Source organism: Cynocephalus volans, chromosome 17 (assembly GCF_027409185.1).
Source record: "Cynocephalus volans isolate mCynVol1 chromosome 17, mCynVol1.pri, whole genome shotgun sequence".
NCBI classification, from domain to species: Eukaryota; Metazoa; Chordata; class Mammalia; order Dermoptera; family Cynocephalidae; genus Cynocephalus; species Cynocephalus volans.
Window position 1 is genome coordinate 22,815,803 of NC_084476.1, and position 58,121 is coordinate 22,873,923.

The 58,121-nt window shown below is 48.8% G+C and overlaps 2 protein-coding genes across 2 annotated transcripts; both read left to right on the forward strand.

The window, feature by feature from the left end:
• Window positions 1–18,700: 18,700 nt before the first annotated feature.
• KIF12 (kinesin family member 12) lies at window positions 18,701–26,193 on the forward strand. Its single transcript, XM_063082632.1, has 19 exons — window positions 18,701–18,726; window positions 18,823–18,888; window positions 18,977–19,055; window positions 19,541–19,668; window positions 19,778–19,853; window positions 20,232–20,366; window positions 20,488–20,623; window positions 21,454–21,545; window positions 21,712–21,868; window positions 22,756–22,874; window positions 22,958–23,062; window positions 23,636–23,738; window positions 23,821–23,911; window positions 24,117–24,203; window positions 24,591–24,681; window positions 24,755–24,859; window positions 25,414–25,514; window positions 25,607–25,725; window positions 26,054–26,193. Exons 1-19 carry the CDS (start codon window positions 18,701–18,703, stop codon window positions 26,191–26,193), a joined length of 1,956 nt encoding a protein of 651 aa, XP_062938702.1.
• Window positions 26,194–36,431: 10,238 nt separating this feature from the next.
• Window positions 36,432–49,726, forward strand: AMBP (alpha-1-microglobulin/bikunin precursor). Its single transcript, XM_063082637.1, has 10 exons — window positions 36,432–36,548; window positions 37,863–38,005; window positions 39,083–39,159; window positions 40,003–40,119; window positions 40,603–40,704; window positions 41,480–41,526; window positions 47,438–47,519; window positions 48,395–48,562; window positions 48,859–49,032; window positions 49,695–49,726. The coding sequence occupies exons 1-10, from the start codon at window positions 36,432–36,434 to the stop codon at window positions 49,724–49,726; spliced, it is 1,059 nt and encodes a 352-aa protein (XP_062938707.1).
• Window positions 49,727–58,121: the final 8,395 nt, after the last annotated feature.

Consider the following 58,121-nt stretch of genomic DNA (forward strand, 5'->3'; position numbering starts at 1 on the left):
TGTGGAGTTGGGTGTCAGACCCCCAGGCAGCCTGGTTCTTGAGTCTACACCAGCAAAGAAGATATTCATATGGCAAGTGTTAGCACCTCCTCTGTGCCAGACAACATGCTCAGTATCAGGGACCCAGTGGTGAAAAGAATGGGCAAGGGCTCTGCCCCCAAGAAATTTGCTGTCCTTCCTTGGCTCACATATCTATCCACCTATCCATTATCCATCCATCCATCCATCCATCCACCCATTTATCCACTTCTCCATCCATCCAACATCCATCCATCCACCCACCTATCCACTTGCCCATCCATCCATCATCCAGCCATCCGTGTCTATTTTTACCCACTATTGTATCCCCCTTGCTCAGTACAGTTGCCTGGCACATGACAAGTTCTCAACCAATACCTCCTGAAGGAATGAAGGAATGAAGAGAGATTTAGGTTCTTGTCCCCTACTCTTTCCCAATCTCAGTGCAATGGGGTAGTAAATACTTCCACATCCACCTCACAAGATTCCTGGGAGGCTCTGACGGTGAGTATGCACTTGCTTTGCAAACTGTAAAGGGCTGTAGACTCATAGCCAACATCAGGCTACTAAGCTAGTGTGCAGGCACCAAGGCCTGCAGAGCTGTGTCTTTCTCGAGTGTGCTCGTAAGACCTGTCAGATGCTTTCCTTTGACCTGCCAAGAGGCCCAGAAAGGAAAGGAAATTGACATTTAATGTGAATCCATGATGTGCCAGGAACCTTCACATACTTTAACCCTCTCTTCTCTTTTCTTGTATAGATCAAAGAAATGGAAGCCCAGACAGGTCTGTCATTTACTCAAGGTCACAGAGCCAGTGAGGAGCAGAGCCCAGTTTTGAACCAGGGTCTCTGAGTCCCAAAGCCTGTGCTCATAACCATACCCTATACTGCCTCTCCTTAAAGAGGATGCTGCCAACTTCCTACCCTACAAGTCCCCACTGTTCAAGCTCACATAGCAAGCTCTTGGCAGAGCCTTTTTTTAAAGTGCTTCCATTTAGCTTTGCATTGATTATTTCATTTTTGTCTTATAGGAATCCGCCCCACCTTTTATTTGCAAAGAAAAGCAAATGTAAATGTCCCCTTCCACCATGAGGTTAACTCTTATCTGACAGAGGTGGCTTCTGTGCAGCCATTTGGGGAGGTGGTGGAAGGCCATGCTGCTCCTTGCTGTGGCTTCCTGCAGGGCTTGTTTCGCAGACCCTCGCAATAGTTCACACATAGGTGTGGCTGTGCTGCTTAATGCCATCCATGGCAGAAGCCCCCAACTCCCAATTTACCAGCTTCCTGTGGCCCTCAGCACAGGTCCACTTTTTAGGATCCAAGTAGAAACCATCCCCTGAAACCAAAGCTGAGGGAGCAGTCTTCCTGGCGTCTCTATCCTTGTGCCACAGTCTGGGACAGAAAAAGAAATGCCCATAACCACCGTTCCTGGGCCACCCAGTGAGGGCCTGGCATAGTGCTGGGCATGCCACCAATATCCTCTCATTGAGTCTTCCCCATGAGAGGGCTTGGTTTCAATGACTCCATTTTACAAATGGAGTAGCTGACGCTCAGAGAGGTAAAGACACCTGCCCAAGGCCACATAGCTGGCCAGGGGCAAACTTCGGTAAAACACAGCCCTTGCTTACATATTGCTTTAAGTCCAAGACTAAAAATAAGACATTGTACATGTGAAATGACAAGGCACCTCCTCTGTGCCAGGCACCTCCCTCAGTCCTGAGGACCCTGATCCAACAAGGAACTGGTGGAAGCAAGTCCCAATTCTGCTACAGATTTGCTGAGTGACCTTGAGCTGGTCACTCTCCTTTTCTGGACCCAAGGTTTGCCTTGTGTCAAATGAATGGGTCGAGTGTCTCAGTCTTTTATGCTTTTCCTGCATAGTGTTTGGGAAACAATTTATAAAGTAGAAATTAGGGGGTGGGAGAAGATGGCTGAGGATCACGAAACAGCACTGCATTATGGCTGAGTTACTACAAGGCCCTCCTCCTACCACCCAGAGACCCCAGGGGGTAAAATCCCAGAGTGGGGGAGTTACAGTACACTGGGTTGGGGGCTGAGCAGAGGCAAGCCCTGAGCCAGGCACCAAGGGCAGGAAGGGACAGTGCAAGGCATTCAGCCAGTGGACTCCAGCGGCTCCTCTCCAGCCCCTCTTCCTGGGCAGCCCCTCTTCCTGGGCAGCCCCTCACCCCAAGACCCAGGGCCCCAGTGCCCCTCAGCCCCTCTTGGCAGAGGCTCCTCCTATAGTTGGCTCCAGCTCTAGCAGGCCGACCATTTAAGGCTCCACCTCACCCCTTTAAATTCTATTTTTTCAAACCGCATTCTTGAACTTGGCAGATAACATGGCAGCCCGACAAGAGCCCTATTTACTCGCAGAGCCGTGAATGGGCCCTTTATAACAAGCTTCATTAATATTTCTACCTATTGGCCAGCTCTCCGTTTCCTCCCCCTGTACAAACAGATTCTCCACACAGAAAGACTTTTCAAATGCTCCTGTTGACTTTCCCCAAACAGGCAGGGCAGCGGGTCTGGCCGGGGTGTGTGAGTGTGTGTGAGTGTGTGTGTTGGGGAGGGGGCGCTGGGGGCTCGCGCCTGCCTGGCCTGGTGCAGGAAGGAAAGAGGCCCGCTATTCATGGGCAGGGGCGGGCAGCCCGGGTGAGTCCAGGTATGTCGGCCTCACAAAGGCACACACTGAGCCCAGCCTGCTCTGTGAATTCCAGAGCCCTGGCCAGAGGAGGTGGACGATCCCTTCTTGGCTCCTGTGGACTGGCAGGGTGACCCTGGGCAAGTCCCTTACTCACTCTGGGCCTCACTCTTCTTTATTAATTAAGTGTACACCCTGCTACTCAAAGTGTGGTCCGTGCACTACCAGCAGCAGCATCCCTGAGAGCTTGTGGGAAATGCAGTGTCTCTGCCCAGATTTGCTATACCTGATAAGATCCCTGAGAAATTTGTGTGCACAATAAACATTGAGAAACATCTGCTCTACACCACATGTTCCCTCTGTCACACCACCACCACCACCACCTCCAACGCCACTGCCACCACCACCACCACCAGAGCTGTTCTGTGGCTCAAAGGTCATACAGACCTTAAACATCATGGAGAAGGCAGCCACTGAGGCTGTTTTGCTCTCTCTTTTCTAACCACAGGCCGGCCCACAGTTGGAGCTCAGAATATAAATGGAAGAACAGTAAACTGTGTTGCCAAGGTCCAAAGCCTTGTGCTAATGACAGAAATTCTTCCTCTTTGGCATTTTAGAAAATTGCAAAGAACAGCCCATTCCCGTCGTTCTGAAGTTTTCATAGCATTGGAAGGACCTTCTAATACTGCAAAGGAGGGAGTGAGCTCCCTGTTCTTTGGAGATAAGCAAGCAGAGGCTGTAAGACTTGTGAGGGACTGTGGAGAAGGTGCGGAGCACCGTGTGTAAAGGACGTGCCTCTGAGGCTGAGAAAAAACACAGCTGTGGTGTCACTACCGAGCATGCTCATTGGTGGCATAGTGGCACCTTTAGCAATGGACAGACCCAAGTTCAAATGCTGTGAGGGCATGGGCAAATGCCTTCACTTCCCTTCCATTTGTTCATTCCATAAATGCTTATTTTACGGGTCAGGTCTTTGCTGGACCTTGGAAACATGATGGTCCATAATATAGACTTTGCCCTTGCCCTCATAGGGAAGAGAGACAAATGACAATCAGTACAAAATAAACATGATTGCTGGGGAGGAAGCAGAGGAAAGTGACAGAGACAAAGTGTGTGTATGGGAGGTGGGGACACTGTTAGCCAGGGGAGTCAGGGGAGACATCACTGAAACGTGACCTTTTAACTTCCTGAAGACAGAGGAGCCAATCATGTGAGGAGCTGAAGGAGGGGCACAGCAGCAGAGGCAACAGCATGTGCAAAGGTCCTGAGGCAGGAAGTGCTTGGCTCTTCAAAAGGGAGTCAGTGTGGCAATAGCATTCCTCACACGGGGGCAGAGGGACCCTGGTGGGTGATAATTTCTACCTTTCAGTGCTGCTGGGAGGGAGGATGGCACAGAGTGGGTACTCAGAGCAGGCTGTGTTTGCTCTTAACTGACCCTCAGGCCACTGCGGCTGCAGTAGGCCCCTAACAGAACTGCCGTCTGCTCTTTCCATCTCCCGGGAACAGCAGGGCAGTGCCACAGCCCGAGGGCCATGGCCCAGGACAGACTCAGCTGAGCTGAAGGGGGTTGAATGAGCCACTTGTGTGCATGTTGGCTACCTACATCTTGCCTTTTCGGGGAGGGGGTGGCCTGTTGTCTCCTGGGACGTCCACCTGGCTTTGGCTGGCCTGGGCAGCTTGGATAGGAGTATCTGAGCCCCTATGCAGGTCCCAGCAGCCAAAGGCAGCCCCTCTTGGGAGCACAGAGCCCACCAACCAGCCCACACTCCACTCCCTGGCCAGCCCTTAAGTGTCAGGCTGGAAATAACCATTTCTCTCCGCCCCTTGGGATTATAGTCTCGCCCACCACAGGGGCTGAGGTGGCTGGACAGGGAGGGGCAGGAGATCGGTCCCAAGACAGACCTCTTGGGTTCTTTCAGCCAGCAGGCCTAGCGGGGAGGGGCAAGTTCAAACCTTGTATTTGCCGTTGACCGCCTATGAGCGCTTCAAAAGCTGCCTTAGCATTCTGAGCCTCGTGTTCCTTATCTACACAATGAAGCTCACCACTCCCTCTGAGGCTGCTGTGAGAATTCAGTGACATAACAGATGTCTGAGTTTTGTAAACTGTGAAGTGCCATGCACACGGAAGAGCTCGTGGTTGGGGTAGACAGTTCACGTTGCATTCAGAGACATGGATGGAGTTCTAGCGTCCAGTCCTGACTTTACCTCTTGGATAGATGACAGCATTTTCCCCAACTATAGCATCTTGGTTCTCATCCCTACCTCAAAGGGTTATTAGGACCCAATTAATTCAAACAATATGTATTGAATACCTACTATGTACGTTGCTCACAGCATTCTAGACATCTGTAGAGGTAGGTAACCTCCAGCTCCAAAGAATTCTTTCCAGAGGACTCCAGATAAGACAAGGATATACTCGTGACACCAGACAAAGGACAAAGGAGAAGGATTCTAGATCTCAGACCTGGCCCACCATCAAGATTGCTGGCTGAGATCCTGGTTCGGTCTTTTACTGTCCTTATGACTTTGGGCAAATTATTTAGCTTCTATAAGCCTCAGTTTCCCCAACCATGAAGGAGGGAAAAGATTAACACCATGGAAGTCTGTGACTATGATTAAATTACACCAATTGATGTAGAGTTCTTAGCTTCTCTTTGGCCCATTGCGTGTGATTCATAATGTTTGCTGCTATCAGAAGCAGCAGCAATAGTACATCGTTATTGTTGTAGTAGTAACAGTAGTAAAATAGTAGCAGTATGACTGCTAGTAGTAGCAGTAGTGGCAGTCATGGGAGTTCTAGTATGACTAGTAGTAGAAGTACTGGTAGTAATAGTGGTGGGCATAATGGTGGTAGCACAGGAAGAAATAGTTGTAATAGTAGTAGTAGTAAGAAGTGCTAGTAGTAACAGCAGTACAGGTGTCCCCAACTTAGAATTTTTCAACTTTACGATGGTGCAAGAGTGATATGTGTGCAGTGGAAACTGCACTTCAATTATCCACACAACAGTCTGTTTTTCACTCTCAGTACAGTATTCAGTAAATTACATGAGATAGTCATTGTAAAACAGGCTTTGTTTTTGATGATTTTGCCCAGCTGGAGGCTAATGTGAGTGTCCTGAGCACGTCTAAGGTAGACGAGGCCAAGTATGAGGTTCAGAAGTGGTAAGTCAAGCAGCATCTGTACTACAGGTCATAGTAGTAGAGGTACTGGTGGTAGTAGCGTGGAAAAGCACTAGCAGACTGGTAGCAATAGCAGTAGAAGCGACAGTAGTAACAGCAGTAGTAGGGTACTAGTATGACAGTCACAGTAATGCCAAAGTGGGCATTTGTGCCAGGGGAGGGAGGCAAGGCTGAGGGAATTTGGCCCTCTCTAGTTCTGGGGAGCAGAGAGAGGGTCCCGTTTAAGCACTTCAGAGCCCTAGAAATTGGTGCTAATCAGACCCAACTAAGCTTAGTGAGAAGACGTGATTCTGTCTTGAGAGCAGAGTCTTCGGGGTGTAGGGGGCTGCATCTTCCCCCTAGACCTCCCGTAGGGAGGCAACGCAGTGTTTGCTCCCCGAAATCCCAGATCCCTGGAGCACCAGGGCCTGAGAGGCCCCAGAACCACCTGCTCCTTGTTTGCATATGGGAACTGAGGCTCCAGGGTACATGTGCTGGGGGTGCTCCTTGGGCAACAGAGCGGGGAATGACGACTCCAGCTTTGGGGCTGTGCTTCCTGTTGCTCCGGAGGGACCAGCTTCAAGGGCTTGGCTGCCGGGCTCATGTGGAAGCCCCAGCTCCACGTTCCAGCTCCTCAGCTGCCAGAGCGGCGAGTCAGCTGCAGGGCCTGGCGCCCACACAGGTCTGGGGAACTCGGTGTCTTCCTGCTGATAACGTGGGTGGGGCTTCCTGGGAAGAGCCTGAAGGAGGAGCAGCCTCCCACTCTGCTCATCCAGAAGATTGCGTGGAGACGAGTTTCTAGCCAGCACTGTTCTGGGCTTCCCAGAAGCTTCCGTCCTCCAGCAGTTTGAAGTACGACCCACTAGTCTTCCCGGCCTTCCATCCCACTGAGCAACAGGTTACTCTTCACCTTGGCCCGGGCCTTTGCTTATGCTGTTCCCCTTTCTTGCAATGCCATTCTTCTCTCTTCTACCTGCCCCAAATTCCATCCATTCTTTCAAGCCTGTCCCAATGCCACTTCCTCCAGGAAGCCTTCCTGGACTCCCCAGCCCTTGCTCTGTGGTCAGGATTCACATTCCTCTCCTGTGCTCTCATGACATTTAGTTCCAGCTGCTGCTCTGAGAAGTTTAACAGACATGCCCTGAGCACCTACTCACATTCTCCTATCAGTCCCTGCCCTCCAAGAACTTAAGAGTCTATGCGGCAGAGAGATGTTGACACCGTATCCCCACCTCTGCCAGATGGGTAACGTCATGGGGTTGGTAGGTGTGGGAAGCTGCAGGCCCTCAGAGGAGGTCTCCCACCCCAAACCAGGAGGGCTTCTTGGGAGAGGATGCAGTCACTCTGTGTCCATGACCAAACCATGCAGTGGACCATTAGCACCAAGTTCGTGACACAGCACATGGTAGGTGCTTTGGGTGTGCTGAATAACAGCAGCAGCTCACACATCAGACAGCTGCCCATCAGCTGTGTGGAGGAAACCTAGGAGGGAAGAAAAATCTGGAAACTTTTAAAGGCTCCCAAGGGTCACTCAGGCAGGGCTTCTGGGCATTTCCGCTCCATTCTGCTTAATATTTCTCAGCAGATTCCAAGCTAGAAATGAAAAAAGAGAATCCAGGGACCTCAGTGAGATGGTTCCTCAGGAAGTTTGGCCTAAGAGAAGGGTGTGTTGACTTAATTTCTCAAAATGCCCACAGGATCCAGGAATCTAGCCCCAAACAAATGCTGGATGGGATGACTGGTCATCGAGGAAAAAACAAACCGAAAGCCTTATAACACCAAGGTCAAGGGTTTGGACCCCCCCATACTGTGCAGCCACCAAAAATGAATAAAAATTAATTTTTTAAAAAAAATTCCATTGTGTGAATATACCACATTATATTTACACAATGGAATACTACTCTGCCATAAAAAGAATGAAATTCTGCCATTTGCAGCAACATGGATGAACTTAGAGAAAATCATGTTAAGTGAAATAAGCCAGGCACAGAAAGAGAGATACTGCATGTTCTCACTTATATGTGGGAGCTAATAAAAATAAATAAATAAACAACAAAAAAGACACAACAATCACAATAATTTGTTGAACTTTTTAAGAGAAGAGAACAGGACCGAGGTTGCTGGAGGGTAGGAAAGCAGGATAGGTAGGGGGAAAGGGAGGAATTCGTAAAGGGTCACGAAAATCGATTACCTTGTATTATGATTTTTTTTTTTAAATGTATTTAAAAAAAGAAAGAAAAAAAAAAAAGCCAAGATTGTCGATCCTGGCTGTGCATAACAATCACTAGAGGTGACACCACCTCCAAATGCAAGCAGACTCTCTAGGGGTGGGGCCTGGGGTCTCCAGGTGATTCTTTTTTTTTTTTTTTTTTGACAATTTTTTTATTGAGACATAATTGATTATATGTATTTGTAGGGTACAGATTTGATTATCAATACCTGTGTACAATATGTGGTGATCAAATGAGGGTACTTAGTACACTCATGTTTACAAAACATAATCTGTCTTTGTGACCCTTAACCAATTTCTTGCTAACACCCCTCTCCCTCCCTGTCTCCCACATCTGAGAACCACAGTTCTCTGCTTTCTTTCTTTCTTTTTTTTTTTTTTTTTTTTTACACCAGGTGGAGATCCTCTGACTTAAAGCATCATTCCACATCCCCCAGGGGAAAAGGCAGGGTTGTGTGAAAGACAGTATTGAAACTTGTTTCAAGGAGAGGGTTAAACTAAAGCCACTTGAGTTACCCAAGAAGTTCAGCTCTGCAAAACAGCTCATGGAAAGAGGCTGCAGAGAACAAAGGAAAGAACCCAAGTTCTGGTGACAGACAGATCCTCACTCTGCCATTTAGTGGTTGCAGGACTTTAGGCAAGTTACTGAACATCTCTGAACCTCAGTTTCCCCATCTGTAAAACGAGGCCAATCATTGTGCCAGTACCAGAGGGTTGCTTTGACAATTAGTTAAAATGAAGTAGAAAAAAGTGCCCATTATCGAATAAATATTAACTCCCATCCTTCCAACTCAGAAGGTTCCAGACACATGAGGCATCCTTGTGCAAGACGTGGTCTTTAATGCCCCCTAACATTCGCACACAGTAACATGGTCATTTTCGGAGGAAAATATCCAGCTCCTAGATATGGGTGAAAGCGGGTGACTCAGGGGAAAGCTGTTTCCACTCCTCCTAGGAGCTAGATCCTGGAAATGACAGGGAGTTTCAACAACCCTGGAGTCCTTTGACTTCACATCTGCACCAAAAGGGGAAGCCTGGCTTCAGGGCATTTCCTTTCCTGTTGTCAAAAAGACACTTTGAGGGCGTGCCTCTGTGTCAGGCCCTGTTCTGGGCATTGGGATGTGATCCCCACCCTCACAAGACTCCTTGTCCAGAGAGAAGCCTGGTGTAGGGGCCCATATCCACTAGAAAGAGAGGGGCTAGGTATTCAGGGGAAAGAGTGGGGACCTGGGGTGCCATGGGGGCTACTGGGACTCTCCATCTTATCCTAAAATCACTGCTGTTTTCCACGGATGCAATTGCTACTCCAGTCTGTACTGCCTCCCAACCTTTAGTTTTCCCATCTGTAAAATGGGGTCAGGGGCCGGATCAAAGTTAATTCAATATTCTCTTAAGGTCCCTGCTTTGGATAATTTTGTGAAATGAGTCCTATGGCTTACACTCATGTTTTAACTAAAGATCACAGCAAGCTCTGTTTGGAAAAATTCACAACAGGCCCTGGACATCAGGCTTTTCCTCCACAGGAGGTACAAATTGACCAATGAAAAATGAGTGTTCTGGGCCAGCCCGTGGCTCACTCGGGAGAGTGTGGTGCTGATAACACCAAGGCCCTGGGTTCGGATCCCATATAGGGATGGCCGGTTCGCTCACTGGCTGAGCGTGGTGCTGACAACACCAAGTCAAGGGTTAAGATCCCCTTACCGGTCATCTTTTAAAAAAAAAAAAAAAAAAGAAAGAAAGAAAGAAAAATGAGTGTTCTGTGATAAAGGGAGAACTTTCTTCCTTGAGGATCTTCTTTCTCATCTGTGCTCCACCTCAGTCCAACACGACACTGTCCGGCAGGGTGAGCCCCAGACTGCCACAGTCTCCACACCTGACAAATGGGGACGACCCTCCTGTGTAATGTGTCACGGTGCTGGAGAGAGCAGAGGGCAGTGACAGGTGGGCTTACCTGGGCCTAGGTGAGCCTGTCCTCCATCCTCTAGGAATTCTAAATTCATAGCTGATGGTCAGGTCTGAGAGGCCATCTTGTCCCAGGCTGGGAGAATGTCACCCTGTTTCAGCGCACTTGAGAGCAGCTTTGTGGCAGGAGCTGATGATCTCCATGATAAATGAATCCTTACATCATGATGTTGAGTGTTTGCAGTTAGCCCTGAGAGTGAGAGAAGAGATGGAGGCAGTGGGAGGGAGATAGGGATGTGTCTTGCAGCCTGCAGCCCTCTCAACAGCCTTGCTTCCACCTTCCTGGCTCCTTCCCTTCCTCTCACCCACATTTACTGAGATCCAATGTGTGCTGGGCCCTGGGCTGGCTCAGAGACCACGGGGATGAAGCAAACACAGTCCCTGCCCCAACAGACAGGAAGAGCAACTCAGTGTGATCAGCACTGCCATGGAGGGAAGCTCAGGAAGCTGTGGAGACACAGGGCTCTAACCTGACCTGGTAAGTAGGGGGTGACAGGGAAGGCTGTCTAGGGGAAGGCTTGCAGGACAAATCCACTGGGTGGAAGAGAGGACAAGCATGGGCACCAGTGTAGAGGAATCAAGGGAAAGCTTTGGGTGGCTGGAACACAGGATGCAGAGGTGGGGGTTAGTGGAGAGGAACAGTCAGAGGGGGCCACAGGAGATGAAACCCAAGTGGCCTTAAGTCCCAGGCTGGGGAGCTCAGACTTTATTCAGAGGCCTGAGGGAGTCAAGGTAGGGTTTTCCCAGGGGAGGATGGCTGGGGCTGAAGGGAGGAGAGTGCATTGAAGGGATGGACCCAGGGGTCCCCTAATTACTCAATGTTGCTTTATGCACTCCCTCAAAGAAAGCATCTTGAGGGCCTGTTCATCTCTTACCACGACACAGGGCCAGTCAGCCCCTCCACAGTGCACAAGCTCAGGAGAAACAGTGTGGGAAAAGCAGGGCCACATTGGACAAAGCTTCCTTTGTAGTGAGCCCTGGGGACACGGTGGCATGGTGCTCTGCTGCCCTCTAGTGTGCACTGGAGATGCGCCCCTGCAGAGCCCCCCAGCTTCTGAGGATGCTTTGAGTTTCCCAGCATGCCTTCCCTCTGTCCCTTCCTCAACCATGGGGGGAGGTCAGGGATAGTGTGGGGTGGGGTGTCCTACTGGTCTCAAGGAAGAGATGCAGTCTGCGAACAGAGGGAAGACTCAAAACAAGATGAAGAGGGGAGGGAGACACATAGAAACTCAGTCCCCACTATGGGAACGGGCAGCACCTTGGTCAATGGGGGGATACCACTGGCTGGGGGCCAAGATGTTACGTCTTCAGTTTCCTCAAATGAATAAGCACAGCCTCTGGGGATGGTAATAATGGTAACAGTGATGATGGTGGTGGCAATGGTAGAGTTGTTGATGACAGTCGTGACAGTGGTTGCAGTGACTGACTGATTACAGAGATGGCTGGTTATGTAGGTATTGGTTGGTGATGATGGTAGAATAGTGAGTATTGATGTAGGCAGTAGCTAATATGACTATAAAGCTACTATGAATATTCTCGTATATGTCTTTCGGTGGATGGATGCACGCATTTCTCTTAGGCACAGACCTAGAGTGGAACTGCTGCATTACAGTCTAGGGATAGCTTTAGCAGCCATCACCAAACAGTTTTCAGAAAATGGTTGTAACATGAGAGTTCCAGATGCTCCACACACTCACAAATACTTCTTTGTAATTGTGTTCATTCTGGTGTGTTTGTGTGTAGTGGTATCTTACCATGGTTTTAGTTTCATTTCCCTGGTGACTAATTATGTTGGGCACACCTTTCATGTTTGTCAAACATACAGGTATCATCTTTTGTAAAAGGCCAGTTCAAATCTTTTGATCAATTTTAAATTGAGTCATTAGTCTATTTCTTACTGGCTTGTGGGAGCTCTGTATATATTCTGGATGTAAGTCCTTTGTCAGATACAAGTATTGCGAATAGCCTCTCCCAGTCTGTAATTTGCCTTTTTACTCTCTCAAATGGAGTCTTTTGATGAACAGAAGTTTTTAATTTTAATGTAGTCCAGTGCATAAATATTTTTTATGGTTAGTGCTTTCTTCGTGACTTGTTTAGGGAATGTTAGTCTACTCCCAATGTCATGAAGACATTATCCAGATTTTCTTCTAAAATCATCCATCTCAAATTAATACTGTGAATGGTGTGAAATATGGGGTCAAAGAGTACTTTGTTCCCTCTATGGATATACAATTAACCCAGCCCAATTCATTGAAAAGAACGTTATCTCCCAACTGAATTGCAGTGGTTCCTTTGTCATAAACCAGTTTATGCTGATGGGTGTGTTGCTGGACGCTGTTCTGTTCCATTCATTATTCTTGCACTGTTACCACACTGTCTTGATTATTGTAGAGTATCTGGTAGCGTAAGTCCTCCATATCTGTTCTTCGTTATTGTCTTGCCTATTGTCTTGGCTATTGCAGTCCTTTGCATTTTCATATAAATTTTAGAATCAGCTTGTCAATTTCCATTTTAAAAAATATCCTGTTGGGATATTGATTGGGATTGCATTGAATCTACACATGTCAGTTTGCAGAAAAGTGATATCTTCACAATGCTATATTTTCTAATTCATGAACATGGTAATTCTCTCCTTCTATTTAGGTCTTCTTAAATATCACTTGGCAATGTTTTTGCCAGTTTCATCTTGTGGTTTTTGTACATTTCTTCAAATTTACTTCTAAGAAGTTGATTTTTTGATGCTGCCTTAAATGTTAAAATTGTAATTTCTATTTGTGTATTTTATATAGAGTTAACATATAGTATATAATATATGCACATTCACATTGTATCCTGAGACTTTGCTAAATTCACTTATTAATTCTAGTAGCTTGTTTGGAGAGTCTTCTGTATTTTCTATATACACATATGAGGGTACTTCAAAAAGTTCATGGAAAAATAGAATTAAAGATAATACAAATCTTTCCATGAACTTTTTGAAGTATTTTCATGCATCTGTGAAAAATGAGTTTCACTAACTTTATTTGTTCCTTTGCAGTTGCTACATCCAGGGAGAGACTGGACAAGAGGCATAAAGAATAAGTATGATTTGTAATAAAATATATGCTAGTAATATTGACTTGATCAACATATGTCCACATTGAACCCCCAAAATATGTATAATCAATTATGAGTCAATAAAAATTAAATAAATAAAAAAATAATAAAACATACATCTATAGTTTCTTTTCCTTGCCTTACTATATTGACTAGTATAGTGGTTGATGGAAGAGGAATTTATTTTCATCATTAAATAGGATGTTACTTGTAGGTTTTTTGTAAATAGTGTTTACTAAATTAAGGAACTTTCATTGTACTTCTAGTTTGTAGGGAGTTTTTACTTTTATCTAAACAAGTGTTAAATCTTACCAAATGTCTTTTCTGTAGCTATTTAATTTTCTCCTTTATTCTATCAATACATCTAATTACATTGATTGATTTTCAAATGTTAAAGCAACTTTTGAGTTACTGAAATCAATCCACATATACTATGCATTTTATATATTGCTGGGCTTGATTGGCTAATAATTGTTTGGGAGCTTTACATCTGTGTTCATAAGAGATGATGGCCTATAATTTTCTTTCCTTATGATATTATTGTAAGCGTTGAAAATCAGGGTTAGGCTGCCTCATTTAAAAAAACAGTGAATTTGGAAATGCTCCCTCTGGCTCTATTGCTGAAATTTTGTATAAAATTGATATTATTACTTCCTTGAATGTTTGGAAGATTCCCCAGTGAAGCCCTCAGGCCAAGAGTTTTCTTTGTGGGGAAGTTTTTAATTACAAATTCAGCTCGTTTAACAGATATAAAACCATTCAGATATTCTACTCTTTTCTTGTATCCATTTCAATAAGTTGAGCTTTTAAAAGGATTTATCTATGAATTCGTGACTATGGTCAAAGTCAAGTTCAGGTTGATTGGCATCAAGTTGTTCATAATACCGTTATTATTCTTTTAATGTCTGTAGGATCTATAGTGAAGTCCCATTTTTATTTCTGATATTGGTAATTTGTGTTTTCTCCTTTTATTTTCTTTATTAATTTGGTAAGATTTCACACAAGTTTTTGATTTTATCAAAGAACCAACTTTTGGCTTTGTTGATGTTTTCTATTATATGTCAGCTATGTATTTCATTGGTTCCTTCTGCTCTTAGTTGTACAATTTCTTTCTTTTTTCCTTTGGGCTTCATGTGCTGTTCTTTTTCTAGCTTCCTGAGATAAAAACTTTGATGATGATTTTTTAGCCTTTCTTCCTTCTAATATAAGCATTCAGGGCTATAAATTTCCCTCTATGCACTGCTTAACTACAAATGATACCTTCGTGACTGTTGACTTCAAAATATTTTCTAATCATCATCATGATTTATTCTTTGGTCCAGAGGCCATTTAGACGTGTTTGTGTTTGATTTCTAATCTTTTGGGAGATTTTCTCATTACCTTTCCATTATTGATTCTAGATTAATTCCTCTGTAGTCAGAGGATATACTCAGTATGATTTCAATCACTTGAAATTGCTGAGGCTAGCTTTATAGCCCAGTGTCTATTTTTGAAGATCTTTTTTGCGGACTTGAAGAGAAAGTGTATCCTGCAGTTATTGGTTTTAGTGTTCCATGCATGTCATTTAGATCAAGTTGGGTTATGGTGTTGTTCAAATCTTCTATATACTTACTGAATTTTGACCTGTTGTTCTGTAAGTTACTGAAAGAGTTGTGTTAAAATTATCATCTATGGTGGTGGATTTGTCCATATCTCCTTGTAGATCTGTTCTTAGATTAATACAATTTAAGACTATTATGTCTTCCTGATGAATTACATAATAAAATACTTCCCATTGTCTCTATTAATCCTTTTTGTCTTAGAGTCCACTTTGATGTTAATACAGCTGCACTTTTGGCTAGGGCTTGTGTGGTATAACTTATTCTATTTTTTTTTTTTTTTTTTACTTTTGATCTATTTCTTTTCTTATATTCGAAGTGGGCTTTTATTTTTTAAACAAAGACATTTTGGTTTTTTGCATCCAGTCTGACAATCTTTGTTTGTCTTTTATTTGGAGTGTTCAGCCTATGTACAATTAATATGCTTACTGATATAATTGGGTGTAAATGTACCTTGTTATTTGCTTTTTATTTGTTCCATTTCTTCTTTGTGACTTTATTTCTCCTTTTGAATCAATCAAGGAATTTTAATTCATTTTTTTATTAGTTTCTTAGTTTTATCTCTTATTTTTGTAGCAGTTACCTTAAAGATTTCACTGTACATCCCTGACCTACAACTGAAGAACCTATTTGACAATTCTACAGCTTAACTCCATTTAGTTTTGCTATCCTTCATACTATTGTCAAGTATGTTTACTTCTCTATATAACTGCAGTAAGAAATCAGTCGTAATATCTTTTAAACAGTTGAAATTATTTCATGTACCCTCCATATTCATTCTTTCTGGTGTTCTTTATTCCTTCCTGTAGTCCCATGCTTTTATATAGGACCATTTTCATTCAACATAAAAAAAACTTCCTATAGTACTTCTGGTAGTGATCACTTAGAGGTGAATTCTCTCAGCTTCTGTTTGTTTGAAAATGTCTATTTTACCTACACTTGTGAAGAATACTTTCTATAGGTATATAAGTGTTCACAAAGTTGATTTTCGTGTTTTTTGTTTTTAATTTCAGCACTTTAACAATGTCGTTCTATTGTCTGTTAATGTCCATAGTTTCTATTCAAAAGTAGTCATCAGTCTTACTGTTGCTGCTTTGAAGGTTGTATATTTTTCCCTCCATGGCTGTTTTAAGGTTTTTTGTTTGTCTTTGGTTTTTAACAGTTTAAGATGTGCTAGGTGTTTCTTTATATTTATCCTTATTTCTCATAAGACCTCATCTAATATTTCAACAAGTGTTGTTGACTCCATAGTAAAAATATATTCAAAATCTGACCACTTCTCCTCACCTCCATTATCAACCCAGAGTAAAAGCCAAAGTCCTTAGAGTGACCTACAAGGTTCTACATGGTCAGGCCCCTAGTGTATCTGTGATCTCTTGTCTCCCACTTTCCTCTTGCTGACTCTGTTCCAGCCACCCTGGCCCCTTCTTCCATTCCTTAAACGTACTGCTCATGTCCACTTCAGGACCTTTGCATTGGATATTTCTTCTACCTGGGATAATCTTCCCCTGAATATTTGCTTATCTAATACACTCTCCTCCTTGAAGTCTTTACTCAGATGTCATCTTCTTGATGAGGTATTTTGTGACTATACTATTTAAACTACAATCTTGTCCCCCATCCCCAACATTCTTAATCCCCCCCACTCTGGTTGATTTTTTTCAAGCACTTCTCAGCTTTTAACATGCTATGTAAATTATTTATATGTTTATTTATTGTCTGTTTCTCCCATAACACTAGAGGGTGAGCTCCACAAGGATAGAAATTTTTATCTGTTTTGTTCACTAATATATCTCATATGCCTAGAAGCCTGGTACATAGAGGAAACAATAAAAATTTGTGTGAATGCTCCATTTAAGGGTAGCAGATGTTCACATTCACTGTTAGAGAACAGAACCAGGACTTTGCTCCTGCTCTTGGACATCCAGTAATGTACACATTGGACCCAGGTTGGGAAGCCTTGTGCAAAATTCACCCCCAACATCTTATCACACCCCCAATGTGCGTGTATCCCCTGTCTCTGCACTTCTATCAGAGTGTCTTCAGTGTGGCCCATCTCAGTTCAGTTTGAGCAGAGACAGCAATATGATTAAACCAATGCACTCTAAGACATGAACGACTGAGAGTCCTTAACACTTTTAAGGGCATTTAAAAGAACAACTTGTTCACTTACTAGGTTTACAACTGAAAAAAGCAACCAGCCATAGCAGAGAGCATCACGACTTACAGCTCATAGGTCTGGGTTCAAACTCTCAGTTCTGCTATTTATAGCTGCTTTCTTCTTAGACAGTCTCTCCTGCCTACCCCTGTTTTCCTTGTCTTTTGAATCTGAAAAACAGGGATAGTAATTCTTGTCCTGTCGACTTCAACGATTGAAAAAATAGGAACTTCAGAGTTGAAAGGGATCTTAGAGATCATCTAGAGATTGTAATTTTTGCTTTTAGGTAATTATTTACAACTTATGAATCACTTTGAATTATACCACCTCATTGAAATCTCTGAACGACCTTGAAAATAGGAGAGGTATCATTAATCACTTCTTACAGGAAGAAAACAGGTTAAGAAATGCCAAGGCTCTGTGGAAAGTTAGTGGCAAAGCTGTGCACAGTGGTTCTTTGCTCTACAGAACTCTCCCTGTAGATCCAGCTAGGAGGTCCTATAACCAAAACCTCATCTGGCTCTTGCTTGCACACCTCCAGTGAATGAGGAGCTCACTGCCTCCCAACATAGCCCATTCAGCAGTAGAGCAGCTTTGACAGTTGGCTGTCACTTGTGGTGGTATAGAGTGTGCTGCATTGACAGGGTGTGATTGCGTTTGGGGGGAGAGGAGTTTGTAGGAATATTCGGAGAATATACAGAGACAGCCAGAATGACAATAATAATAATAATGCCAGTCTGATGATGTCAATTCCCTGTTTGTAACCCTTCAATGGCTTCCTGGTTTCCTGAGGAGTGAGTCTAAACTCCTTGATATGCCCTCCATGAGCTGGATCAAGCCTCACACCACTTCTCCATGCCTCACACACATCTTCCCACCCTACTCTGGCCTTCCTGAAGCATGTTTCCTCAGCCTGGAACACCCTCACCTCCCTGACCCCCTGGCTCCTACAGGTCTCTGAAGTCCACCCAAAGGCCTTGCACACTAAATAGTACCTGTCTCCCCAGTCACACTGTGAGCTGGGAAGGGGCAGGATCTGTACGTGATTCCTCTGCCCTGGTGCCCAGCATGGAGACTGGCACAAAATGAGTGATTGCCCTGCCCCAGAACATTCACAGACATCCTGCTGCTCTCCTAAGACAGACCGGGAGACGGTTAAACAATTGCTCTGGCCTTGGATTAGCCTTGGCATTAGAGAGGCAGGTGCCCCAATGTTTAAGTGGATGCTTGGAAACCTGTTCTCAGCTCAGAGCCTGAATCCGGTCAGTTCTTCCCTACAGCTGAGTGAGACCTGGGCCCTGCCGCTTAGGCCGCTCCCCTCCCTGGGCCCTGAGCTGAGAACTGCTCCTGACACCCCTCTCCGCCCCCCCCCCCCCCCCACCAAGCCACTGCTGGAGCGGGGAGGGTATGTGGAGAGACTGGGAAGAGCCTGGTCCATGCTCTTCCCAGGTTCACTCTGTGGCCTTCGAGGAGTCCCTCCCATCCTGCTTTGATATCCCCATCTGTGCACAAAGGAAGCTGGTCTGGTGGTCCCCCAAGTCCCTCCTGATGGGGCTGGCCAAGAGCAAGGGATCCTCAGACGCCAGAACCCCCTTGCTAGGGATCCCCCAGCTTGGGAGAGTCTCCACCACACTGGTGGAGGTGAGTAAATCTTTAACTAGCTAGCCCTGGGCAGGCTGGAGCCTTTCCGGATGGATGATTGCTTGGGATGGGAGGGAGGGGGGTTGAGGGTGGGAAGGTAAGATGTGTGTAGACAGTCCTGGTGTGGTGGAGAAGGGAGGGTACTGGAGAGGGAAAGGAACTAGACTCGGGCGGAGCCAACTCCGTGTGCAGAGCAGGACATGGAGGAACGTGGATCCCCCGACGGGTAAGCAGAGCTTCAGAGAGGCTCGGGGAGCACTGAACGCCGCGCCCAGGGGACAGCCACTGGGCTCAGGGCTGGTAACTCGTGTTGCTGCCACAGGGACCCCTCGCGGAGCCTGGAGCAGGGATCAGAGGGGCCGGAAACGCCCATCCAGGTGGTGCTCAGGTGGGTATAGGGTTGGCTAGGAGGGACCCGGCAGAAGGGACCAACAGAGACGTCAGCTTGGACTATCTGCCCTCCTGTCGGACCCCAGGGTGCGTCCCATGAGCGCAGCCGAGCTGCGTCGAGGGGAGCAGAGCGCGCTACACTGCTCAGGGACCCGGACGCTGCAGGTGAGGATCCCTTCCCTCCCCCCCCAAAATCCTACCCGGGGGATGCCTGGTCCCTTACACCAGGCAACTTCGCCAGAGGGACCTGCTCTCCCGCTGAGTGCCCGCCCCTCCAGAGTGCCCACCTCCCCCAGGGCGCCCGCCCTTCGTGCCCGCCCCTCCAGAGTGCCCGCCTCCTCCAGGGCGCCCACCCCTCCAGAGTGCCCCGCCCTCCCCGAGTGCCCGCCCCTCCAGAGTGCCCCGCCCTCCCCGAGTGCCCGCCCCTCCAGAGTGCCCGCCTCCCCCAGCGTGCCCCGCCCTCCCCGAGTGCCCGCCCCTCCAGAGTACCCGCCTCCTCCAGGGCGCCCGCCCTTCGTGCCCGCCCCTCCAGAGCGCCCGCCTCCCCCAGGGCGCCCACCCCTCCAGCGTGCCCCGCCCTCCCCGAGTGCCCGCCCCTCCAGAGTGCCCGCCTCCCCCAGGGCGCCCGCCCCTCCACATCCCCTCCCCAGGTGAGCCCCCCGGGCGGGGGCCCAGACGTGGCGTTCCGCTTCGGCGCGGTGCTGGACGGGGCGCGCACGCAGGAGGACGTGTTCCGGGCGTGTGGCGTGCGGCGCCTGGGCGAGCTGGCGCTGCGCGGGTGAGTGAGGTGTCGGCTCTGCTGGGCGCCTGCCCCCGCCGCGCTCCGACCCCCTGTGCCCCCACTTCGGGCCGCCGCCTGGGCCCAGCCACGTCCCTGCTGTCCGCAGCTTGTCCTGCACCGTCTTCACCTTTGGCCAGACAGGCTCCGGGAAGACCTACACCCTGACCGGACCTCCTCCCCAGGTGGGCCGAGCGCCAGGGGAGCCCCCGAGGTTCGGGGCTCCAAGGGCAGGGCGCCTTGGGGAGTCGCGGGCAGAGGGAAGGGGCTTGGACGAGGCAGCACCGCCCTACTTATTTGCCGGCAAGGAAACTGAGGACCAAGTAGGAGAAGGGACTTGCCCAGTCTGGAGCTTTCGGGTTCAAATTTAGGTCCCTTTGCTTACTAGCTCTCAGTGTCTTCATCTGTAAATGTCAGTGGTAGTACCGGCTGTGAGAATTAAATGGGCTGTTATATGGGAACTTGGCACGGTTTCTGGCACACAGTAAGTGTTCTACAAAGGCTAGAGATTGCTGTGGTGATGATCGTGACCCAGCTCCAGGCTCAGCTGTCTTTGCCCCCAGGGGGAGGGAGTGCCCGTACCCCCCAGCCTGGCTGGCATCATACAGAGGACCTTCGCCTGGCTGTTAGACCGTGTGCAGCACCTGGGTGCCCCTGTCACCCTTCGCGCCTCCTATCTGGAGATCTACAATGAGCAGGTAAGAGAATGAGATGGAAACACAGAAGAGGAGGTGGGGAATGTTGTCAGTAAGGTCTGGGGGTGGACGGAACATGGACGTAAGAGAGTCCCTTCCCTTCCCCTCTCCCCTCCCCTCCGAGGTTCGGGACTTGCTGAGCCTGGGGTCTCTCCGACCCCTCCCTGTTCGCTGGAACAAGACCCGGGGCTTCTATGTGGAGCAGCTGCGGGTGGTGGAGTTTGGGAGTCTGGAGGCCCTGATGGAACTTCTGCAAATGGGTGCGTGCTACTTCCAGGGATGGCAGATGCCCACTTCTCCTTCCGGGGGTGGGGGATGCCCACTCCTCAACCATTCACTGAATGTGGGCTTGGGCTTTGGCTGGAGCTGTGGCTGCAGAAATGACTCGTGGGGGAGAAGGATCAGCAAACGGACAATTCAAAGACGCGCCCCAAGGATGCCCCCAAACCACCACCTTCCAAGGACCGCTGATTCTGCCTACCAAACTCCTTTCAGGCCCAGCCCTCCTCTCCAGCCCAGGGCCTCTGCCTCAGTCAGTGCTCCCTAGATAGTCCTCCCCACCTCATGCTCTCACCTGCCAATCCATTCTCCTCCATGCAGCAAACCACATCCCTCTTTGGCTCCATGCCCTGCACCCTTGCAGTGCCCTGAGGATAAAGGCTATGCCTCTTAGCTTAGCCTATAAAGCCCTTCCATTCCAGCCTCATTCATTCATTCATTCACCAAATATTGATTGAGCACCCCTCCTCTGGCAGGCACTGGGGACACCGATCCTCAGGACTCTGGCCCCAGTATTGTGCCACATTCTCATCTGATCTTTCTGCCTCTGTCCCTCCACACAGCAGTAGGAGAGATGTCAATAAAATGTAAATCTGTTACTCTTCTGCTCAGTTCTCTTCATTTGCCTTTCACCCATCCATGCCAGAGCCAGACCCAACATCCCATCATTCCCTGAACCGACACCCACTTTCCCACCTCTCTGCCTTTGCACGGGCTGGCCCTTCCTCCAGGATGCCTTTGCTCCTTTTTCTTCACTGGTGATGACCTGTTCTTCCTACCAGGTCCAGCTCCTGCTGCTTCTCCCCTCCAGGTCTTAGCCGTCGAAGGAGCTCAGCCCACACTCTGAACCAGGCCTCTAGTCGCAGCCATGCACTGCTCACACTCTACATCAGCCACCAAACTGTGAGTGCCCCAGCCTGGGGAAAGAGCTGGTCCAGGGCCACCCAGCAAAAGTGTCTAAATCAGCCTGGGCATGCACGGGAGGTAATAGTGGTAACCCTTGGCCTTGTGACCTTGTGTCTTTGATGGGACAGCCCCTCCCAAGTCTCCATCAAGCCCTGACCCCCAGCCCCAGCAGATGCCTCCTGTGGATCCTGGGGAGCCTCCTGTTGGTGGGAAGCTGTGCTTTGTAGACCTGGCTGGCAGTGAGAAGGTAACAGCCACAGGATCCCGTGGGGAGCTGATGCTTGAGGCCAACAGCATCAACCGCAGCCTGCTGGCCCTGGGTGAGACCTTGGGGGCCAGTGGGTTGATTTCTCTACACCTGACCATAACTGTCTACAGTGGGGATACCAGCTAACAGGATTGTAGTGCATAGAGGATTAAAGAGCTGCAATTGGGCTGGCCTGTGGCTCACTTGGGAGAGTGTGGTGCTGATAACACCAAGGCCACAGGTTCGGATCCCTATATAGGGATGGCCAGTTAGTTCACTTGGGAGAGCGTGGTGCTGCCAACACCAAGTCAAGGGTTAAGATCCCCTTACTGGTCATATTTAAAAAAGAAAAAAGAAAAGCTGCAATCCGGGAGCCAGAAGCCTCATTCTGGCCCCAGCTCTGCTGTTGACTTCTCCCTCTTAGAACATCATTTATGAGTCTACAAATTCTAAGGGTCTATAAGGATACATTCTGATTTGGGAGGTAGAAACACTCACCTGCAGAGTGTGAACACTTAGACATTTGGCCTGTCCCTTGTGCAGCTGGAAAGACTGAGGCCCACTTAGGAGCAGGGAATTGACCAGTCTCCCCATCCCCAGCCCAGGTTATTGGACCTTGAAACCCTTAAGAGCTGGGCCTTGGCATTCCTCTGTGATGTACGTGGGAGATGTTCACAAAACTCCTTTTCATTCAATCTGTTTGTTAGAAATTTCCTGAGCCCCTGCTGAGTGTCAGGCCCTTTGCTGGGCATTGGGGATCGGGGGTGGACAGGGTTATCTCTGCCTTCGTGAAGCCCCAGTCTGGTGGTGGAGACCAATCTGAATGAGTAATAAGATCACGTGGAAAGATGGGTTTTAGAGTTAAACAGGCCTGGGTTGAGATCCCAGCTCTGCAGTGTCCCTGCTGGGTGGCCTTGGGCAAGTGGTATGACCTTTCTGGGCCTTGATCTCCCTACCTAGGTCACTGCATCTCCCTGCTCCTGGACCCACAGCGGAAGCAGAGCCACATTCCTTTTCGGGACAGCAAGCTCACCAAGTTGCTGGCAGACTCACTAGGGGGGAATGGGGTCACCCTCATGGTACCCAAAGGGGGCTGGCAGGGAGGGCTGGGTCCTGAGGAAGGGGCTCCTAGAGAGGAACACTAAGGTAGAGTCCTCCCCAGGTGGCCTGCGTGTCCCCCTCAGCCCACTGCCTTCCTGAGACTCTCAGCACTCTGAGATATGCAAGTAGAGCTCAGCGGGTCACCACCCGGCCACTGGCCCCCAAGGTGAGTGGAGGGAGACACAGGCAGAGGGAAGGGCAGGGGAGATGGTGGGGAATCAGGAAATAGTTGGAGCCTGAGTTGGCATCAAGGTTAAAGTCTGGGTCAGGGTTGGGATTAGGGCTGGAATCCTGGAAATGGTGTCATGGTTGGGTAGGGTGGGGTCAGTATCTCAGCTAGAGCCATGGTCAGGGTTAGGGCAGGTCTAGGGTTGGAATCTGAGTTGGGGTATAATTCAGGGCCTGGCCAGGATCCCAGTTGGTATCATGGTTAATTCTGAGTTGAGTTGGAGTCTGATAGTGGTCTTGTTTGGAGTCAGAATCTGGGCCAAGGTTTGGACAGAACTGAGTTTGGGGTTGGACTTAAAGTCAAGTCCAGCTCAGAGTGGGAACCTCCAGGATGATATAGTTAAGACAAGGTGCTCCCTCCAAGTAGATGCAGCCTGGTGACAGGATACAAGGCTAGCAAGTGAAGCATGGGTTGGATTTTAGGCCCACTCACTTCCCACCCCTGGAAGCCCTTGTGCAGTGCACGACTTGTGCAGCCATAAAGAGCGGCTCTTGGCCTTTTCTTCTCCAGTCTCCTGTGGCAAAGCAACCCCAACGTTTGGAGACTGAGATGCTACAGCTCCAGGAGGAGAACCGTCGCCTGCGGTTCCAGCTGGACCAAATGGACCCCAAGGGTACTAACTTCCTGGGGGCAGGGCAGGATGTGGATAGGGTCCAGGGCTGCTGTGAATTCAGCCACCTCCTGGTTCCCTGCAGCCTCGGGGCTCAGTGGGGCCCGGGTGGCCTGGGCCCAGCGGAACCTCTATGGGATGCTACAGGAGTTCATGCTGGAGAATGAGAGGCTCAGGTAGGGCCCAGCCCACAGCCATGGGGACTCTGTCCCACCCCTCACTGCTAAGCTGTTTCTGCCAAGCTGCATCCCTCCCTGGGCCCTGGTTCCCCTCTGTCCTCACTGCCTCCTGGGGCTGGTACTATACTGCATTGAGGAGGGGCTGACCAATACCCCCACCAGCCCCACCTCCTGTCACCTTCCTGGGGCTGCTCTCCCCCAGGAAAGAAAAGAGCCAGCTGCAGAGCAGCCGAGACCTGGCTTGGAATGAGCAGCACGTCATGTCCCAACAGGTCCATGAGCTAGAGAGGTGAGCATGGCCACCAGCCTGGAGACAGGATTGGGACAGAGGGCAGCTAGGAAAGGGGTGGCTTAATGAAATGGGTAAGAGTCTGATCCCTGGATCCAGACTACTGGGGTTCAGTTCCACCTCTGCCACCTCCAGCTGCATCACCTTGAGCAAATCATTTAACCTCTTGCTGCCTGGGTGTCCTCTTCTGTAACGTGGGGATCTTGGCCGTGCCAACCTTACAGGGTTGTTCTAAAGATTGGAGTAAATGAGTAAATACATAAAGCATTGAGAACAGGGCCTGGCACATAGTAAGTGCTGCAGAAGTATTTGCTGAAAGGGTGACTTGGAGACCAGCCTGGTGGCAGGGTTCGGGGCTGCAGGCACAGACCCTGTGATTCTTTCCAGGTGCCTCCTCTCTGCCTCCTACCTTCACCAGCTGGACCTTGGCCCAGCCCCACCGTATCCCTGCTTTATGGCACCAGCTCCCCCCTGCCATGTGAGTCTCACTGCCCAATCTGGAGGGGTGACCAGCAGGGATATCGCAGAGCCTCTGACATGCCCTCTTGCAGGCACTGCCACCCGTCTGCTCCTGCCCCTGCTGCCACCTCTGCCCTCTGTGCGGAGCACCTTTGGCCCACTGGGCCTGCCCACGAAGGGAGCGCCACCTGCCACAGGTAGGGTGAGGCAAGGCTGGGAGAACTTGATTTAGGGGTCAACAATCCAGGAGGCTCCAGAGCCGCAGGGTTCCAGGCTGGATCATGGGCAGTGAATGGCTGGCTAAGGGCTTCCTCTGTCCAGGGTTTGGAATAACTGTTTACCTCGCCTCCCCCTGCTCCCCACCCTGCCTCCCTTTAGAAACTCACTCTGTCACTCACTTACATATTCACTCATTTGTGTATTTACTTGTTCATGTACTCAGCCATCCCTTCAATAACTTTCCCCTACAATGCTTGGTTTGTGCCAACCTCTGTTCTGGGCACTGAGGATTCAGAAATAGACCAGACTGGTTCCTGTCCTCAGGGGGCTCCCAGCCTCAGGAGAGGACACTACAAGAACCACCTGCTGCCCACAGAAGAAAGTGACTGAGAACCCACCCCTTTATGTCAGCTTGACTTTCTTAGTTCCCTGTGGGGCAGGCATGGTGGGGGGTCATGGTCAGCACCAGGGAATTGGGACACAGAGAGGCAGGGCTGAGGTCACCCAGTGTGGGCCCTGGTCTTCTCTGCAGGCACTAGGTCCAGAAGCTCCAGGTGGCATGCCCCTGTCTGCCCGGCTCCCACCCTGGGTACCCCCATGCAGCCCCAGTTCTGCCAAGTGCCACAGAGAGAGGTAGGTGCAGCCCTGGGGCACTGGGTTGGGGGAAGAGGAGGCCTGGGGAACCCAAAGGCTCACATCTCACCATCCAACCCACCCTGGCCCAGGAGTCACAGCGACTGGACCCAGACCCAAGTCCTGGCAGAGATGCTGACTGAGGAGGAGGTGGTACCCTCTGCACCCCCCTTGCCCACGGGGCCCCCAAACACATCACCAGTGTTGAGAGGTGAACAAGGCAGAGAGGGAGGGGCACCTAATGTTTTCTGTGATTTTGGGCCAGGAATCACGTACTCCAGGCCTCAGTCTTCCCATCTTTGAAATGGGGTGGGTGTTGAGAGGTGATTTCTAAGATCTTTCTAGTTCTCAAACTTGGAATTCTCTTTTTAGGGCCACCTGCATGCCCCGATGTATGCTGGAGCCCATGGTGTTTTGGGGGATAGGAAGGAAAGGTGGAGGGTAGCACCTGAGGCTTCTTCAGAGGGTGTTGGGACCTGAATGGGCCTGGAGGGGAAAGGCCCAAAGGAGGGCAGGCCTCCAACCTCACTGCTCCTTAGGTGGGGCCGGGGTTCCAAACCTGGCCCGGAGACTGGAGGCCCTCAGAGACCAGATTGGCAGCTCCCTACGACGTGGCCGGAGTCAGCCACCCCCCAGTAAGGGTACACGGAGCCCAGGCCAAGTCCTCCCTCCCTGCTGAAAGCAAAGTGGAAACCCAGGAGACCAGCGTGCCACCTTGGGCTGGGCTCTGCACTCTTGGGCTTCGGTGTCCCCATATGTTGAATGGAGTAGCAGCTGCCGCTCCATCCTGCAGCTGGGCTGGGCAGACGACAGCTCCAAGGGCTGGGGGTGGGGGGACCTGGAGGGGTTATGGGGAGGAACAAAGGAAAGGTACTGCCCCGGACCATGAGAAATGAGACTGGACTCAGGAGAAGCCAGGCAGCAGGGGATGAAACATACGAATAAAGAGAAGCGTCAGCTCCCAGTCTGGTGGTCTTGTCCTCTGGGGTCGTCAGTCACTTCCCCGTGGGGGAACCCAAGAGCTCTTGGGGGAGTCGGAGGAGGAGCAAGGACCCTGGCACAGGTGTGTGTCCCCTTCTTTTCTGGACTATCCCAGGCTCCCATCTCCTTTCATGTATTATACAGGTTTAAACAGAACAGCTACTACGCGCCACTGAGTAGGCACGGGGAAAGTGAATGCTGGGCATCTCTAAGGGAGACTGCTTTGGCCTCGAACTGGGGCAGGTGGGTGGTCGAGGGACCAACTGCATGTGTCCTGGTGCTGGTGGGGCTCAGGAGTCCCGGCTTCTTATGCCACAGACCTGCTCTGGGACCCTAGGCAAACCCTGCACCCTCCCTGGACCACTTTCTGGTTTTCAGTCAATTAAATGGGGGACACTGCAGCTCCCTGTCCCACTGAGTTCTGGTGAGGGTCAAGGAGGTGAGGACTATCATGATTCCCGGTATCAGTACCCAGTAGGATGCAGTGGGTCTATGACTAGGGAGAAGTCCAGACACGACATGAGAAGTTGGGGGTGAGAGTGGGAGGACCTCATTACAGAAAGAGCCTCGAGGCTAACCTAATTCTCCCATTTGTAAGTAGGGAAACTGAGACCCACATGGTTCATTCATTTGTTAGTTCATTCGTTCATTCACTGAACTGCATCAACTGGCATCAACTGCAGATCAAATTGTAAATTGGTAAATAAGAGTCACAAGAGGACTGGCTGGTTAGCACAGTTGGTTAGAGCACAGTCTTGCTCAGTTCCTGTACTGGCCAGCTGCCAAAAAAAAAAAAAAAAGACCTACGTGTACGAGGTGGCCTTGCCCAGGAAGCTTACAGATTGGTGGGTGGCAGACATTTACAACCTCACACGTGCTTTGATGAAGCCCAGGGGACCTGTGGAGGCACAAAGGAAGGTCATTCAATCAGAAATTGTCGAGGGGGTCAGGGAAGTTTTGCCAAAGAAGCTGTGATTGAGGCTTGAAGGGTGGACAGCAGGTGGCCCAGGGAAGGTAGAGGTTCCAAAGGTTGTCAGAAAGTACAGAGCCTTGCAGGCCATATCTGGAGTCTGGGCTTATGCCAGGAGCAAAGGGGAGCCATGGAAGGGTCTTGAGGAGTCACCAGCTTAGATTTGTATTTAGGTCATGCTGCCACTTGTGGGAGGTGACAAAGGTGAGCTGGAGGCAGGGGACCAGTAAAGAGATCAGCATGGGGAGGAGATGAGACGCTTTAGCCTGCAGTCCCTGAGCCAGGTCTCGGGTCAGGCGTCTCCTGAGACATGGGCCCTGGGCTTGGGCAAGGCCCCAGGCTGGCCAGCCTTAGTCACAGGCTTGGGGAGCACTGGGGAGGAAGAGGCTGAGGCCGGAGAACCAGCCAGGGAGCAGCTGGGGAATAACAGGTAGCCTGGGGGTGCTGAAGGGAGGTCGTGGCATCTGGCACAGTACTCAGACTGGCCACTGTTTTTCTCAGACCTGGCCTGAGAAAAGCAGGACCTGTTTCCCTGTGACACTCTCCAGCACAAGATCAAGCAAGGAAAGATGCAGTGCTCTTCTGCTCACCATTCTGGAAAGTAGCTCTGGGAATGTCTCCTAATGGTGCCACCTTTTCCCCAGGGGGGTGAGGACCTGAAGATAAAACCCTGGGCCTCCCCCTCACAGGGCCCCTGACTCCTGAGTCTATGCAGGCCTGGTCCCTGAAGCTGGGACTGGCAGGGTCAGCCTGATTGGAGCCCACAGTGGCCAGGTTTTGAGAGGCAAGCCTGTAACTGGGCTCGAGGGGTGTTCAACAGTGGCAATTTCTCGGAAGGCCAAGGTCCATGGAGGCAGAGCCCAGGGACATAGGGTTATGGCCAGACACCACAGGCAGTGGGACCAGGCAGAGTGGGCTGTGGTTAAGCCCACAGACTGAGCCACATAAGTTCAAATCCTGGTGACATCACTTATCCATGAGATCCTGGGCAAGTGACTTAACTGCTCTGAGCCCAAGGCACCTCATAGTCCCCCCTTACAAAACTGTCCTGGGGGTTAAATGCCCTGATACACGGAGAGTGCAGCATGCAGCTTTGCCTGCTGCAGACTATTTAGCCCAAAGCAACTTTTAGTTAACACAACAATTTGATGGAATTGACAATCCTCGTTCAAAAAAAAAAAAAAAAATTATTCTACAAATATTAACCTGCTTTGGGCTAGCATTGAACAAAACATAAGAATCCTTACCCTCATGGAACACAGACAGTAAACAAGAAAATGGGGAAAATACACGGCATGTCAGACTGTGATAAATGCTGTGCAGCAAAACAGCGGCGGGCACGGGGGGGCATGTGTGTGGCGCTCTGCCAGGGTCGGGGTGCAACTCTAAATAAGGGGTTCTGGAAAGGTCTCGTGGAGGTGATGTTTATGCAGAGACCTGAAGGGGGAGGATGAGCATGATTAATGCCATAAAATCCTTTTTTCTCTCTTATTGGTAGTGATGCCACATCAGCTTGGGTGGCTCTGCAGGTTCCTGCCTGGCTTCTCCCTACCCCGCAGAACCCTTATCTTACTGCATCATGGCCCTGCTTCCTGGGAGGTCTTGAGCCCCAGGCAGGGGAGGTCCCTGGCACTGAGTGTGAGAGTTTTCCTTAGCTGTCTTGGGAGAACAGACGGCGACCACCCAGGGGACCCAGGCCATTGCTGGTCCATTTGTGTCTGGATGATTCTTGCTGGAGCCAGCCACAGTTTTCCAGTTTGCTAGTTCCAGGTCACTCTCCAGTTCAGCAGAAACCCCACTTCCTTTTCCAGAGATAGACACAGGACTCAAGGGGATTGGCCTGCCCATCTGCTAAACCATGTGTCCATCTCTCAATCACTCTAGAACTGCCACTCTTCTAAGATCCTGAAACCCTTGGGGAATTCCACAGGGCCCCAGTAATATCAAGACTCTTCAAATCCATTTGGTTCCTACTGAGAACTTGCAGACTCAGGAGGGTAGGTCTGGAAACCTGAAAACTATAGGCCTTCCACAAATTGCTGGAACTTGGGAGCAGTTCTCTGGCCCCCAGAAACATGGCAGTAGTTCTCAAGAACTGTCAAACTTAAAAGAAGGTCTCTGGTACCTCAGAACATTAGCACGGGGGAAAGCTCTTGGAAACACTGAAGCACAGTAGGAATTTCCCAGAATTCCAAATCCCTGGAATATCTCTCTGGAACTATATTGAAGGTGGAAGGGATTCTCTGGCTGGGGGATGTGGTGGGGAGGGGACATTCACCAGGGCTCTGAAGGCCATCTGTAAGTTTCTAGAACACTGGCATATCTCCAGTGACCAGGGTCTAGATCCCTAGTTGAGTTCTCTAGATCCTTGGGGACTCCGCTCTTAGCCAATGCAGGATGGGGAGCATGGCCAAAAGCCTTGCTGTGGGATGGCAAGCTCCAGGAAGAGCACTCCTGAGGATACTTGTATTTGAAAGGCTGTGAGGTCTCAGATGGGAGGCCAACCTCCCGATAGACCCCAAGAGTTGGAGTCAACATGAGAATTTGTGAAGACCCTATGGCCAAGAACATCCTGCTGCTTCAGCCTTCCCTCTGCAGCCCAGATATGCCCTGCTTTCTCTCACTCAGGGTCTTTCTTCTCTTTGCCTAATGACACATTTGCCCCAAATTCATATTCAATTTCAGTCCCTTTATGGTGGGTTTCAGCCCCTTGATGGAATATTTTATGTCCTCTGAAATGGCTTTTTCCATTTCCATCTTCTTGTTGAGCTTCCAATGATGCACCTTCCTTTATTTTAAGCAAACAAACATGGCGGGGGGCAGGGTTGGGCAAGCAGGCATGGTTTCACTGTGATCAAGGAGCAGTAGCTACTGGAACTTGTGGACAGGCTAGTCCTGTGGTTGGAGACTAGGATTGCAGTCAGGAGACCTGGGTACCAAGCCTGCTCTGCTCACACCTCCTGTGTGAGCCAGACACGTCCCCCGGCCATCAAGGACATCCATACTGACTGGCTGGCAAGGAAGACCTTTGAAAGTTGGGCAGAGGTGTCTTCCTCGAGAAACTTCATTCAGCTTATGGTTCTGGTCATGTGAACACTCACTCACCACATGATTACAAAGTCTCTACTCGAAGACCAGGCTTTCTCATATTGGGTATGAGAGACACTAGCCTTGACCTTGAGCCTCTGCCCTGTCCTCAAGGAACTTCCCATCAAGTGGGGAAAGGACAAGCAAAGTGACAATTACTATACAATGGAATACATAACAACAATTTGCAAAGTTACCAGGTGCCAAACGCTGCTCCCAGCACTTGCCATGTGCCAACTCATTCATTTCTCACAACTCCTTGAAGTGGGTACAGCTGTCCCTTGATATCCATAGAGGATAGGTTCCAGACCCCCACAGATACCAAAATCCACAGATTTTGAAGTCCCTGATATAAAATGGTATAGTATTTGCACATAACCTATGCATATCCTCTTGTGTACTTTAAATCATCTCTAGATTATTTATACCTAATGCTATGTAAATGCTCTGTAAATAGTTGTTACACTATATTGCTTTTTATTGTTATATTGTTATTTATTTTTCCTAACATTTTCAATCCACAGTTAATTAAATCCGTGGATGCAGAACCCATGGATATAGAGGGTTGACTGCGCTGTTGTTATCCTTTTTGCAGTGAGGCAACCAAGCCAAGAAGAATTTCAGGAACTTGCCCAAGATCACACAGCCAGTAGGTGGTAGCGGTGGGATTTGTACCTGGGTGGTCTAGCTCCTGAAAAGGTGCCCTCAACCACTAAGCTAAGTGCCACTCAGTGGGACCACAGAGAAAGGGCAGAAAGAGGAGCTGTTTCTATCCAACTCAGGAACCCCTGAATGCAGTGAGGGTGTGTCCCAGAGAAGTTGGTCACCATCAAAGCCCGGCACAGCTCAGCAAGGCCAGGCCACTGATGTCCAGCCTTTACCTGGTGGGCAGGGCTCTGGGTGGGAGGCAGGAGATCTGGGTGGTCTCTAGGCTATGGAATCTTGGGCAAACCCTTCCAATTTTTGTCCTTTCAAGGATGTTGAGTTGTCACATCACCTCGAGCAGCCAGGAGTCTAACCTGTTTATATGGATTCACTTTTAATCCTCATGCCATCCCCTATGAGCTGTTATTAACTCCTAGGGTAAGTCAATTTTATCCCCACTTTACAGAGGAGAAAACTGAGGTTTAAAGAGGTTAACCTTGCCCAGGCTCCCACTGGTAAGCTGGGAAGATGGAGGCTGAGAAGGGGGAGAGTGACTTTTGATACCTGATCACCTGATCTCTCAGCCTCAGTTTCCCTATCTGCAAAATAGGGCTACCAGCACAGTAAGATCCTTAATAGAGGATTCAATAGGAATCCTTAATAGAGTAGCACATGTTCATAGAGTGCTCAGTATAGGATTTGGCAGATAGTAGAAACTTAATAAAGTGCTTATTCAGGTTACAGTAGCCTTTGTGGTCTACAGCAGCTGCACCCAGTTCTGTTTCCTAAGCAAAATCCTGCAAGGAACTGTTTTTTTTTAAGGGCCCCAAGCAAGCATCAAGCTCTCTAGCTGGAGTGGGGATGCACAAGGTAGAGGCTGAATGTTTTACACTCACCAGGGGGTTTTAAACGGGCTTGGGACAAGCAAGGCTGGGTTCTAGCCCTGGTTCTACCATGTCTATGGGCCTTTGCCCTAGGTCTCCGTCTCAGTCTCAGTCTGTATGGAACAATCACAGAGCAAACCCCGGTGGTCTTTCTGGAAGTTCTCTGCTGCCCCCTAGTGGACACAGGATGCTCATGCTTTCTCAGTGCAATTCCAGCCAGGTATGAACGGAACCCTCAGCTGGGACCTTAGCCCTTGGCTGTGCTGACTGCCCTAATAACATGGGTCCTTCAAGCATACGCACTTGGGGAGCATTTTGACAAGTATCCCTCACTCAGTTCTTACTTCAGCTCTGCAAGTGAGGGAGCATTACCCCCATCTGGAGGTCTAGAAGGAGAAACTGAGGCTAGGGAGGGAAGGACTGCCCCAAAGCCACCCGTGAGGACTGGGCCTCAAGTCTCTGAGAGGCCTTGTTCTTTGGGGCAGGGGTGGGGCACTGAGTAACAAAGCCTAGAAATAGCTGCGTGGTGAGAACATCGCCTCTCATGTGGCTGGTCACAGGGTCCTAGGCGCTGCCCACCTTCTGCTTCTCCATGGTGTCCCTGAAAGGACAGGACAGGCTGTGGCTCTGAGTCCAAGGGAACTAAGCAGGGCCAGGCGTTTGAGGCAAGGCCTCCTCCTCAGGTAGGAAAGTCACCCTGTCACTCCCTTCCACCTTCAGCAGAGAAAGACCCAAACCTTGACCACGCCGTCTGGCCTGAGTTCCACCCAATGTCCTTGATGTCCCCGCTGGTCCAGTCACCAGGTCCCAGTGCCCCGGCTCCTTCCTTCTTTCTGGAAAACCTACAGAGTTGCTTTCCTGGATCTCCTACTTCCATCACCTCGACTAATCTCTCCTGATTATAAATCTGACCGGCCGGCCACTCACTTCTGAAAACCTGCTAGTGCTCCCTGTGTACTCCTGGGAGCAGATAACGAGCAAATCCCTTGGCCTGGCAGCACAGTCCTACCTGCTGGCCTCGGCCACCTCCCAGCCTCGCTCTCACCATCTCTCTCTGTTCTCCAAGATCCAGACCTATGGATGTTTTAAAAAATCTTTTTTGCATTCCAAATGCATTTCTCTATCTCCATTTCCCTCCTCTAAGCCTTTGCAATTGCTGTTCCCTGTGCCTGGAACACCCTCCCCTCCCCCACATCACACACAAACGCATACCTCGCCATGCACTTGTGTCTGGCTAACTGCTACTCTTCGGGTTTGTCTCCCTTCCCCCGGCCTCTGCTTGTCCCATCACTGCAGTGACCATCCTGTCTTGTCATTTTCTTCTCATTCACCCATGAGCTCCGGGAGGCCTGTTGTGCTCTCTGTCCTATCCCCAGCATCAAGCATGGAGTGCGTACTTGGTGAATGAATAAGTGGATGAATGAATAAATGACAGGGAAAAAGGCTGGGCACTGGAGTCAGGCCTATCCAGCCCCCAACTCAGCTGCACGCTGGGTGGCCTTGAACACGTCCCATTCCCTCCCTGCGCCCCAGTGTGTTCATATGAAAACTGAGGCCTCTATTCTTACTGCACTGTGTACCTCTGAGGCTCTGAGGCCTCCTGCATGGGGCAGGCTTTCCTCTTCCCCTTCAAATGGTACCAGAACCTGGCACCAGTTCCTGTGGACTCTTACTTAGACCCCTGGGCCTCCAAGGACGGTAGAGGCCACAGAGCCTCATCCTCCCACCCCAACAACCAGAGGGGAGTGGGGTCAGCACCTCTCTGACCACTACTGGCCTCGCACCCTTACGGCCAGGCTTAATTTTTAAATAGCAGCCTAAAGTCCAGGTGGCCATTGGCAGTGTTTGCACTCTCTGTTTGTTCTGGTTAATAATCTCAGGAGCGCAAACAGCTCTGGAGGCAGGAGACAAGGTCAGCATCCTGGACCCATCCTCTGAGTCTCTCCCCACCCCCAGGAGAGGTTCTGCATCTGAATGAACAGCCCTGTCTAAAAGCAGGACTGGAGTTTCTTCATCCCTGTGTGCCCCAGGCTTCCCATTTGGACAACGGGCTTGATAACCCGAATCATGCAGACCTGCTAGGAAGGTCACATGAGCTCTCTTCATGCACTATAAGCAGGCTTAGTAGGAAAACTCTGTTCCTATTTATGACTCATTGTTATTTATTCTTTCTTATACCAGGGCTGGTTTTTCCAAAGACAGACAGCCTGAGCCATCACACAGGTAAGACAGAGCACTTCTAGACACATTGTCTCTCTTGACCTCTTGGCAGACAGAACAGTGACTGTTTTCCTCAGTCTATAGATGAGGAAAGTGGACTTTAGAAAGGGAAAGCTGTCCCCAAGTTTATACAGAACAAGGAGAAGTCAGGGTTTCTGGCTTCCAGTCTCTCTTCATTCAGACCGCTGCCTTGCTACCACCTTTAACCAAACCATAAAAGATTAAGAAACTTTGTGAACATTGAGGAGGATCACTGTCCCAGGAAGCTAAACCAAGACAGTTGCAGTATTTAAACTTGTATCATGGCTTTGAGCTTCCTGGCAGCCAAAGCAAAAAAGGAAATGCAATCAGGGGCCAAACTATCAGTGACAGAGCAAAGGAAACACACTCCCTTGTTATGAATAGAGACACACTTGTTCTGGATCCCAATGAAAGAGGAATGTATTGACCGGATCTTACAGAAGGGACGTGACACAGCATTTGTTTGTGCACTGACTATGTAGGGGGACGCCCCCAGTTCTCAGGAGCAGGGGTCTTATTTTTGGAACTGCCTGTCTGCAGGAGTCATTCTGAGCTCCAGTAGGAAGACTGCTGTGTGTATGGAATGTTCCATGCCCAGAGTAGGTAGAAGTAAGAACAGCAGCTCTGACCACCGGGGAGGACAGCTTCATAGAGAGGGCCTGTGGTATCACTGGCAAGAGTTTGAGCTTTGGAGACAAACAGACCTGAGTTTTAAAAAATTCTCATTTAAATTTTAAATTTAATGACTACTATGTTAATTTCCTGTAGCTGTTGTAACAAAGTACCACAAACTGGGTGGCCTAAAACAACAGAAATGCATTCTCTCACAGTCCTGGAGGCCAGAATTCCAAGACCAAGTTGTCAGCAGGCCCGTGCTCCCTCTGAAGGCTCCAGGAAAAATCCTTCCTTGCTTCTTGCTAGTGTCTGATGGCTGCCATCAGTCCTTGGCAATCCTCAACTTGTAGCCGCCTCCCTCCAATCTCTGCCTCGGTCTGCACACGGCCATTGTCCCCGTGTCTCTCTCTGTGTCTCTGAGTCTGAGCCTCCCTCTCCATTCTCTTATAAAGATACCAGTCATTGGATTAAGAACTCTCTGTCATCTAGTACAACCTCATCTTAAGTCATCACATCTGCAAATAAGGTCACATTCTGTGGTTCTGGATGGACATGAATTTTGGAGGGGACACTGTTCAACCCGCTGCAAATATACTCAGCTCTTACCATGTGTCAGGTACTGTGCTAATGCTTTATGAGTGCTAACTCCTTCAATCCTCACATTGATGCTACGGACCAGGAACTATTATTGTCCCCATTTACACATGAGGACACCAAGGCATCGAGAGGTAAAGTGACTTGCCCAAGATGACACAGCAGTCTGGCTCCTGAGTCCACGCTCTCACCACTGCTGATGCTGTCTTTCCCAGCTGGGGGACACTGAGCAAGTCACTTCATTTCTTAGAGACTCAAATCCTCTGTCTTTAAAGAGGACAAATGTCACTTACTTCATGAGGTTGCTGTGGGGATTAACTGTGTAAAGTGTCTGGAACAAAGCCAGCGTGTAGCAGGTGCTCAGTGTTTTTATGATCATATCCATTATTATTTCTACTATTATTTACAAGGACTATGGGAAGCTGGGGGTCAGAAAAGGAACTCTGGGGACAGGATGCCTGGGCTGTAGTCTTGGTACTGCCATAGACTTCCCTGTGGTCTCTAGTAAATCGCTTCCTCTCCCTGGGCCTCAGTTTCCTCATGTAAGAAATAGGCCCAATCAGGCTTGACCTGCTGAATCACAGGGGTATGAGATCAAGGTAATGACCCAGCGAAAAAGGTCAGGTGCATGACCCCGGGAGCCTTTCCAGGCCAACATCTCTTCTAAAACAGCCACTCCCACCTCTTGGTATTGCTGACCCCGGCCTGGCTACAGGGATCAATCAGAGCTGGCCTTGGGGCCCTGATTGGTCCCAGCTAAGCAGGGCAAACAAAAGGTCACATAAGCAACAGACCACTTCCCTAGCTGTAGTTTGCAGCTGCCCTGGGCAGGGAAGTGGTGGCCACTCTGTTCCCAGACTGAGCCCGTGAGGGATACCCCAGGCAGAAGAGCCCAGAGCCATGAGAAGTCTCTGGGTCTTGCTGCTGGTGCTGACCACCTGCATGGTGGTGAGTGCGGGTCCCCTGCCGACACCACCCGATGACATCCAAGTGCAGGAGAACTTCGACCTCTCTCGGGTAAGGCTGGCCTATCTGGCCATGGTGGTTTCTGTGGTGGGGTGTCCAAGCAGCTGGGCCTTAGTGGGAAAGTCCTGCCTGTCTTGGGGTCTCAGTCTCCCCATCTGGAACTCCAGTGGTCAGTCCCTAAGGGCCATTCCTGCTCAGACAATCTGGGATTCCTTGAAGCTACAACTCTATCCATCCACCATTCTGTGGGACTCTTGTAAAATGTTCTGAGTCAAACATCCTCACTATCTGTCCTGTCCTCCCAGGCTCTAAGGGGAATCCATGCTTTCATGAGAACCCACCCCAGAGAAGGTTTTATCTGCTGCCACCCCTGCAGCAGGTGCCCAGCTTTTGTGAATCTCCCTCCCCTCCCTCAATCCCTCATTCTGTAACAACTCATCTCTGCAGCATCTTCTTGCCTGTCCTGGGTTCTCTTTCCTCCAGGCTGTGCACAGAGAGCCGAGGTGGCACAGGGTGGGCATGTGGGGTATGGGAGGAAGAGTAGCAAGACAGAGATCAGGAGCTGGTGGGACTAAAAGGCTTAGGCATGGGGGGCACCGAGTCTGGGGCAGAGCATGGTGCTGTGTGTGTTGAGTCCTAGAGCTGCCATCCAGCCCTGGCTCTCCCCTGAATCACAGGGTGACCATGAGCAAGGACCTCGCCCAGCTGGGCTGTCTCCACGTCTGTACGAGAGGCTCTCAGACCTTGCTGGCGGTGGCGCCATGTGGACTTTGTTTACTTGGGAACAAGAAAGGGTGTTGTGCAGAGGGGCAGTGAGGAGCAGGCCTTGTGGCAGTCAGGGGTGGTGGAGGGTCCGAGGCTGGTGGGCCCGTTCTGCAGGAATGTGAGGGCCCTTTCAACTCTCTGCCGGGCTGTCAGGAGGAAGAGGAGCAGGCCTGTCCTGAATAACCCTGTAAGGTTCATTACACTTTCGTGTCCCTTCCTAACACAGAGTTATGGGCTGCCTTGTGCAGTGGTGAGCACCCTGTCACTGCAGGAGTTAGAGACAGGACTCCCGTTCTTGGGGAGCAAGTGGTTGATGACCTCAGAGTGTGGGGCTCTGGACCCCGGCAGCACTGATCCCTCATCTCAGCAGTCAGGCCTTCTCAGCCCGGGGGACCCCATATGCACACCGCCTTCCTAAGCTTGTTGTGCTGCCTGAAACTCCACCATGTCGGCTCTGTCCTCCCTGGAAGGTGTGTGGCCTCCACCTAGCCATAGGACATTATCATGAAAGGATTAGTCATTGAGAGGAAGGTGGGGAGCAGAGTCTCCTCGGAGGTGGGATGCAAATCCAGATCCCCAGGGCTTGTGGCTGCCTCCTAGATCTACGGGAAATGGTTCAACGTGGCCATCGGCTCCACCTGCCCGTGGCTGAAGAGGATCATGGACAAGCTGGCCGTGAGCACGCTGGTGCTGCGAGAGGGAGCTACAGAGGCAGAGATTGGCATGACCAGCACCCGCTGGCGGTGAGCACGGGGTGCACTGGGAGGGACCCCGCCATTCCCGCCCTGTCCTGGAAAGTTCCATAGCTCTCCATTGCCCTCCTGAGTACGATTTAAGCCCCTTGATGTGGCCTTCTGCCCCCAGCACTCAGCACTCCCTGCTGCACACTCTCCTATGCACTCTGTGACCCCCCCACATGGATCTTCTTTCAGTTCCTGCCACTTTCCACCCTTTTACACCTCTGGGCTGTTGCACCCTAAGTTCTTTCTACTGGGAACAACTCTCCCCACCTCCTTGAGCTAAGCCCTGTGGATCCTTCAGAACTCTGGTTTCATGTCGCTTCCTCCAGGAAGCCCTCCCTGACCCCCAGGTTCAGGTTACCTGTCCTCCTTTGTGCTTTCAAAGCACCGTGTGCCCCACCTGTCCTCCTTTGTGCTTTCAAAGCACCGTGTGCCCCTTATCACACTGATTGCATCTACCTCTGGCCTGCCTGCCCCAGGCGATTGTAAACACCCTGAGGGGACAGGGTCTGTCTTGCCCTGCTCTGTATCCCTGGCATATAGCACAGTGCTTGGCACATACAAACTGCTCAATAAATGTTAATTGGATGAATAGTAATCATTGTAACCATAATAGCTAATAGGTATGTAGTGCTTACTCTAAGCTCGTTAAATATATTATCTCATTTGATCCTCACAACAACCATGTGAAATAGAAACTCTCATTATCCCCATTTTATAGATGAGGAAACTAGGGCAAGAGAAACAAAGAATAATAAATGAATTGATGCATTAATTCCCTGGTGCATCTGTGTAACGTCCAGATTTGATTAAGGAAGGTGATTTTAGTGCTGGCTTTGCCAAGAGGACGGCATGGATTAGTCCCTTTTTCTCTGTCCCTCTGTTCCCTCAAAAGTAAAACGGGGGGAGGGTGCCTCCCAGCATTGGTGGGAGGATTAAACAAGATGTTTGGAAATGTTAATTTCCAAATTACAAAAAAAAAGAACCAAGATGTTTGGAAGGAGCTCTTGCAGGAGGGTGCGGTGTGAGGATCACAGTCTCTACCAGAAGTTACCTTCCTTTTGGTTTGTTCATTTCCAGGAAGGGTGTCTGTGAGGAGATCTCTGGGGCTTATGAGAAAACAGGCACTGATGGGAAGTTCCTGTACCACAAACCCAGTAAGTAGAGTGGAAGGGGACAGCCACCATTCTCTCCTTTGCTTAAAAATACCTTGATGTCCTCAGCTCTCTTTCCTTCTGCCTCAGCCCTCTCTGCCCTTTTAACTTTTCCTCTCATTTAGCTGAGATGTCATCTAATCGTCCTCCAAATTCCTCTTCTTCCTCTTCCTCCTCCCCTTCCTCCTCCTTCCTTTCCCTCCCCCCCCCCCGCCCCATGCACACACCCAGAATAGGGCGATGGTGCTGATTTCATCAGTGTTCATGTCTTGTTAGGCATGTGCCATCAGCTGATAAAAATTTACTAAGCATCTACATGTACAGTGTACATGGTGCTAAGTGATAGAGGGAGTTGGCAATGAATTTATTCACTAATTCAGCAAATGTTTATTGAATATGCTCTATGTACCAAATAATTGCGTTAGGGCTGAATATGTAAGTGTTCAGATAGATGAATGGATAGATAAATAAATAAGTGAATCAACAAATGACTGGAGAATCCTCCAACAAATGTATTGATGGCAGATAAATAAGTTAATCAGTCAGTTACCTAACATATAACTTGATGGAGTGATGAAGAAAGGAAGGATGAACTTATGATAGATACAAAGAGAGGATGGATGAATAAAGCGAGAGTGGATGAATGATAGATGAATATATGGAGGAAGTAGATGGGTGGATAGAGACAGACTGAAGATGGATGAGCTGGTAAATGAATATTTGGAAAGGATGAGTGGGTAGATGGCTGGATGAAGACATGACATGTGGGTGAATAGATGACGGATATCCAGCTAGAAGAGCCTTCTGACCCCTGATCCCTTCGGTCCGCCCCCATCTCCCATGCAGAATGGAACATGACCTTGGAGTCCTACGTGGTCCACACCAACTACGATGAGTATGCCATTTTTCTGACCAAGAAATTCAGCCACCGTCATGGACCCACCATTACTGCCAAGCTCTATGGTAATGGTCCATAACTAGACAAGCCCGTTGAAGTTGGGGGTGGGAGGAGATCATTGATTTATGGACAGTGCAGTGGGGAAGAGCTGGGAGTTTTGCTTTTCCTCCTGACAAAACTCCAATTAGGGGAAAGGTGCAAGCTTTTCTCTCTGTGGAGGAGGCAGAGCTCAGTCTCCCATTTGAGGTCGAATCCACTTCTTTTAATCTCTAAAATATTAGACCCAGGGAATTCCAAAGCCTCTAGGCCCTTAGGAAAACCAGTGGGAAGAACCCTGCCTGGGGACTCAGGAGCCCTGGATGGGAGCCTGGCAGGGACACATTTTCCTCTTTGGGAGCCTATCTTTCCATCAGTGCATCAAAGAGATTGAACTGGGGCCAATCATTTTCAAGCTTTCCCTAAATGAAACTCTCTGGGAAAAGCAATCCTAGACCCTTCTAGCCCAGGCACCTGTGGTCCTAGGTGTCTCCTCTGCTTCCCACTTGCAGGACGGCAGCCGCAGGTGAGGGATAGCCTCTTGCAGGAGTTCAGGGAGTTCGCCCTGGGTGTAGGCATCCCCGAGGACTCCGTCTTCACCATGGCCGACAGAGGTAAATGGCACTCCACCCCACCTCAAATTTCTGCCCCCTCCTTATCCTTCATGATCCCCAGCAACCATCCTAGGCCCTGGATCTTTACTATAGTTCTCTGAGACAAGCAGGGGCTACAGCCCCTCTCCCCTGTTGACAGGGAACCAGGGAGCCGCTGGATTTGCTCCCAGTCTCACAGCACGTACCTGCCAGAGCCAGGCCCAGCACAGTACAGTACTTCTTCTAGTGCCATGTGTCTCAGTGAGGTTGTATCCAGAAGCCATAGGTACTTCTTAGGAGGCAAGAGACTGCTGGAGTTACGATGGGCTCTGGACTCAGCGCACCTGGGTTCAAATTTAGCTGTGTGGCTTCTGGCTAGTCAACCTCTCAGAGCCTGAATTTTCTCGTCTGTAAAATGGGGGTAATAGTGCCTCTCTTTTAAGTTGCCGCGAGAAGTCCATGCGATAAGGTCGTTAAGTACAATCGCACTGTGTCTGGTGCCTGGGAAGTGCTCTTGAGATGCTGTTACTGTTCCTGTTCTTGAGATGATACTGATGAAATAATGCTGGTGGCGTAGGGTGGGTGGACAGATGGTAATAATGGAGCAGCCACCAGTCGGTTGCTTTTCCTTGAGCGAGACATGTGGGCAGGGCCATCTGTGAAGAGGGCTAATGCACAAGACAGTTAGTTCCCAGTATGACGCCCACCTGGCACTAGAAAAGAAGCAAATCTCCATCTAGGATTGTCTCCAGGCCTGGTCCTCTTATTCACTCCTCTCTCCTGTCCTCTGACTTAGGTGAATGTATCCCTGGGGAGCAGCAAGCAGAGCCCGTCCTACTCTCAGTGAGTACCTCACCCCCCGTCCTACTCTCAGTGAGTACCTCACCCCCCCACCCCACCCCCACTCTCACCCCACCCCCACTCTCACCCCACCCCCACTCTCACCCCACCCCCACTCTCACCCCACCCCCACTCTCACCCCACCCCCACCCCCCACCCCACCCACCCCCACCCACCCCCACCCACCCCACCCACCCCCACCCCCACCCCCCACCCTCACCCTGCCCTGTCCACACTTGGTTTTTGTTGCACTTGCTTAGGACCTGCTGTGGTGTGGGGCAGAGTCGTCAGGAGGGGGTGGGAGGAGGCAGTGGTTGGCATGTGTTTTGAAGTCAGACCCAGCTGGGTTCAGTCTCGGTCCTGTCACTTGGGCTAGTTGAGGCTCCATCTGGACTTCACTCTTCTCATCTGTGAAATGGGATAATTACACTTACCTTCTGGGGTTGTGCTAGAATTCAATGACATGTTAGAAAAGCTCCTAGCATAGTGCCAAAACACGCCTAAAAGAGATAATATGTTCAATAATGAAATAACAACACTCAATAATGAAATAATGATACTTAATACATGAAAATAAAGTCAATTGATTTTCCTAAAGAACAGCAAATCTGAGAACAAGCAGCTTCTCACACCAATTCCTTTCCTATGCTGCCTTCTGATTTGGGGGGCTTCTTTACTCTCCCCTTTTATTTGTCTGCCTTTTGCCATACTGATTAAACTTTCTTCATTCTTTTTTCCTCTGATTCTTTGGAAATTATAGATCCTAATTTATTCTATTGATGCGTGTATATGTATGTATGTATATTTGTATGTGTGGATATATTTGTACATATATAAGTATATATGTAAGTATATATAATTTTTATTTAGAAATATATTCTTGGAAATTGAAAAAATACAAAAAAAGCAAAAAAAAAAAAAAAATAGACAAGTATGTCCTTATTCCTATACAGAATTAACACTCTTAATATATATATTTACTCCTATATTTTTAAATAAAAATGACCCTTGATCTTATAAAACTAATATATATTCATTATAAAGAATTAAAACAATGCAGAAAAGTATAAAGTTTTTAAAAATCCCACCACCCTAAAACTACTAGAATTTACATTATTCAAGGAATCTTGACATGCATTCATGTGGATAGAAGGACAGACAGACAGAAGAATAAATGGAAGGACATATTTAGATAGACTATTATTAAATGGGATTTTTAAAAGCACTCATTGTAGTTTTGCCTGAGGTTTTTAACAAAAGACACTGAAGTGGACTTCTTGAGTTTCAAATAAATACGTCTTCACCACAAGAGACTTATGTCCTAAAGATTCTTCTAAAGTCAAGGTTATGAAAAGACATTTAAGAGGCTAGTATCACTATATATAATTTAAAAAATAATAATTTACTATCTCCGTTATTTAAAAGATAGACATTAGCACTCTCAAACTTTGTTCCATCTCCTCTTCTCTTATTCTTCTGCATGGCCCAGATTGACACCGTTCACGTTCTTCTTTATCACCATAATCCCCGGAGTCATTTAGTAGTAGTGCTATATTTTAGTGAATTCCATGCTCACCTTTAGTGACTATAAGCACAGCTTCTCCATTCTTGAGTTATTTAGTTCTATTGATCTCTTAATCAGTGCCATTTCTCTGCCAAGTGATGTTTTGGAGGAGGGTTCACAGGTGTTTTAATCCATGAACTCGTCCATGTTTGAGAATGCCTGTTTCCTTCACTGAATGCCATTTTGGTTGGGTATAATATTTGCAGGTCATGGTTTCTTTCCTTCAGAACGTTGTACACGTTGCTCCATTGTTCTCAAGCACTGATTATTGCTGTGAAAGAGCCTGAAGCCAGTGTGCTATTTCTTCTCCTTGTAGGCAGCTTATTTCTTCTGCCCAGATACCTGAGAAAACCTTCTCTACTATCGATATTAACATCTTAACAAGGACCTGTCTTGGTGTTGAAAATTCTAGATAAAAATTTCCTGGAATACTATGTGCTCTTTTCATACACAGATTAAATTTCTTCTGTATTTCAGGGAAATCTCTTTTGTCCAATATCACTGAATTCACCTTCCATTCCCTTTGTTGGGTTTTGCTATTTTAGGGACACTTATTCTCTCTTCCCAGAGCTGCTTTGTCTTCCACATCTACTAGTTTCTCTCCAATTGCTTCCCTGTCTTCTTCATCTGCATTCACTGGGATTATCACCAGCCTGTCTTCTATGACAGTCACTCCATTTGTAGCAGTCATTCTGATCTGTAGACAGTCATTCCATGGTTTCTTACTGTTTCTATTTCTGATTTATTTTCTAGCTCCGAATTTATGTTGTTTTGGTTCTCAATTTGCTTATGTAGGTCTGAATTCTCTCTTTTCATCTTATTCTGTTGTTTTAGCATTTCATCTTTGAGCTTTGTTTTAATAAATGCATGTTCTAATAAAGTAATTCTATAGCTTGGAGCCATTGAACAGTTTCCTTCTGTTTCTTGAGTACTATTTTCTTCTGCTATCACAGGTTGGGTTCCCCAGGATCAACACCTGTGGAAGGGAAGGGACGAAGGCAGGATTGGGCAGAGGGAGAACTTAAGCCTTGATGCAGTTGTAACACCTCAGCCAACCCTGCAGGGACTTCAGAAACTGGGATGACCCTTCATAGTTGTCCCAAGATGGTGCCAAGGGGAGGGCCTTAACACCCCCATGCTGCTCAGTCTGGGAAGGGAGCATGACCGTTGGTGAGATGGCTCCCTTTAGCTGAGACAATGCCCGAAAGGGGCTGACAGCCGAGGGCCTTGATGGCAGGCAGCACTTGCAGCAGCTGAGGGAGTGAGTCCATTGCTGAGGGTAAATCCAGGCAGTTTATGACAGTGACCACCGCACGCGGTCTTTTTTTCTTGTTCAGGTTATTTATTTATTCATTTCTGAGGTGGGTTTAGGTAGTTTCTGGACCATTTCTGGGGATGTCATTTACTCTTTGGCCTTCTTCCCACTAAATTTGGACCTAATCCCCTCCACCCTATAATAGTGCAAGGTCTGGGTATTTTGCGTTCATTCACTTTTCTGAAATCCAAGGGAATGGTGGAAGGGGATGTTGAAGAGCCTTTCTGAGTGCACCATCTTGGCCCAAATACCCTCTATGTTAGTTTCCTAGGGCTGTTGTAACGAAGTACCACAAGGTGGTTTAAACAACAGAAATTTATTGTCTCACCGTTCTGGAGACCAGAAGTCCACGATCAAGGTTGGTTCCTTCTGAGGGCTGTGAGAAGAATCTATTCCATACCTCTTCTGGCAATTTGCTGGCGATCTTTGCTCTTCCTTGGCTTGTAGAAACAGCATCTCAATCCCTGCCTCTATCTTCACATGGTGTTCTCCATATGCGCGTGTCTCTGTGTCCAAATTTTTCCTTTTTATCAGGACACTACTCATACTGTGTTAGGGCCCACCCTGATGACCTCATCTTAATTAATTACATCTGCAACAATCCTATTTCCAAACAAGGTCACATTCTGAGGTACTGGGGGTTAGGATTCTAAAATATGAATTTGGCGGGGGACACAATTCAATCCATAACATCCTTCCTCTGCTTCTCTTTTAAAGGACTGTTGAATATTCCACAAAGGGTTCATTGCACCTGGTTGGAGCTGGTGTGATATTTCTCTCTCCCATGGCAACGTGCCCTGGAGTATTAGATTGTGTAGCCCTCAAACCTTCACTTCCATTACAGTTGAACTCTAATCTATTTTCCCATTTTACTCTTTTCTCCCCAGAAGCCATTTTTACTGCTCCTCTGTAGGGAAAGAGGTGCCCTTCAGTGTTCTCCTCTCCGGATTTGGAAGGATTGGAAAGAATTTTAAGTTTGATGACATACCAGTACTGGAGGTTGAAGGGCACAGGGAAGAGCTACACCTTTGAACCATTTTGTTCAGTTCCAGAATGTTTTCTTTCTTTCCTTGATTGCCAGTTTTAAAGTTTTTGGCTTTAAATTATGCCCTTTTCCTTGTTTGAGTGATACTGATGAAAATTGGGGGGCTGTGTTTCTAAAACCACGTTTTGCTAAATATTAGATATTGGGGAGAGAACTTTTGAAGAGAGTTTCAATCTGCCATCTTAATCCAGATGTCAACTAAATACGTATTTCTTTATCAGTGTCAAAATTGAAAGAATCACTAATGACTCCCATTGCGAGAGAGAGAAATATAGCACACTTCTATTTCTCCTGTTTCTATCTATTTCTATTCTTGCAGGTTTCCCACACCCCCGTTTTTGTGGAGAAGATCTGAAATTGATGTTTACATTTTCCACTTTTTATTAAGAATTGTTTCTAATATTTAAATTACATAATTTTAGCAATCATTTATTATTTAACTGTATTTTATTGACCTTATAGCTTATTCCTTATGACCTTATTCCTTTGCTATCATGTCTTAGATTTCTGGCATTTTGATTCCCTTCTCAATTGGTGGGAATATTTCTACAAGTAATTTTTTCAGGAAAGGTACATGGGTGGCAAACTTCTGGATCCTTGTATGGCTGAGAATTTCTTTCTGTGGTGGTAGCATATGCTCAACAGCATAAATAAGTGAAGGTCCCTGGGTTACAACCTCTTCCCTCTTATAACCCTTAGATATTGCTCCGGGGCATCTGTCATTAAATGCTGTCATTTACTCTGAGGGCCACCAGGCTCTTTATTCTTTATTTCCAGGAATATCTAAGAAGGAACTCTTCATTGATTTTGCCTGATTCCCTTTTCTCATATAATTAGGAATTATAAGACTTTATAATTCAACTCTTTCTTCAACTCAGAAACGTTTTCTTCTATTATTTCTATATTGATTGCCTCTCCTGCTGGAATTCCTATTATGTGGATTTATTTCTTGTAGTGTCTAAACTCCAGTTTATTGTCTCTACTAGGTGGTTAAATCCAACATCTTTTTCATCTCCAGTAGTTTTTTACTTTCACATATTCATTTCCACCACTGTTGGCTCCTGTTATATTGATGCAGTATCATCCTGAATTTCATTGATGGTTTAAGTATTCTCCTGTTTCTTGCCGTCATCCTGTATTTACTGGATATATTTCTTCGGTTCAATCCAATTCTTTTGAGCAGCTGCATTCTTTAATTTGTTACATGATTTTTCTCCATTCCTCCATCCTCCCAAGGAAGGCCTATGTGCCACCCGTTTGAGGAAGGTCTGGCAGAGAGTAGGTCCCTGACACATTTCACAGGTTTTGATTGCTCCTTTAAAGGAGACAGGAAAGTTTAAGGTTACTATATTTCTACCTTTTCTGGTTCTCACTTATGGGCAGGAAGGCTGCCTGGTGGCCAGCAGTTTCCCTGCTCAGCCTTTACTTAATTGCCCTGGGATCCTGCCTTGGGGGACTCTACACCCAGAGACTCTCTTGACAGCTTTGACAGCCCCCTGGCTCTGGAGTCCTCACCACCACAACCAGGATTTAGGGTCAGCCTCAAGGTCCCTTCTTACTCTCTAGATGGATTTTTCCTTTATAGGAAGCTAACAGTGGTCTGGGCAGCCCTTTCTGCAAATCAGTTACACTCTATTGTGCAAAAATGCCTTCACATTTCTAGCATGGGAACGCTGGCCTTTTCCTGGTTTTCAACTCTAGGATACATTCTTTTCCATGGTTATATTCCTTTAGGCAGTTCTGGAAGTTGTATATAGTGGCATTGTTATACCTTGTGGTTCTGATTTTCATTTCAGACCAGAAATCTTTCCTGTGATGCCCATCCCGGAATTCACATTGATACTTTTGGGAAAACAGTCCCTTAACCAATCTAGTAGCTGGGCTTCTATCTACACCTGATTCCCAAAGCAAATGGTTGATCATAGGGCTACTGGCGAGCAATCGTGGCAAGGTCCCTGCAACAGCTTCTTCTTCCCTTTCTTCCCCCCAGAGAGCCCAGCGGGCTGTGCTCCTCCAAGAAGACGAAGGATCAGGGGTTGGGCAACTAGTACTTGATTTCGAGAAGAAGGAAGGTAATGAGCACCTGCCTTTTCCTCCCCTTCTGCCACACTCCAGAGAGGAAGGGCCCACGGTTGGCTCACTCTGGCTGCTGCATCACCATGAAGCATCTTTATCTCTGTTAGAGACTTGAGGACTGGGCCGAGAACAGGCGAATCAAGTACTCTGCACTGTGCCAAAGGGTTATGGGGGGACAGAGGAGCACAAGACAAAGTCCTGAGCTTAGGAACTCTCAGCTCCATGATGAGAAGCTAGTGCTTGCCTTGTCTGTACAACTGGGTGGCCTCCCAGCCTTGGTTTCCTCCTCTGTGCTATGAGATATTAGCCTGCTGGGCTGACCATCAGGGATCCTGTAGGAGCTAGTGAGGGAAGGATGTGAGGGTGCTTCATGTAGTTGACAGTATTCACAGACAACACACTCTCCAACGTGCTCAGCAAACACTGAACCCTGCCCTGCCCCAGGCCTGGTGCTGGGCACTGGGGTCATGGAGACAAACCACTCATGTCATCTTCTGGTCTAGTGGGAGATCATCCAAAGAAGAAAGTGGTGGTCAGCTAAAGGGCTTGGGGAGCTCAGAGGTTGGAGCAGTGAGGGGATCAAGGAGGACTTTATAGATGAAGGAGAATTCATGCTGTGTCCAGGATGTTATGGAGTCGAATGACTTTTGGTTTTGGATTCCAATGGACATAGTTTTGAATCTTTGTTCTGCATGACCCTGGGCAAGTCACTTCACCTCTCTGAGAGTCAGTTTCCTCATCTATAAAATGAGTTGATAATCTTCTTCTCAGTGTAGAGGTGAAAAGTAAATGAGATGACGTATATAAAGTGCCCAGCCTGGTAATGGGCACACAGTAAGCACTCAGTAAGTGCTGCTGTTCTACTCCTCAGATTCCTGCCAGCTGACCCCCTCAGCAGGTCCCTGCATGGGCATGATCAAGAGGTATTTCTATAACAGTACGACCATGGCCTGTGAGACCTTCCAGTACGGGGGCTGCAAGGGGAACAGCAACAACTTCGCCTCGGAGAAGGAATGCCTGCAGACCTGCCGCACTGTGGGTGAGTGCCCTTCCCCAGCCACTGGACTCTGCATCTGCACGCGCCTGTCCTCGCATCAAACCACCTGCCAATCAAAAAGGTGGCTAAGAAGAGGAGTCCCAGGCACTCCAGGGCAAGTCCCTTGAAGTCATAGGCATTCCACATTTGGCTATGGATGACCCTAAGCAAGTCACCTCTTTTCTGTGGGCCTCAGTTTTCCAGTCTGTAAAAGAGGGACCAGGTGTTCTAGATGAGCAGGGTCCTCTGGCTCGGCCATCATAAGATCACTAATGCTCCTTTCCTGTCCCCCCCCACAGCGGCCTGCAGTCTCCCCATAGTCCCCGGCCCCTGCCGAGGCAGCTTCGAGCTCTGGGCATTTGATACTGTCTGGAGGAAGTGCATCCCCTTCTTTTATGGGGGCTGCCACGGCAATGGTAACCAGTTCTACTCAGAGAAGGAGTGCAAAGAGTACTGCGGTGTCCCTGGTGATGGTAAGAGGCCCTGTGGTATGCCAGGCTGGGCTAAGGGGCTGTCGGGGTCCAGGCTGGAGAGCCCAGGTAGGGGGCAGGGTTCTGCTGAGCAGCCCATCCACTCTCTGGGCCTCAGCTTCCCATCTGTGAAATGGGGCTAAGTCTGCGGCCTTCACCCTGCTGTGATTGGGCATGTGGGGAGGTGCTGGCCAGGCATGGCAGAAGCTGTGCAGGGCTGGCTGGGCAGCTGGGCAGAGCCAGGCTCTAATTCCGGTGCTGCCACATTCAGGCTGGTCACATTGGGCAAAGTGCCAATTTGAACCTCAGTTTTCTCTCTTCTAAAATGGGACAAAGTACCCGCCTCCCGGATTTCACAGTACTTGACTTGGAGTTAGTTGTCAGCTAATGGCAGCTGCTGTGAATGACAGTAATGACACAGTGATAACAGTAATAGCACTCCAGCAAGCAGCAGCCACTTGAGATTTCTATGCCTTGACTTTGCCACTGGAAAACGGCACCTAAGGTAAATCAGAAGAGGCAAAAGACCAGATTATTCTGTGGAATGCCCTTTGGGGATAAGTCATTTGGCAAGCAGAGGTGTCTAGCCCCAGGCTCAAGGTGCGTCCCCAGCCTCTGCATGTCCTGCCCACGGCCGCCCTCTCTGAGCCACTCTTTGTCCACAGGGGATGAGGAGCTGCTGCCTGTCTCCAGCTGATGGCTGGCTGGCCTGCAAGCCAGAGACTGGCCAGTGTTCATTCCAGGGTCCTATGGCAGGCCAGGCCAAGTGACCTGAGTCCAAATAAAAACCAAATTGTAACCTCCTGAAAGTCCATGTCCTGACTGTTCTTTGTCATTCTAAGTGTAATGAGGTGGGGCAGGGGAGGGAAAGACAAAGTCAGGATGGGGACATGAGTAAACCCAGCTTTCCCCAGAAGAGAAAAATGTATATGTTGGAAATGTAGTAGAACTAGCTTCAGTACATGAAATTGGCTATGCAAATTATGAAAAATAAATCATGGTTCTATCTACTCCACAATAGTACAAAGTGGGTTTATTTTGTTTTGTTCTGTTTTGTTTAGTAAAGCTAGGAAAGAAAGGAGGAAGAAACTCTAGGTACTTGTCAAACCTGGGAGAAGTTTGACAGGGGTCATCAGTGACCCAGGGTCAGAAGAAATAATTGTGCCTTGGTGTGCCCAAAAGCTGAAATAATGCCCCTGTCATTTGCCGCACCAAACTCCACTCCAGTGTCTTACTTTGGCTGTAGTCCATCCCCAGTACCTGCTGCTAGGAGCTGAAAATCCTTAGCTGTTTCTCCACATGGCCCTGGGGTGCCCATCCCTTGGGGGCCTCACTCTGGCCCATTGTCCTGGAAGAACAATGTATGTTCACTGGCCTTGGCACTATGTCCTGGCCTTGGCACTATGTCCAGGACAACCAGCTGGGCCCTCGCCAGAGCCAGAAGCCCTCAGTCTGACCTGGCCTCCCCACTTGGGGAAGAGAGGAGATGGGCTGTCCAGAGCAGCTAGAGGACCAACCCAGCCCAAGAACATGACTCCAGGAGCCTCCAGTTTAGACACACTGGATTTACAAACATTGGATTTGCAAGCATCTCTTGCTAACTGCATCCACCCAGAATGCTAAATGCTGCTGCTATGGGGGGATTAAAACCCTAGGATGTATGTCTGAAGTGGGAAGCCGACCCTGGAGCAGAAACCCAGGCAGGGCCTGTGTTCTTCTGTGGGGTGACCAGCCTACAAAGGGCAGGGGGCTAATTCAGTCAAGGGTTCGCTCCATGCCCTAGCCCATTTGCTTAAGAGGCCTGTCAGGAAGGAAGGGAGGGACTTCCACACCACTGTTGAGGGGATGAACCTGGAGGAGAGGATTTGGCTGTAGAAAACTTTGCAGCCTCCTTGGTCAGACACATAAAGACCCTCCCTTTGATTCCCCCAAAGCCAGAGCTTGGGGCTTCTAGGTTCCAACAGAGAGGACTGTCCTGAGAGACAGCGTTTGTGATCATGGCCAGGACCGGGCAGGAGCGGGTGGGGTCAGGAGCAGGGAAGCATGTAACTCCCGAGGAGAAGACACAGAGGCCCTCCAACATGGGACTCGCAAATGTCATCACCTTTGCGTCATACTTTCGTCCTACCACACCGGAGGGTGCAAGCTACAGGTGCACGGGCAGCTTCAGCCCGTGCATGGGGTGTTTGGCTCACAAGGTTTTGTTTTGTTTTGCTTTTTAATAGCTTCGTATTCACCATTTAAAAACTAAGCTTCCACGTAAAAATCTAGGTTTCTCAATTCTCATGAAAAACAAAAGGAGTTCGGACAGCCCTGGGCCTGCATCCTGCTGCCAATAAACGGCCAGAGTGAGTAGTGACACCCCCTCTGGACAGGGGTCTCATCTTGCAGTTCACTTGCCCTGCAGCTGACCTACCTGGTCCCGAGACATTTGTCTCTGAGACACTAAAAAAAACAAAAACAAAAAACCCCAATGTATCCTGGCTATCCCTCAGGGATGGGCTGGGGGTGAAGCCCCCTGCGACCCCGAGTCACAGGAATTCACTATGCTCATCTCAGAAGGCACCGGGAATCATTCTCAGCAGAGTGGAGACCCCTTCCCTGGCATTTCATTCAAGTCTTAAATAGTCTCACCTCAAATTTTTCTCTTAAAGTTACTGGTCACATTCATTTATTTGCTACAAAATAAATGTGGCAGCTTAATAAAGAAACATCCCTTTTTTTTTTTTTTTCACTTTTAAAACAATTTTTAAAGTCCAGAGGCTGGCCTTTCAGCCATGAGAGCTCCCAGGCCATGCCCTGGACTTGTTTGACTGTGATATTCAAATGCACGGGGGAGGACTCCTTTTTGTTTTAGACTGCGCAGAAGTGCCTCGATCAAACGTCAAGCACTTGCTCAGGAATGTCCACACAGCTCTCTTGGCAGGAACCTCATGGAAGGACGGTTTGCGGGCAGGGCTTGTGTCCTTTTGGAGGCTAGAACAGCTTTAACAACCCGCATGTGCTGGTACACGTGCAACTTGACAGGATTTTTTCAGGTCATCCAAATAACACATCCTCTTAGAGTTACCCATACCTGGTTGAAGACTGTTGAAGACGGGTGAAGCCGGAGCCTGGGGTATGCCATTCACTCACCTTGATGGCAATATGGCAGAGTCACCTGTTCTGGCAGCAGCAGGCCTGCTTTAGGAGTTGCCACCCCTCCCGTCCTGCTCAGGCCACAGCCTGTCTTCTGGGGGTGTCTCTTCTCCATCCACTTGCCTTCAGTTTGGTTCTACTAAAGAAAAGCACTGATGCCCTGATGTCTGTAATGTGTCAGGCTCTGGGCAAGTCCACCTGGCTGGTCTCCCACAGCTCAGAATGGTGGACACTGATTCTTAACTTATTCAGAGTCCTTGACGCCATCAGGAATTTGGCAAAAGCCATGAACACTCTTCCCCAGAAAACAGACAATACACACAACAGTTGTAATGTCACTCACATTGCTTGGGAGGCCAAAGCTGCTGGGCAAAGGGGCACAATGGCTGCATGAATGATGGCGGGCCAGGGTGAACTTGGATGTGTGTCTTAGGCATTGGGCCTGCAGGACTCAGATTAAATCCTCCCCTTCTTCCCTGGGACAGTGCTCCATAAGCAGGCCCACAGGGGTCACAGGTACCTTGAACACATCCCTCCCTCATTTATCACACATTGTGTGCTGAAGATGAGAAATGAGCTCACAGATAAGGATTCAACACCCTGACCTCACACAGGTCCCCCTTGGGGTGGACTTGAGCTGTCACCCCAGGTGCCCTGCCTCTGGTCCATCACCACTCATTCACCCACGTCCCTGCCAACTGGACGGTGTGGCCCAACCCTAACCCCAAGAAAACACACCACGCACTGCATTCTCCTAAAGGTCGTTTTATTGTAAAACCATAAATACAACACTGACATGAAATCATTAAGCAACTGATCCTCTCTAACCGTTAAAAGGATGTCTTTTTGCCTTGGCATCAACCGACTAGGAAATAATGTTGAAAGAATTCAGGGGGTGGGGGAGGTACTGAATCCTGGGCTGGGGCTTTTGGCGACTTTAAGGAACCAAGTGGAACTTTCCTCTTCTCCCTGGGAATGTTCCACTTTTGGACAAGAACAGACAGGTAAAAACAGCAACATTTAAACAGCTCAGTTTTAAATTTTATTATTTTGTAAAAATCTTTTTTTTTTTTTCCTGTTCCTTTCCTCCATTTGACATCAGTAAAAGTTTTGAACATCATGAAACTGATTTGGCTGTAAATGGAGAAACGGTACCAAAACAAAGTGAAACAAAAAACCCAAAGGACAAACAGAAAACTCTAAATAAACCCTCAAGTTTGGTCTTGGGGGTTTACATTTCACAAAGAGAACTGTCAACTCAACCCCCATGCATTGTGACTCCTTGGAGAGCTGTTGGATCCACCCCAACGATGCAGGAGACCGCAAACAACGTTTTTTGTTAATTAACACAGCAAGTGTGACACTAGGTAACTTTTTTTTTTTTTAAATACAGTACATGGTACACAGGGTCCCCAAGATAGCCCTGCATAAACCCCTCGTGAAGACTTGAGCCAAGCACTGGCTGTTTATAAAAATATTGTGTTGCTACAAAAGTATAAATTAATGCTACCGGTATTAAGAAATATTAAACACATAAAACTTATAAGGATTAAGAAAAATATTCATTAATACCTGTAGAAAACTCTGGCCTAAAAAAGATATTTTTTTGGTGTTTGTTTTTTTGTAAATTTTTTTTTTTTTTTTTTTTTATGATGACTTGAGTTTCTTGCACTCGAAGAGACACAGTCAGATGTGTCTATGGTATTGCCTAGAACGCCTTAACTACTGAGAAAGAATGGGGGTGCGCGCACATGGTTACTGGGTAGGGGTGTGAGGGAGGGGCACCAAGGCTTTCTCAAGATTTACCTGATATGAATGAATCACCGACAAGAAATTGTGGGGGGATAAAAAAAAAAGGTAGGATCAGAAAACAACTGAAAATAATTTATGCTATTTCAAAAAATATCTCTGTCTTGGGTGGTTGTACAAAATGATTTCCTGATGTTTGGGATCTGAATGGCGCTGGATGAGCTGCCTGGCAGGTCTGAGAGGTCCCAGCCCATAGCGTGGCTCTCACCCTCTCCTGGCTGGTGAGGCCCAACCCATGTCAGTCCACGAGCTGGCTCACCACCTGGGAAGCCACCCACCCTGGCTGGGTGGAAGGGAGGGTCCTAGGCAGAGACCAGCCGGCACCTAGGTTGTGGGAAGAGTCCCTCCTTCCGGCTGGCCTCAGACCCCATCATGTGGGCCAACCTGGACATCGGGAGGCGCCACAGGAATCCTAGGCCCCTGAGGTTGCAGACAAGGCTGGGCTGTGCCCCTTTAAGGAACTTTGGTTCAAAGTCAAGGTGCCCACTGGAACGCTTGCGTGGGTAGGGCCCTCATAGGACATGATGCTAATGTCCAACTGCAAACCTAGCCAATCCTTCCCTGTACAGGAGTTGAATCTTTAAAGGGACACCCATGGTAGGGGGGGCATGAATATGTCAAATGCTGGCCTAATGATCTTCACCCTCATCCAAGTGGGAGTAGGGACCTCTTTGCACAGAAACCACAGGCTCCCTCAGTGAAAACCAGGGCTCTCTGGACCATGATCCTTAAACCCGAATCAGAGAGGAAGAAAATCAACACCTACAACAAAATCTCCCAGAAAACCCTGAACAGGGGAAACTGGAAGGGAAACACAAGAGGGAAAACACTGTATCATTGGTTCACCATAACTGGCCTAGCAAACATTAGCCACAGTGAAGGGACAGGGGCAGCTTCCTTCCCAGTCCTCCCACTGGCCCAGCTGGAGATGGGGGGATAGGGCAGGGCTGGGTCAGGAGCTCCCCCATCTACTGTCTCCAGGAGACAGCCTGAGCCTGACTTAGTCTCTTAGTTCTGTGACACCATCAGCCTTTCTAGGAGCCCTCCTTCAGATACATCCCAGAGATAGAGGCACTGCCACCGTTCCCAAGGCAAGGGCAAAGCACCCAACTTGGCACAGCTCATTGGAGCAGGAGGATGCTGCGTGTTGTGCCCCATGTACCTCTTCTTCAGGCACATCTGTCATGATCACAAGATCTGGGTAGTGTCCCCTTCTGGGCCACCTCACAGAGCCTCCCTTCTCCATCCACATCCCAGCTTCATTTCAGGTGACCCTGTGGCCCTGCAGAGAGTATGTGTTGTCCCTGACATCTCTCCAGGTACCCTCTCCGAGTCTAGCTCAAGTCCAGGGAAGCAGGTGGCCTTGCTCAAGAAGAGGGAACTTGTAAAGGCAGAAGTTTGGCATCACAGTGGAAAACATGCCTTGCAGATTTTTCTCTGGTGTTTCTTCAAAGTGCAAGAGATAAAGAGCCAAAGTGAAAGAGGACTTTATTTTGATACACACCTGGTATCAAAAACAAATTCCTTCCTAGAAGCCTAGAGACCCATAACTTCTCGTCCGTGTCACTGGACTGCCCCTCTCTCTTCACCAGGAAACCTTGGTGCCCCTTCCCCAGCCAAGAGCCAATCCCCAAATGCCAAGCGTGAAGTTGTCAAGTGGGATGGTGGCAAAGCTTCCTCACTCGTGATACAGCAGGTGGCTTTCTGTGCTGTGAACCCCCAGAGATCAAACATGGACAGTTTTGCTCAGGTGGTACCTGTTTTGGTTCCTGGTTTCTAAATGCGATCAGAGGGAAGCCTGGCTGGTGGACCCAGGCATCAGGAAAGTGAAAACTGTGCCAGGAACAAGTGCATCTGCCCACGACCGGGATGGCACCATTGCTCTTGGTGGGCCTGAGACCTCTTGGGCTATTTCAAATCCGAGGGACCAACCACAATTCTGCGGTCCTTGGTTTGGGCCTTGTTGGTGATGCAAACTGACCTCAGATGAGGGTAAAAAAACCTGATGAGTGGAGATGTATTTTCTCCACCTCCCCTGTTGGGTCCGTGATGTCAAAACAGAGGCCATTTCTCTCCTGGGCTCGAGGCGAGTTGTATCCAAGTCAGCAGGTAACCACCTTGAGCTGCTGAGAACATGATAGAAATGGCCCAACTTCCTGGCTCCCAGCCCCTCAAAGACCTGTAATGGAAAGACCTACAATGGTCACAAAACTGGGAAGCAGACGACAAAATCTTTCCAAAAGTCACGGCCGGGTCAGGCACCGGGAGATGAACTAGAAGAGCCTGTCTTAATCCTTTGGCTGAACTAGAATTTGGTAAGGTGGATATTGCTGGAAATCAGGGGGCCAGTGGCTGGGCCTGTGAGATCTTTGGGTATTATGAAGCTGTTTGTTACAGCAGGATTTGCACTATGGGAATGGCCTGCGTGAGAAAGCAGACTGAGGGCACCTTAGGACAGCCTTTCCTGTTGGCAATGACAGTTTCTGGGGAACCAGAGGTTGCAAGAGAGAAATGACCACCTGCCACCACCTTGTTATCAATCTGGATGAGGCAGCCCCAGGAGGCAGCTTTCTGAGCATCTAGTGGCATTCACACCAAACCTACAGAGTCCAGGCAAGACCTAAGGATTGAACTGAGATGGAAAGGAAGAACAGGATAGGAGGTGACAACTGATGACCAGATACCTGGAGTTTAATACGATTTACTCTAATTTCCTTTCTGGAGGAAAGACATCCCATGCTCCAAAGAGAATGCTGAGTGTGCTAAATGCACGTCTGGGCTTGGTCTCCGATGGCTTTACAAGAAAGTGAAGTGCCCATTTTCTAACTAACTGGCCCAATAGTGGGAGCACCACTGACAGAGTTGTGCTCCGCGCAGAGGATGGCTCAAAGCTCTGCTCTCACTGAGCACACAGAGTGGGCAGCTCCTGTCCTCCTTGTATGGGTAAAAGCACCAGGTCATGGCCCCTTCTCCCACAGTCAAGAAAGGCTGGAGGGACCTTTCACTGTAGGCATCCCTCAGTCACCACCCACCCTGAGGCCACATTCTGGAATGCCTCCAAAGGTCCGATCGAGAAGTCTGCTGATGTTTCCACACTCTCTAGGAAGCAACGTTAGGTTTCTGTTCGGATTTCTCCCTGTTCCTGCTCCAGTGTGGATGGAGCCTCTTCTGATGGTAGAACCCCGGTTGGAAATGTTGTGCAGGGAACACCCAGAACTTCTTCAGGAGAGGAAACGGCAAGGTGGTTCCTGAGACTACGGCCTGCAGGAGCGAATGTGGAAATGGCCTACTTCAATCTGTTTCAATATGTCCAGGACTCTGGAGGGGAGAGCTGGGTAAGTTCTCCTGAGGCCAAGTGTGCAGGCGTGGCCTCCAAGGACAGTCCCAAGCCTTCTTGTGTTTTTAAGCCAACGTTACTCCCCATCCTGCTATGGATGCGGGGGAGAGGGCTGCAGTACAGTGCCTTTTGTAGTCGAGGTATCTTGCAGTTGAGTAATGCTTTATTATTGGGGAAGGGTGGTGTCAACTTAGCCAACCCCGGGATGACAGAAGGTGCCTTCACAAACAGCCACCAACGATGGTGTCAGCATCAGCCTGAAGTCCTTGGAGCAACTGTCCCTAACCCACAGCCATGGTCACTGGGAGGATTGGGACCATCAACACTTTATCACTGAGGAGGGAGCGGTGAGCGTTGACCCTGACGGGACCACCCTTCATGAAGAGAATGGGCTATGATCCTCTTGGCATTTGGGCTGCACATGTAGAACCTAAACTGCTCACGGCGTGGGGACCAGGAGAGAAAAGATTGGAGACATCTTTCACAGCATCAAGTCAAATGTGGCTGAGTGCCACTCCACCCTCAGACATCAACTGCTTGGCCCACAAGGCACCACGCTCAACTGCTGTCCTGGAAGGAGGTCTGAGGTGTGTGGGGGGACCCCCCGAGGGCTGCGGGCAGTGAAACCACCAGAACCTGGGTCCTGGAAAGGGAGGGTCTGAGGTGTGGCGACATGAATATGGATCAACTCAGGAATCCCTGTTGAACTGAAGGGTTGGGGTGTGGCGAGTAGTGTAATGCACTCTGGGTACAGAAATCAGACATTCGCATACCAGACACAGCGACCAGGAGGGAGCTCTTCCACTTA

Excerpts from the sequence above, each read along its gene's own strand:
- KIF12 (XM_063082632.1), top strand. The coding sequence starts at position 18,701 with ATGGAGGAACGTGGATCCCCCGACGG. Across the intron at positions 23,063-23,635 it reads CCCGGCCACTGGCCCCCAAG|TCTCCTGTGGCAAAGCAACC; the intron begins GTGAGTGGAGGG and ends TTTCTTCTCCAG. Across the intron at positions 23,739-23,820 it reads GGACCAAATGGACCCCAAGG|CCTCGGGGCTCAGTGGGGCC; the intron begins GTACTAACTTCC and ends GGTTCCCTGCAG.
- AMBP (XM_063082637.1), top strand. The coding sequence starts at position 36,432 with ATGAGAAGTCTCTGGGTCTTGCTGCTGGTGCTGACCACCTGCATGGTG. Across the intron at positions 39,160-40,002 it reads GTTCCTGTACCACAAACCCA|AATGGAACATGACCTTGGAG; the intron begins GTAAGTAGAGTG and ends TCTCCCATGCAG. Across the intron at positions 40,705-41,479 it reads CTTCACCATGGCCGACAGAG|GTGAATGTATCCCTGGGGAG; the intron begins GTAAATGGCACT and ends CCTCTGACTTAG.